The 72089-nt window shown below is 37.1% G+C and overlaps 3 protein-coding genes across 3 annotated transcripts; all 3 read left to right on the top strand.

The window, feature by feature from the left end:
- The first annotated feature begins 44070 nt into the window (after positions 1–44070).
- Positions 44071–44721, top strand: LOC114191225 (uncharacterized). Its single transcript, XM_028080400.1, has one exon. The coding sequence runs from the start codon at positions 44071–44073 to the stop codon at positions 44719–44721; it is 651 nt and encodes a 216-aa protein (XP_027936201.1).
- Positions 44722–47983: 3262 nt separating this feature from the next.
- LOC114191226 (uncharacterized) lies at positions 47984–48364 on the top strand. Its single transcript, XM_028080401.1, has one exon. It carries the CDS (start codon positions 47984–47986, stop codon positions 48362–48364), a length of 381 nt encoding a protein of 126 aa, XP_027936202.1.
- A 1730-nt stretch (positions 48365–50094) lies between these two features.
- On the top strand, positions 50095–51026 carry LOC114191227 (uncharacterized). The gene is made up of 3 exons (XM_085675968.1): positions 50095–50364; positions 50478–50651; positions 50796–51026. Exons 1-3 carry the CDS (start codon positions 50095–50097, stop codon positions 51024–51026), a joined length of 675 nt encoding a protein of 224 aa, XP_085532094.1.
- The last annotated feature ends 21063 nt before the right edge of the window (positions 51027–72089 follow it).

Here is a 72089-nt window from a genome sequence, read left to right as displayed (position 1 = left end):
ACTAAATCCTCAACTGATGGAGGTTGTGAAGAAGGAAGTCCCTAAGTTGCTACAATCAAGTATTATATATCCTATTTCTGACAACACTTGCGTTAGTCTTGTACATGTGGTCCCCAAGAAATCTGGGATCACCGTGGTCAAGAATGAGAAGAACGAGTTGATTCCTACTCGTATTCAGAATAGTTGGAGGGTCTGTATTGATTATAGAAGACAAAATCAGGCCACCAGGAAGGACCATTTTCCTTTACCATTCATGGGCCAAATGTTAGACCCATTGGCATGTAAGTCTCATTATTGTTTTCTTGATGGATTCTCTAGGTATTTTCAGATTTGTATTGCCCCCGAGGATTAGCATAAGACTACCTTTACTTGTCCATTCGGTATATATGCTTATAGGAATATGCCATTTGGCCTTTGCAATCCTCCTAGAACATTTCAGCGATGTATGATCAGTATTTTTACAGATTTGTTGGAGCATTGTATTGAGGTTTTTACGGATGATTTTAGTGTATATGGTTCATCTTTTAATCATTGCTTGTATAATATTGCGAGAGTCTTGGAGAGATATGAAGAAACTAATCTTGTTTTAAATTTTGAAAAATGTCATTTTATGGTGGAACAAGGTATAGTTTTAGGTCACGTTGTTTCCAAAAATGGTATATCTATAGAGCCTGCTAAAATTGATATTATTTCACAATTGCTTTACCCATCTTCTGTGAAAGTGGTTCAATCTTTTCTTGGACATGCAAGACTTTACAAGAGGTTTATCAAGGATTTCAGCAAGATAGCCAACCCTTTCTCCAACTTACTATAAAAGAATGTACCGTTTGACTTTGGAAAGGTGTCCAAATATGCTTTTGATACTTTGAAAAAGGCTCTCACCACTACTCCTATCATCCAGCCACCTGTCTAGACATTACTATTCGAGTTGATGTGTGATGCATCAAACTTTGTAGTAGGAGCAATGCTTGCACAAAGAGATGGGAAGCTACCACATGTGATATATTATGCTTCAAGAACATTGGACGCAACATAGGCTAACTGCACCACAATTGAGAAGGAATCATTAGCTGTTGTGTTTGCCTTGGATAAATTCAGACCTTATATACCTGGTTCCAAGGTAATTGTTTACATAGATCATGCAACATTAAAATTCCTTCTGAAGAAAGTAGATTCCAAGCCAAGGTTGATTAGATGCATGCTACTACTCCAAGAGTTTGACATTGAAATTCAAGATAGAAGTGGGGCACATAACTTAGTAGTTGACCATCTTAGCATAATTGAAATTCAGGTCTAACATTTTCTGTAGGTTTGGGATACCATGAGCCATCATTAGTGACCATGGGACTCATTTTTGTAATAAGCTGCTTAAGAACATGTTGAAGAAATATGGGGTGACACATCGCATTGCTACACCATATCATCCCCAAACTAATGGGCAAGCAGAGATCTCTAACAAGGAGATTAAAAAGATACTAGAGAAAGTAGTGAAGCCTAGTCGAAAAAATTGGGTCACAAGATTGGATGATGCACTTTGGTATGTCACCTTTTAGGGTGGTTTTCGGAAAGGCTTGTCCCTTACCTATGGAGATTGAACATCGGGCCTATTGGGTTGTGAAAGCGTGCAACTTAGATTTGATAGAAGCAGGGAAAGAGCGAAAACTTTAGTTGCAAGAACTAGAGGAGATTAGGCTTGCAGCCTTTGAAAACTCAAAGTTCTACAAAGAGAAAACTGAGAAGTTACATGACCCAAAGCTTGAGGCTAGAAAGGATTTCAAGGTAGGCCAGAAGGTGTTACTATACAAATCCAAGCTTGGTCACATGAGTGGTAAGTTGCGCTCCACTTGGGAAGGACCATTCATTGTTACAGAAGCATTCCTTTATGGAGTAGTGGAGATCAAGGAAGAATCCTCAGAAAGAACTTTTAAAGTTAATAGGCATCGTCTTCGGATATTTAATGAAAATCAAGATATGGTGAATAAGATGATGGATGGGATGAACTTGACTTCTCCTGCATACCTTCTGCCTTGAGGAGGTAAGTACACTTCATACTTTTTCTTTGCATTATATATTGAATACATTGAGGACAATGCATGGATAAAGTGTGGGGGTGTGGGGAGAAAATTTATTTTCCCCCTTTTCTGATTTTGTATTCTATTTGTTTTGTTTTTTCTTTTCTAATTTTGTTTTCTATTTTCTTTAAAAAAAATCTACTTTTAATAAAACATATTGACATTGGATTTTGGGATTTAGGATTTCGGATTTGATTCACTAATTGGAACGATCATAATTCCGGGAAAATAAGAGTCATGTGCTATGAGCGGATTGTTTCTATGATTTACTAATTAAGTTGATTTGAGAGTTTATGGAATAAATCTTTTGTGAAAGAGTTTTGACCTTGTGAGTTTTGAGCTTTATTGTAAAGGATGGACTACCATGTGTCATTCCTATTTTTCTTATGTGACTTGCTCATGTTTTGTTTATACTCAAATGTTTAGCTTGATTCTTTTGTTTTGCATCTTAGGTGAATATGCATGATTTGATATGACTGAGGCCTTTCTTATTTTTAGCTACTTGGTCAAATAAGCTAACCATGACATTGATCCATTAGTAGCCCTTTGAACATTAAACCTCTTTTCCTTGTTTCGAGCATATTGCTAAACTTTAAAAAGAAAAAAGACCATGTTTTTCCTTACCTTAGGAAGAAAGAAAGAGCTAGTGGACTATATTAAGATTAGTTGAGAAATAAAGTGTGCGCGTGACTATTTCCCCCACAAAGTGATGAAGGATTGACCCCAACCAAGGATGAAGGCACATGCTTAAGAAGACTAAGCATGTTTAGAAAGGAAGTTCACTAATCCTTCATCCCTTTCATTTGTGTTTGTTATTTTTAATTCCCTAAGTTGACTTAGTTGAATCAACTTTAGTTGACTTGTTGTCCTTTGACTAAGTTTGACTTGTTGACTATAGTTGACTTGACATAAGCCAACATGCTAATTTATGTTTATTTGCTTTGTAGGTTAATTAGGAGTAAGAAAGCAATGCTAGGTGGCGCATGGTGATTGGGGAGCATAAATGATGTGGAAGAGAGAGTAAAGCAAAGGCATAATGCATAAAGTAAAAGGCATGAAGCAAGTGTACCTATGTACCTTTGGTCTCCTTTGTTTTTAGCACACTTTGACCACTTTTTGGAGACATATGAGACACATTCTTTGTCTCTTTATGTGCTAGAACGAAATTAGCCTTGCACACACCATAGTTAGCCCTTTTGTCTCTCATTTTTGTAACCTTATTTGACCTAGTTTCTAGAAGCTAGGGTTAGGTTTTTGTAGAGACATCCTTAGGTATCTTTTATTTGCTTAGAGGCCCCTAAACTCTTCTATATAAGGGGTGTTCCTAGACACGTAAAAGGGTTGAAAATTTTGAAGTAAAAACACTCTTGTGTCTCAACCATTTGTGAGAGTTTCCTCCCTAGGGAGTGAATACTTTTAAGCCTTATCTTGCATAGCAAGTGGCGACACACATCCACTCATCTTCAAGGTTGTCATGGCTTCTAGCCTAGCCTTGTAGTGGCGTGCTTCTCAAATTCTTTACCATTTCTTTCCTTTCCATTTTATGTTTTCTTCTTCCTTTAATTGTTCTTGGTTTTCTATGGTTTATGTGCTTTCCATTTCCTTTTTGTTTTGAATCAATCTATCATCTTCTTCTCTTGAGCTTTGTGAAAGGAACCTTCACATCTAGATAGCTTGCTATCTTAATGTCCAGTGGGGATTTCACTTAGCTTTCTTAATCAACTCACACCATATTCAATAATGGTAAAAAGGAACAAGATAATCCTTCATCATTTGGTATCTAGAGCCTAGGTTATCTTGAATATGGTGTTTTTCATGTTCTAACCTTATCTTGTGTAGCTATCTTTGAATGGTCCACACAAAAACAATGCTGGCAGAAACTGTTCATGATTTTAAAAGATTAAACTGCACCTTCTCAGTGGTTCACAAATTAAGTTCTCGATGTCAAAAGAAAGCTCTGTGACTCTAGTTTTTAACAAAAAAAGAACCAATGCATTTGGAGTTCTGTGGAGAGAGTTATGATTGAAATAGTGAGCAAAGGTTAGAGCTGCCGAGATCACCGCGAATCAACGTTTTTCAGGTTATGTTAGGCAGTTTTGGCTACTGTTTTTGTTACTCTTCTTACTCCTAAATGTGGTTGGATAACATGTCTTTGGGTGCTTAGTCATTGAGCCTCAAATCCATGAGTTTAAATGCATGATAGCTACATGTTTGTGTCTTTGTGTATGTCATGTTGAGTCTTTAAATGTGTCTAACTCTTGCTTGAGTCATATGTCATATGCTTCTTTGAGTTTTCTTATTCTTGTTTCTAAGTATTTGAGCTATTGCATGAGATCTATGCCTTTTGTTGTAGCATGCTCCTTGAAATTGATTTTGACCTAATGTTTAAGGAACTAAGTGTTCAAGACACCCTAAAATATCCTTCTCATCATCTTAAGTACCTAGTTTTGAAAAGAAAAATTTTTTTCATGACCAAAAACAGTTTGGCCAAGAGCTAATGTGTTGCATGGTGAATCCATTTGGCCATTTTTACTAGGTGTTATGCTACCAAATTTTATACTTGGATTTTGGGTGATATTGGCAAATTAGTTCCATGCTTTAACTTGGTTATGATCTTTCTTGGTGTATGCATAATTTGAGGTATAATCTTGGCTTGTTCAAATGCTTTCCATAGTCTTTAAAAGTGTTTTTCATTGCTTTAGTCTTGTTCAAGTTTTGTCTTTAAAACAAAATTTCCTAAGAAGTTAAACTTTCTTGTTTTTTTGCTTTTCTTGCTTGTCACTAGGTGTTCTTTGTTGTGTCATAGTAGTTTTCTTTTCTTGAAACTCTTGGGATGTTGTGGCCGAATCACTTGTCTTGCATTTGAAAGGTTTTGAACAAGTTTTTAAAAGTGTTTGCTTCACTCCTTTGGTGGATTTTGAGTGCTAGCCTTGCCTTGTTACTTTGGGAGTGTGATCTAAACACTTGGGTTGAATTTTGGGTTGGATTTGGTCTCGATTTTCATGTTGTCTAACCCCTAATCCATTTATTTTGTCTCAGATTTGAGTGTTTTTATTGTAGGAATCATGGCAAGTTCATCAAATGCACGTACACCAAACAAAAACAATATATTAATGAGATTGGTTCGGGATTTGGAGTTGTCTAGGAAGGAGGCCTTTGAACAATTGAGAAAGGACAAGGAGCAAAGTGACCTAAGAATCCAAGAGCACATTCAAAGGCTTGAAGCTAAGGAGAAAGAAAGAGAGGCTAGGAAAAGAGGGCATTCTAGGCACAAACCATCACAAGAGAAGCAAACTCCAAAGATTCCTAAGTTCAAAGGAGAAAATGACCCAAACATCTACATTGAGTGGGAACAAAAAGTGGACCAAATATTTACCATTCATGTAGTTAGTCATCAAAAGCAAATAGATTTGGTAGTCTTAGAGTTTGAGGATTATGCCATGACTTGGTGGCATCAATTATGTATGGACAATATTAACCAAGAGTCACTCGCGACTTCTTGGAGGGACCTTAAAAATTTGATGCGCGCTAGATTTGTTCCTTCCTACTATGGGAGGGAAACTCTTTTGAAGCTCCAAAGGCTTCAACATGGGTCCATGTGTGTGGATGAATATTACAAGTTAATGGAGTCCATGTTTCTAAAAGTAGGACTCCAATTTGAAAGTGAAGAGGAAAAGGTAGCTAGATTTGTGAGTGGGTTAAGGAGGGACATACAAGATTTAGTAGAGTTATATGAGTACTCCTCTCTTGACAAAGTTTTACATTTGGCCATCAAAGTTGAAACTCAATTGCAAAAGAAAAAAGAGGCCAAGAAGAGTGGTTCATACAATGACTACTATTCTAGTACTTGGAAAGATAAAGAAAGAAAACATGATAAATCACCACTCAAGAGTTCCAAAGACCCACCTCCTAGGACTAATTTGTCTAGGCCTTCTAATGAAACTCCTAATTCTTCTCAAGGTACAAGGACAAGTTCTATAAAATGTTTTAAGTGTTTGGGATATGGGCACATAACTTCAAATTGTCCCACCAAAAGAACCATGGCCTTAAACCTTAAAAAAGAAGTAGATAGTGAACATTCTTCTCCCCCTTCCCCCAAAAGTACTTCTTCCCACACTGCTTCTTCAAGTGAAAGGATTAAACCCCTTGAAGGTGGTTTGTTAATGATAAGGCACCAACTAAGAAAAGTTTCCAAGGAACTTGACCCTTCTCAAAGACAAAACCTTTTTCATTCAAGGTGTCATATCAAAGACAAACTATGTCCCCTCCTCATAGATAATTGAAGTTGTGTAAATGTGGCTAGCACAAGGGTTGTGGACAAGCTTGGCTTGAAAATTATCCCTCATGCCAAGCCCTACAAGCTATCATGGCTTAAAAAAGAAGACATTAAAGTAACTCAACAAGTCCTCATTAACTTTTCAATTGGAAATTTTAAAGATGAGGTGTTATGTGATGTTGTGCCTATGGAAGAAACTCATATTTTGTTAGGTAGGCCATGGCAATTTGATAGAAAAGTCTTTTATGATGGCCATGCTAACACCTATGCTTTCTCCTTCCAAGGCAAGAAGTTCACACTCCTACCTCTCTCACCCAATCAAGCAAATGAGGACCAAAATAAAGTGAAAGATAAGAGAAAAGATGAAAAAGAAAAAGAGCAAGTTACCTCCAAAGTGTTACTTACCTCTAAAAAAAGATTTCCAAAGCAAGATGGACATCACCATTCTTTCTTCTCTTGCAAGGCTCAAAAGGAAGACCCAATGCGCAAGCATGAGAAGAAGAGTGGTCTAGAAAAGAGGGATGGCCTAACCAAAGCTAGGGGTAGTACCCTTAGAAAAGATGGAACAAAAGCTCATAAAAGGAAGGCGCAAAACCTCCCCCAAATCAAGTCAAGCTCCATCTACAAAGGCTTAAAGAATTTGTGGTCAAATTCTCTCCAAGAAGGGGAGGATGATGAAGGATTGACCCCAACCAAGGATGAAGGCACATGCTTAAGAAGACTAAGCATGTTTAGAAAGGAAGTTCACAAATCCTTCATCCCTTTAATTTGTGTTTGTTATTTTAAATTCCCTAAGTTGACTTAGTTGAATCAACTTTAGTTGACTTGTTGACCTTTGACTAGGTTTGCTTGTTGACTATAGTTGACTTGACTTAAGCCAACATGCTAATCTATGTTTATTTGCTTTGTAGGTTAATTAGGAGTAAGAAAGCAATGCTAGGTGGCGCATGGTGATTGGGGAGCATAAATGATGTGGAAGAGAGAGTAAAGCAAAGGCATAAAGCATAAAGTAAAAGGCATGAAGCAAGTGTACCTATGTACCTTTGGTCTCCTTTGTTTTTAGCACACTTTGACCACTTTTTGGAGACATATGAGACACATTCTTTGTCTCTTTATGTGCTAGAACGAAATTAGCCTTCCACACACCATAGTTAGCGCTTTTGTCTCTCATTTTTGTAACCTTATTTGACCTAGTTTCTAGAAGCTAGGGTTAGGTTTTTGTAGAGACAACCTTAGGTATCTTTTATTTGCTTAGAGGCCCCTAAACTCTTCTATATAAGGGGTGCTCCTAGACATGTAAAAGGGTTGAAGATTTTGAAGTAAAAACACTCTTGTGTCTCAACCATTTGTGAGAGTTTCCTCCCTAGGGAGTGAATACTTTTAAGCCTTATCTTGCATAGCAAGTGGCGGCACACATCCACTCATCTTCAAGGTTGTCATGGCTTCTAGCCTAGCCTTGTAGTGGTGTGCTTCTCACATTCTTTACCATTTCTTTCCTTTCCATTTTATGTTTTCTTCTTCCTTTAATTGTTATTGGTTTTCTATGGTTTATGTGCTTTCCATTTCCTTTTTGTTTTGAATCAATCTATCATCTTCTTCTCTTGAGCTTTGTGAAAGGAACCTTCACATCTAGATAGCTTGCTATCTTAATGTCCAGTGGGGATTTCACTTAGCTTTCTTAATCAACTCACACCATATTCAATAATGTTAAAAAGGAACAAGATAATCCTTCATCACAAAGTTATAAAATGGCAAAAGGAAAAAAATTGTTGATGATAGAGTGTTGAAATGAAAAATGATTGGTTTCTGAAAAAGAGCAACAAAGGATAAAAGAGAAAAAAAAGGCAATAGGGATTATTTTTCAAATTATGCTCCATAATTCTTGGTACCTTACTATTTCAAAAACACAAAAATCCTAAAAAAAATTTCCTACCTTTGCCTTGGCCCCATTATAACCTATGAAAAGTCCTCATAATTTTTGAATGCATGTTTTCTGAAAGTTGTGAATATTAGAGTCTTGCTAAGCATTGATAGTGTTTACTTGCATGGGTATTTTGAGTGGAAACACAAACCAAAACACTTGAGAGCATTGTGGTGAGAAAATGTACATTTAACTTGAGTGTTTCTCTTTCATATTTGATTATCTTGTAAGCTCAAAAGATTAACTCATGTGTGAAAAACAGAATCTTTCCGTTTGTATGGGCATGACAACATGAATTCTATGATGAAGGATTATCTTGTTTTCTTTTAGAGTTATGAATATGGTGAAGTTGTTTAAGAAAGCTTTTTCAAAATTCCCACTGGACATTAAGATAGCAAGCTATCTAGATGTGAAGGTTCATTTCTCAAGCTTATGAAAGGAAGAAGAGAGTTGGGTTCAAGCTTAAAACACACACGGATTTAACAACACTTAAAGAGCAAAATGAAAGAAGAAACAATAGAAATGGAAAGCATAGAAGATGAGCAATGGATGAAGCATGCCACTCATAGGGGGATCTAAGCCAACCAAACCCTAGAGATGAGTGATGGTGCCGCCACTTGCAAGCAAAATAAGGCAAAGGTGGGTTCACTTCTAGGAAGGAGTGCTCACGGCAAAGGTGGTTGAAACACAAAGTTTATAGCAACAAATGATCAACTCTTTTACAAGACAAGGAACGCCCTTTAAATAGAAGTTCAAAGGCGTCCTTTAGCAAATACATAAACATGAAAAGGATTAACTAGCAAACCCTAAAAACCTAAGCTAGGATAATTCTCGGCCAAAGTGAAGGAATGTGGTTGGTGGATGCATTTCCATGTGGATTCTAGGCCAAAAGAGGAAGGAGACCAAGTAGCCTTCTAAGGAATAAACCAAAAAGGCAAAAGGAGACAAGCTACATGTCTACTTTTGCTTTTACTTTATGCTTTTTGCTTTCCTCTCTCTTCCACATCATCCATATGCTCCAAGCACCATGTGCCACCTAGCATGCTCTACTTTCTCTTAATTACCTACAAAACAAGACAAACAAAGATTAGCATGTTGGTTTAAGTTAATCTAATATTGGTCAAAGGTCAACTTTGGGTCAAAGTCAACAAGTTAACCAAAATAAGTCAACTAAAAACCAACTTAGGAAATTCAAACTAAAGTGATGCAAAACAAAGATAAAGGTGATGGAATAGAAGACGCCCCTCTAGACATGCTTCTAGTGATCCTTCTTGAGGCAGCTTCTATGGAGCTGTCATGGTTGGTTACGCCTTCATCATTCTAGAAGATTGATTTGTTTACATTTGTATTCATTCTTTTAATCCAGTGAAGATATGGAATAAAATACCTCAGAATAAAGTTTTGAAATTGTTTAATTTTGCCCAGGAGTGCAAAAGGATAAGTGTGGGTGTGTGATGAGTTCAAATTGCTGCCCTCATTTAATGTTTAAATTTGGGGATTTAATAGAATTTTTGTGCTTAATGATTGATTTAATTAGGATTTGTGATTATTGGATTTATTGAGTACGTAAGTAAAAAATGGCGTAAAAATTGATTTCAGTTGCATAAAATATTATTGGATATTCTAACGTTTGCAGCTGAAGTTTAATTTAGGTCATTAAAAGTGTGGATTTGAAATATTCAAAGTTACAAAATAAGTCCAAAATGACGAAATTATGGAAAAGAATAATTCAGAAGCTAAACGCACCCCTAATTTTTATTTACACATTCCTCCTACAAGTGGACCGCAAAAACCTGTTTTGCACCCCAAGTTTTTACTAAGTTGCACCCCTCCTACCATTTAAACTCCACTCAACCTCCCATGTGGCAATCCTCACCTTCTAAATCTATCCAACCACATGATGACACGTGTCATAATCCTCCACTCACCAAATTGACCAATCAGAGGGGCTTTCCACGTCACCATCTTCCAAAATGAAACCCTAACCCTAATTTTTCTCTGCTTCCACCATCACCAGCTGCGGCAGCCGCCACTCTCGTTGTCAACCTTACAGCCACCACGCCACCATCACCACATCGGCAACCGCCACCTCCATGTCGTCCACCTTGATGGAAACAAAAACTGCTACAACAATAGTGTTCACGTACATGCAACAACTCTACACCATTCATGCAACGTAGCAAAAAACATCTTCACTATCACGCTGTTGTCATCACCATGATAGCCACCATCTTTAACCTTCTACACCACCGCGTCGAACCACCATTTCTATAGTCGTGCATGAAGACGAAGGCACTTGCACAACGAAATAGCAACCATATCTACGCCATCGCGTCTACACCGCAACAACAACAACAGTTCACCATGAATCTGCACCGCAACAATAGCAGGAATCACAGTCATGCCGGACCACCTACACCAGTCGCGGCGACCATGACGTAGCAGCAGCACCGCGTTAGAGTTCACCATGGCAGTAGCCGTCAAAGCTCATTCCTCCATTGCACCTGTAGAAACCCTAGTTTGGAGAGAGAAAGTGCACTCCGCCACGTGTCAGTCTACTATTGCATAGTCAAACTGGTCAACAGGTCAACTAGTCAAAGCAGCAGTCAACTCTAGTCAATATTGTAAAAATGGCTAAACAAGAGGGGCAGAATTGGAAATTGGAAAGAAATCAAGTTGTTAATTAATTAAATAAAGATAAAATATTTCAGCAACAAAACAGATAAAGTCCAAGTCCGATTGAAGCCTATATAAAGAGGCCTAAAGGAGCAGAAGGAGGACACTTAGCAACTCTCTGGTTTGGCAGATACCGTCATCACCACATCTCTCATTCTTCATTTCTTTTTATTTTCTTTCCTTCATCGTATTATCATGTATTCCATCAAAGCCATGGAGGGCTAGCTTTTAGGGTTGATTCCCTTGTAATTTCTTAATTGGATTCTGAGGTTAGATAAATTAATTTATTTGTTCCTTTGATTATTATTGTGGTTTTTGTTTATCTATGTCCTTTGCTTCTTAATTGAATAGAAAATAATGATTTTAAATCTACATGCATTCTAATCATATGAGTTAAAAGGTTTTTAAATTCAATTGGGACTTTACTTTGATTTTATTTAGAAACTTTCAGTTTATTAAATAAGTTTTTGCCAATAATTGAGACTGTACTTTGATTAAAGGTAATCACTTTAACTAAAATTAGTCAAGACTTTACTTTGATTAATTAAGTTTTCTATTTGGTGAGGAAACAAAGGAATATACATGATTAGGCTTATTAAAATTTAATTGAGACTGTACTTTGGTTGAATTTACTATGGATAATCTAAACATTCTCACTTTTAATTGAGATTGTACTTTTTTTTAAAAGTGAGAATGCAAACAAATGAATTGAGACTTTACATTAATTGATTTGTAAATCAACAACAATAATTAATTTAACAATAATCTCTAGATAACCGATGAAGAATCCTATTTTGAAAATGCAGAGGAATTGTTCTATTTTCTATTACTGTGTTTACAATCTTTTATTTGTGTGACTTTCATTCTTTGCATATAAAAACCCCATATTTTTAAAGTTACTAGTTTTAATTGCATTTAGGGTAGATTTTTATAAAACTCAAATATTTGAAATCAAATCTGTATTCATTGAGATACGACTGAAGGTTAGCTTAACCCTAACTAGTTTGTTCACTACTAACTTGGCAATACTGAAGTTCCTAAAGTTAAGTAGTGTCAATTTGATTGCTTAACGACAGCGTTATCATAGAGACAACCAAATAATGGTCTTTGATTAACCGTTAACCTAAAACTTAATGACAATTTCGGTTTTATGTTTAATTACAATTAACTAAGGTACTTTTGGCGGGCAAAAAGGGGAAAACGTGAGAGGAAGAGAGGAACTGAAGTGGATTCGTGGAGGGCAATTTTGAGACCTGAGTTTTTGGAGAAACTGAGTTTTTGAAAAGGGAGAGCTGAGTTTTTGGAGAAGCAAGTGAAGGTTCTTTGCCACCATAAAGCTAGGGCTAGGAGACCTTTTGGAGCAAAAATTCTGAGTAAGGGGAGCTGTTTTTGCATGATTTTATTCATATTTGGTGTATTGTGGTATGATGTTATTGAATGCATGGGAATTTCTCTCGTTCATGCTGATTCTCGAAGGTTTTTAGGTTTTTGCCCAAAAACTGCCTAACGGTAGTGCATGTGCCACCAGGCGACGAATCTTGTCTGGCCCAATTTTATGGGTTCTGGTATGAACCGCCTGGCGGCGAGGTGGACCTGCCAAGCGACATGTAGTGGCTATTGTATTCTCTCTTTTTTTTATAAAAATTGTGCGTGGATAATTCCCTGGTTAGATTGTTATATTCATGTAATTGCTTGATAATGATATTCTTGTTATTGATGTGCTGATTATGTGTTAAATTGGGGTTGGAAGGAATGAGAGGGTTCATGTTACCATTGTTAAATGAACTTGAATTTTTGGAATAAGTGTAAACTATGATGAGCCAGGGATTTTGATGATAGGGCTTATGTATGTTTGAGGAAATTGGGAAAATTTTGAATATTGTCATGTTTGGAGATGATTGGAGTGAATTTTAGACCATGGGATTTTTAGGTGCTGGAAAACCTTGGGATTTTCTTACCCAAGCTCTAATGTGCCGCCTGGCGGCATCTTATTGGCCGTCAGGCGATAGCGATGCGAGAGTACCACTTTGGGCATTTTCATGGAGTGCGGGGCAGTGAGAGTCTTGACGATGGGATTAAATGGGTATTACAATTGTAATATGGTGCTCCAAATAACATAGTGGTCATTTACAATCTAAGTTAAATGTTGAGAATGATAGGAAGAAATCATATAAGGAAAATTGGGGTGGTGTTTAGCAACAAGGTGGTTGGATGGTCCAATTAGTGGGAGGTAATAAGAAAAAGGGACGAGACAATAGGAATTGGTTGAGAGTTAAAATACTGCGGGGTATGGAAGTATGAATCATAAGTTCTTAATGAGGCAGTGATATGGGGATTGGAAATGGACTAAGTGTTGGCTAATTTAAAAATGGATGAACTAGTACGCATAAGTTAAGGATGGACGGTTTTGTTAGGGTGGTATGTAGTAATAAGTTAGTAATGTCTATCCGTAGAATTGGACTTGCATTAAGTGGAGGAAAAATGTTAATACATATGGCTATCCGTGTGCAATTATATGAAAGCTAACTTAAGACTATTGCAAAGAAAGTTCTAGTCATTAAAGTGCAGTATACTTGGGCGTCTGATTTAAGATATTGGACTATTGGTCATTTCCATAGATTTGGATGGAGTTACTATACTATGATAAAGCCCTTGGAAAATTAGAAACCTTGGATAGATGAATTGAAAATTGTAAAGTATAGGTACTTGAACATATGAGAGTTGCAGACTACCCATAATGTAACCTTGATGGAGGAGTGTCTATTTGGACTTTTGGAAATGGTTTATAGTGCAAGTCAAACTATTTGGGGTGCTAAAACTAGTAGATTTCTGCTACTGATATAGCATTTGGCGGCACGGTTAGGTGCGCCAGGCGATAGGACCACCAAGGGTGTCCCTGCAACGAGTGGCGCTTGGCGGCAAGATGTGCCCGCCAAGTGATAGACCTGCAACAGTGGGTCTGCGAGATGCCTGACGCCTGGCGGGTAGGTTCATGGATGGTGGTGAACACGTGATGAATGAGCCGGGAGGTTCGTGTGAGCATCATAAATCCTAAGTTCAAGGCTAACTATTTGTGTGACTGAAGGTTGAAAAGCTTGGGGATTAAGGTCTTGGCCAAGAACTAACTAGGATAAATCGGATGGGTGTATTGCCTTCACTATGTTAATTGATATGTTATTTTCATTATTTTATATAAGCTCACCATTTCTATGTGTGTTTGGCTATGATAGTGTAATTCTTTACACAGGAGCACATGATGCTACATGTGATGTTGTTGACGCTTGGGATACTATGAGATAGGAATGTTATTGCATTTTCATTTGTTTATCGAACTTCGAAACTTATAATACATTATATTCTAGTTTCATTTAAATTTTGGTGCACTTGATTTTATTTTAAATTTTTCCCGCGTTTGGGATTAATAAAATCATGACAATTGAATTTCAATTCTTTTTTTCTTTATTTAATTAAGTAATTTCTCATAGGGATGTTACAATTTACAATTTAAATAATTCATATTTTCTACATAAAAATTGCTTAAAATTTCATAAGAAACTCATTGGCCAATACTCAAAGGGGATTTGTTATGAAATTTGAAAAATTTCTTCTTTTTGTGACACTTTTTTAATTTTTTTACTAATTTTTACTATTTAGAATTTAAATAATTGATATTTTATATATAAAAATTGCAAAATATTTCACACAGAATAAGTTAGCCAATACTAGGATAGGATTTGTGTTCTTAAATTTGACAAATTTCATCTCCTATTAACACTTTTTTAATTCTTTTTACTATTTTTAACTATTTACAATTTAAATAATTGATATTTTATGTATACAAATTGCTCAAAATTTCATAACAAACAAGTTTGCAAATACTTAGATGTGATTAGTTTCTGAAATTTTAAAAATTAAATCTCTAGGTAAAAAATTTTCAATTTTTTTCCTATCTTTTACTACTTAAAATTTAAATGATTCATATTTTCTACATAAAAATTTCTCAAAATTTCACAAAAAAATCATTGGCCCATACTCAAAGGGGATTATTGGTGTTATTAAATTTGAAAATTTTCTTCTTTTTATACTATTTTTTAACTTTTTTACTAATTTTTACTATTCATAATTTAAATAATGGGAATTTTATATATAGAAATTGCAAAAAATTTCACAACAAACAAGTTGGGCAATACTATGATAGGATTTATGTTCTTAAATTTGACAAATTCCATCTAGTGGTAACACTTTTTTAATTCCTTTTCTATTTGTAACTATTTACAATTTAAATAATTGATATTTTATATGTAAAAATTGCTCAAATTTCAGAACAAACAGGTTGGCGGATACTTAGTTGAGATTACTTTCTGAAATTAAAAAATTCCATTTGTACATAATTTTTTTTCCTACTTTTTACTATTTACAATTTAAATAATTCATATTTTATACATAAAAATTGCTCAAAATTTCACAAGAAACCTGTTGGCCAATACTCAAAGGAGATTATTGGTGTTATGAAATTTGAAAAAGTTCATCTTTTTGTGACAGTGTTTTAATTTTTTACTAATTTTTACTATTTACAATTTAAATAATTTATATTTTATATATAAAAATTACAAAAAAAATCACAAGAAACAAGTTGGCCAATACTAGGATAGGATTTGTGTTCATAAATTTGACAAATTCCATCTCTTATTAATGTTAGTTTTGAAATGGTTGAAAAGCCAAGAAGGGGGGGTTGAATTGGCTAGTTAAAAATTTAGGCTATCTTTGCAAGCTAAAAACCACCTTTAATTGAATCAAATGGATCACCAAGTTAGGATGCAAACAATACTGAATTGTACACTTTCAATCGATCAAAAATAGAGTTAACGAATTGATTTTACTAAACAAATTCTATTTTGGTATAATTAATTGATTGAAACAGAAAAATAGTCGACTGAAATATTGGGAAAATTCAAAAATGTGAATTTGAGTTTTAAACCAGAAACAATGCTCAAGAATGATCAAGACCAGTTCCAAATGATTATACAAACATGCTCAATGCTACAGATGCCATGAAAACATACAAGAACATGAAAAAGATTATTAAAGCACAAGTTCTTGAAACTTTAAAATGAAAATGCAAGAGAGAAAGGTTAAAGAAGAGAGGACACCATGAGTTTTTATACTGGTTCAGTCAAACCTGAGTTTTTACAAAGTATTCACCCTTACACTTCCAAAATATGGGAAAACACCACAAAAGACACTTGAATCACACAAGAATCACATCAGCACAGCAAGAACCCTCTTGAAGACCTGGAAAACCACCAGGCACACACACAAAGCTTGAGAAAGATCAAACCTCAGCGGTAGCACAACCCACCCTACCACAAACCACTTTCTCCAAGCTTCAAACCAAGCCAAAAGCTCTCAGAATTGATCCAAGATCAATCTTTAACAACTGCAACACATATAATCACGAAGGGGAGACTTTCCACAAGTTTCCTAAACAAAATCGTGCTCTAAAATGATCAACAAACCTCTCTTTCGAAAATAACAGCTTTTATAGTCAAACTGTTACGAAATTCAACAGGTTGATTTTCAAATCAATCGGTTGATTTCACTTAACTTAAGTGAAATCAGTCGATTAAAAACTAAATCACCTAATTAAATTTGTTGCAGTTTTAAGACTACTGCAGCCAACCTTTTAACCTGTTGAAAATCCATTCAACAGACTAAAAGAGACATTTTAACCTGATGAAAAACCATTCAACAGATTAAAAGACACACCTAAGACCAAAAACATCTAATTAATGCTATAAGGTCTACAACATGAATTACAAACTTAAAATACGCTTTCTAAATGATGTAACTACATGGAGAGCACACGTTCCAGCCTTGATCACCGTGGATATCACAAAATATCCTTTCCTTCATCAATATAGACTTCATTCCAATGGTAATGGCTCCAAGATAGTTCAAAAGAGCTTCATTCAATCTTCATCAAATCTTCAAGAAGCAAACCACCTTGGCTTCTCATGTCAAAAGTTAATACTTCTTTAATTCTTTTTACTATTTTTAACTATTTACAATTTAAATAATTGATATTTTATGTATAAACATTGCTCAAAATTTCATAACAAACAGGTTCGCAGATACTCAAATATGATTAGTTTCTAAAATTTTAAAAGTTCAATCTTCAAGTAACAAAATTTCAATTTTTTCCTACTTTTTTCTACCTAAAATTTAAATAATTCATATTTCTACATAAAAGTTGCTCAAAATTTCACAAGAAACACCTTGACCAATACTCAAAGGGGTTATTGGTGTTTGAAATTTGATAAATTCATTCTTTTTCTGACACTTTTTTTTTTAACTCTTTTACTAAGTTTTACTATTTACATTTTAAATAATTCATACTTTATATATAAAAAAGGCAAAAAAATTTACAAGAAACAATTAGCACAATACTAGGATAGGATTTGTGTTCTCAAATTTGACAAATTCCATCTCATGGTCACACTTTTTTAATTCTTTTTACTATTTTTAACTATTTATAATTTCAATAATTCATATTTTGTGTATAAAAGTTGCTCAAAATTTCACAACAAACAGGTTGACGGATACACAGATGGGATTAGTTTCTGAAATTATGAAAATTCAATCTCTAGGTAACAATTTTTCAATTTTTTTCCTACTTTTTACTTCTTACAATTTTAATAATTCATATTTTCTACTTAAATATTACTCAAAATTTCACAAGAAACTCCTTGACCCATACTCAAAGGGGATTATTGTTTTTTATGATTGTTTTTTAACTTTTTTACTAATTTTTACTATTTACAATTTAAATAATTGGAATTTTATATGTTGAAATTGCAAAAAATTTCACAACAAACAAGTTGGCCAATACTAGAATAGGATTTTTTTTCTTAAATTTTGTTTTCATTCTTTTTCTATTTGCAACTATTTACAATTTAAATAATTGATATTTTATGTGTAAAAATTGCTCAAATTTCAGAACAAACAGGTTGGTGGATACTCAGTTGAGATTACTTTCTGAAATTTAAAAAATTCCATTTATACATAACATGTTCTTATTTTTTTTCTTGCTTTTTACTATTTACAATTTAAATAATTCATATTTTCTACATAAAAATTGCTAAAAATGTCACAAGAAACTTGTTGGCCAATACTCAAAGGAGATTATTGGTGTTATGAAATTTGAAAAAATTCATCTTTTTGTGACACTGTTTTAATGTTTTACTAATTTTTACTATTTACAATTTAAATAATTTATATTTTACATATAAAAATTGCAAAAAATTTCACAAGAAACAAGTTGGCCAATACTAGGATAGGATTTGGTTTCTTAAATTTGACAAATTACATCTCTTGTTAACACTTCTTTAAATCTTTTTACGATTTTTAACTATTTACAATATAAATAATTGATATTTTATGATGTTACCCCAACAAGCCCAACCTCAAATGCATCAACAAGCCCAAGTCCACATCAAGGCCCAATCACTAGAAGCAGGATGAGAAAGATTCACATAGGCCTCTCACAAGATGATCAAGTCAATCATGGGCTTTTTAAATTATTCACATGGGCTAAAGAAATCTCTAAAATATGAGATAATGCATGAAGGAAGTAGTGTAAGGCCCATTCAGATTAATTCTTTTCTGCCTGCCCTAAATTAAAGGGGTTGCCCTTGTAAGTAGGCCTAAGGGTTGGCCCAGTATATAAAATCTTACTACGTTGCCCTAAGTCCCACTTTCCACTCTTTTCACAGAACCTTGAGTTGCAGCCGTCAACCCCTTTGCTAGGATTCTGCCTCCGCTGTTACGTTGAGCCAGGAAGTTCCGTTACTCTATGTAAGTGACCTTCGAGTTCATGCTAGTTCCCTTTTTTATAACCTTTTCGTAATCTGTTGTAAGAGCCTTGGTTAACCCCATTTGTCTGGTTCTGTTCCACTCTCACCTCAGCCATGTAGTTCATCCTTGGAGCTGTCGTACTCGTGGTCGTACAGTCAGGGTCTTCGCTAGACTTTTCCAGGTACGGGGAAGTTAGAGTCTGAGTCTTGATTGTTTTATGGCTGGGTTGGAGTTTATTAGATGTTGTATGCACTATATGATTGTGTTGAATGTGTGAACTACCATGTACTGTCCTTGGGTGCGAACAGGTGACTGTTACAGGAGAACAGTGGCGAGACCTATTAATCTCGCCCAAGCGAGCCAGTCTCGCCTAGGCGAGATGAACAGGGAGCTCGCCCAAGACTTTTGTGCGAAAGATCGCCCAGGCGACAAGCTCGGCTTTTTGAGCGAGCGAGCATCTCGCCCAGGCGAGAGGGGTCTCGCCTAAGTGAGATCCCGCGGGTGCTCCTGCTGTCTTTTTCGAGCCCTCGCCTGGGTGAAGACGTCTCGCCTGAGCGAGACCCTCCTGCCTGAGCGAGGTGCTGGGCGAGACAGTGCAATGTGAGATTGTTTTCTTGGCTTTGTATGGATAATGCTTGCTTGGTTTTGAGTATTGTGCTAAAGGTTTGATATGAGTGAGTATGATTGAGTGATGCAAGTCATGAGTTATGAATAATGGGTTGACATGAGTTTCGCATGAGATTGTAATGAAATGGTTGGTATGAAAAAGGCATGATAACGATATGATTTGGAAATCCTTGGTACATGGATGGTTTATGATGAGATGAAACGAGTTGGGCCTGAAACATGAAAGGCGTTGGCTTTAAAGGTTGATACAAATAACGTATACATGCATGATGAATATTATTAGGCTGCGTGATTATGTTTGTATGTGTCAGTGCATAATTCCTTGGGGTCTCTAGGTGAGCCTTTCGGGGTCGCGCTTCAGTGGTCGGGATGTAATTCCATGGCCCCTGTTAGTGGGTGTCCATGGTGGTGCCCCATCTGTATAACTAGGTAAGGATTCAAGGTAAGGTTGCATCCTGACACTCTAAGGAGTCAGTTAGTCTCACCTAGAGTGGACTAACTCCCGTGGTGAGAGTAGCAGGAGGCTTGAAACTCATTAAGGGCTAACCTTGTGGTAAGGGAAACTGATTCATTGTAACACTTGTGACATATAACTCGTGGGTGAGCAGCTCGGGGGTGAGCAGCTCGGGGGTGAGCAGAGGTATCCACCACAAGTGCGACCATCCACTAAATCCGACCAAGTTATACGTATCCGGATGAGTCGAGTCGAGTCGTAGTGTATCGATTAGAAGTCATAACATGCTTGGTTGTTGTATGGACATTGAATGATGGAAATATATTTGACTGTACGATGAGAATATTGTTGGCTTTAGCTTACCCTGTTTGTTGTGTGGTTGTATTGTATGTGGCTGTTCTTTCTTGTGATGATCATCAATTTGATTGATGGGAGCAGATGGGCGAGGTTCTCGTGGTCAGCAAGGAAATGGTGATTCTGCCGCTTAGCCATTTGGGCTGGATTTATCTTCTTCATGATTTCTTTAGGGCTATGGCTCATGTATCGCTTTATGCATTACTACTCTACTCTCTTTGTTAGACTTGTATCTGGTTTCCCGTTGGCATCGTGGTGTGCCCAGGTTGTAGGGGTTGTGTTAAGGACCCCCGGACTACTCCATTCTAATATTTTGTGTGACGTGTCTTTTTATTTCGCTTAATAATTAAATGGGACGTTACAAGTAGTCTAGATTTAAATTGGGCCATTGTTTAGGCTTTGCTTTCAATAAAAGCTAGAACACTTTTTGGGATCAATTGGGCCGAGCCCAATTTGCTACCTGTGGCCGAGAATTACTTGAGTGACTCTCCATTTGGATGCAAGCTAAGCATGAACTAAGCAAGGAGAATGTGATGGAAGCATGGTGCGTGTGACTTGGGCAAGGAGAGTGTGATATGCCACTTGGCATCATCAAGCTTCTTCTCCAAGCTGCATTTGCATTTCATCTTTGTTAAATTTTCTCTTCATTTGGCCGGCCATGTGCCTGTAAATAGAGCCACTCAAATATTGTAATGGTTACTCTTGAATTGCTAATAGATGCTAGTGTTTGGGATCACTCCACACTTTTATTAATTTGAGAGCATACATGGCTAACCTTCTCCTTCATCTCCTCTAGCCACCTTCCATACCATAGCTCCACTTCTAATCTTCATCTTCACCAAATTCTCCATTTTCGAGAGTTACTTTCATCTATTTCTCCAAATTCCGTTGCACTCCATCTCCTCATCATCATTCTGCATGGATTTCCTTGCTCTCCTACATCAAGGACGTCCATCATTTTATGTATAAACGTTGCTCAAAATTTCATAAAAAACTAGTTCGCAGATACTCAAATGTGATTAGTTTCTGAAATTTTAAAAATTCAATCTCTAAGTAACAAAATTTCACTTTTTTTCCTACTTTTTACCACTTAAAATTTTAATAATTCATATTTTCTACATAAAAGTTGCTCAAAATTTCATAAGAAACTCCTTGGCCAATACTCAAAGGGGATTATTGGTGTGTTGAAATTTGATAAATTCCTACTTTTTGTGACACTTTTTTTAATTCTTTTACTAATTTTTACTATTTAAAATTTAAATAATTCATATTTTATATATAAAAAAGGCAAAAACTTTTACAAGAAACAAGTAGTACTAGGATAGGATTTGTGTTCTCAAATTTGACAAATTTCATCTCATGGTTACAGTTTTTTAATTCTTTTTACTATTTTTATCTATTTACAATTTCAATAATTCATATTTCGTGTATAAAAGTTGTTCAAAATTTCACAACAAACAGGTTTGCTGTAACGTCCCATTTAATTAATAAACGTAATTAAAAGAAATGCCACACACAAATAGTACCTAGTTATACAGATGGGGCACCACCATGGACACCCAATAACAGGGGCCATGGAATTACGTCCCGACCACTGAAGCACGACCCTGAAAGTCTCACCTAGAGACCCCAAGGAATTATGCATTGACGCAGACAAAATATGATGACACAATCAAATAGTGTTCACCAGCAAGGATATATTCATTATGTCAACCTTTAAAGCCAATACCTTTCACGTTTCTAGGTCCAACTCATTCCAACTCATCGTAATCCATCCATGCACATAGGATTCAACTCATCTCGTTATCATGCCACTTTAATAATACCCATCTCATTTAGTTCACATGCCAATTTTCATACCAAACTCATCATCTACAATTCATGAATCATGCCACGCATACATAATACTCCATTATATACATGTTTCTCATCATAACATTCATACTCAAACCAATACCAATCATCAAAGAATAAACAAGCATCCAAACAGCGCCCTGCCTCGCCTAACCCCTCGCTCAGGCTGAAGGGTCTCGCTTAGGCGAGACGTGCTCGCTCAGGCGAGCCCCCTTCGCCTAGGTGAGGGCTCGAAAAAGCATCAAGAGAACAACGCGGGATCTCGCTTAGGTGACACCCCTCTCGCCTGGGCAAGATGTTCGCTCGCTCAAAAAATTGAGCGGGCTGCCTGGGCGACCTCTCACGTAAAAGGGTTTGGGCGAGTCCCTGTCTATCTCGCTTAGGCGAGACTGGCTCGCCTGGGCGAAATTAGCAGGTCTTGCCACTGTTTTCCTACAACAGTCACCCACACCAAGCCAAACCGACACATTCATGCGTCCACAGATAACACAACATCACACCAACCACATAAACTCGAAATACAGCCAAGCGATCATGGAAAAATAGAATATATGATTAAGCCATAACTTCCCTACCTGGAAATCGCTAGTACGAGACCTCGACACGGGACCACGGAGCATAGCAGCTCGAGAGACGGACTTGGAAATTGGCGGAACAATAGGAAAATAAGGTTATTAACGAACCCTAAACGGTGGAATACGAAAAAGGACTTTTGGGAAGTAAGGGCTGTAGGTTTAGAATCACTTACATGGAGCAGAAAGTAGTGCTTGAACCTTGAGCGGACTGGTTCGAGACAGAAAAGCTAACCCTAGCAGAGCTTTAGTGGTACAATTGAGGGAGACAGCTGCAAGTCTGTGAATGCAAGAAAGTGGAAGCGTTAGGGTAACTGGAATAGGTTTTATCAATTGGGCCAGCTCTAGGCCCAAACACAAGAGACAACCCTTTAATTTAAGGCAGGAATTAATAAAGCCAATTTTAATGGGCCTTACATTTGCGGATACACAGATGGGATTAGTTTATGAAATTATGAAAATTCAATCTCTAGGTAACAATTTTTCAATTTTTTTCCTACTTTTTACTTCTTACAATTTTAATAATTCATATTTTCTACTTAAAAATTGCTCAAAATTTCACAAGAAACTCCTTGGCCCATACTTAAAGGGGATTATTGGTGTTATGAAATTTGAAAGTTTTCTTCTTTTTATGACTGCTTTTTTAATTTTTTTACTAATTTTTACTATTTGCAATCTAAATAATTAGTATTTTACTTATAGAAATTGCAAAAAATTTCACAACATACAAGTTGGCCAATACTAGGATAGGATTTGTGTTATTAAATTTTACAAATTCTATCTAATGGTAACAGTTTTCTAATTCTTTTTACTATTTGTAATTATTTACAGTTTAAATAATTGATCTTTTATGTATAAAATTGCTCAAAATTTTATAACAAACAGGTTGGCGGATACTTAAATGGGATTACTTTCTAAATTTTAAAAAATTCAATCTCTACGTAACAATTTTTCAATATTTTTTCCTTCTTTTTACTATGTACAATTTAAATAATTCATATTTTCTATAGAAAAATTGCTCTAAATTTCACAAGAAACTCGTTCGCCAATACTCAAAGGGGATTATTGGTGTTATGACATTTGAAATTTTTTTTCTTTTTGTGACACTTTTTTTAATTTTTTTTACTAATTTTTACTAATTAAAATTTAAATAATTCATATTTTATATATAAAAATTGAAAAAAAATCACAAGAAACAAGTTGTCTAATACTAGGATAGGATTTGTGTTATTAAATTTTACAAATTCTATCTAATGGTAACACTTTTCTAATTCTTTTTACTATTTGTAACTATTTACAGTTTAAATAATTGATCTTTTATGTATAAAATTGCTCAAAATTTTATAACAAACAGGTTGGCGGATACTTAAATGGGATTACTTTCTAAATTTTAAAAAATTCAATCTCTACGTAACAATTTTTCAATATTTTTTCCTTCTTTTTACTATGTACAATTTAAATAATTCATATTTTCTATAGAAAAATTGCTCTAAATTTCACAAGAAACTCGTTCGCCAATACTCATAGGGGATTATTGGTGTTATGACATTTGAAAATTTTTTTCTTTTTGTGACACTTTTTTTAATTTTTTTTTACTAATTTTTACTAATTAAAATTTAAATAATTCATATTTTATATATAAAAATTGAAAAAAAATCACAAGAAACAAGTTGTCCAATACTAGGATAGGATTTGTGTTATTAAATTTTACAAATTCTATCTAATGGTAACACTTTTCTAATTCTTTTTACTATTTGTAACTATTTACAGTTTAAATAATTGATCTTTTATGTATAAAATTGCTCAAAATTTTATAACAAACAGGTTGGCGGATACTTAAATGGGATTACTTTCTAAATTTTAAAAAATTCAATCTCTACGTAACAATTTTTCAATATTTTTTCCTTCTTTTTACTATGTACAATTTAAATAATTCATATTTTCTATAGAAAAATTGCTCTAAATTTCACAAGAAACTCGTTCGCCAATACTCATAGGGGATTATTGGTGTTATGACATTTGAAAATTTTTTTCTTTTTGTGACACTTTTTTTAATTTTTTTTACTAATTTTTACTAATTAAAATTTAAATAATTCATATTTTATATATAAAAATTGAAAAAAAATCACAAGAAACAAGTTGTCCAATACTAGGATAGGATTTGTGTTATTAAATTTTACAAATTCTATCTAATGGTAACACTTTTCTAATTCTTTTTACTATTTGTAACTATTTACAGTTTAAATAATTGATCTTTTATGTATAAAATTGCTCAAAATTTTATAACAAACAGGTTGGCGGATCCTTAAATGGGATTACTTTCTAAATTTTAAAAAATTCAATCTCTACGTAACAATTTTTCAATATTTTTTCCTTCTTTTTACTATGTACAATTTAAATAATTCATATTTTCTATAGAAAAATTGCTCTAAATTTCACAAGAAACTCGTTCGCCAATACTCATAGGGGATTATTGGTGTTATGACATTTGAAAATTTTTTTCTTTTTCTGACACTTTTTTTAATTTTTTTTACTAATTTTTACTAATTAAAATTTAAATAATTCATATTTTATATATAAAAATTGAAAAAAAATCACAAGAAACAAGTTGTCCAATACTAGGATACGATTTGTGTTCTTAAATTTGACAATTTCCATCTCCTGTTAACACTTTTATAATTCTTTTTACTATTTTTAACTACTCACAATTTAAATAATTGATATTTTATGTTTAAAATTTGCTCAAAATTTTATAACAAAAAGGTTCGCAGATACTCAGATGTGATTAGTTTCTGAAATATAAAAAATTCAATCTCTAGGTAAAAATTTTTATTTTTCATTTTGATGAGTCCATCTTCAAGAGAAAGGAAGCCAAGGAGAAGCCATGCGAAATTGATGAGGCTTCCATGGAGAAGGATAAAGGTGTGGAAGCTAGAAGATGAGAGGAGAAATGATGCGGCAATGGTGTTTGGAGAAGCTCTCAAGTGAGGTTGGGCCAACACTCAAGGAAAGGGGCTAGAGGAAATCAAGAAGGAGAACTCTAGCCTAAGTTGATTCACAAAAAGAGAGGAGTCTAGAGTCATCTCAACAGAATTTCTCTACTATATTCATGAATCAAAATACAAGGGTCCTAAGCTCTCTATTTATAGGCTAAAATGAGACCAAGGAGTCTCCAAAAAGTGAAGGAAAAAAGGAGTCTAGAAAGTTAAATTTTGGAGCCAAAAAGGAGCATGTGGGAGGTGTGACTTGCCACCTAAGCAAGTCACACTTGTCTTGCCATGGGAAGCTAACTCTCATCCTTGGAGAGCAAGTTTGAAAAGCTTCTAGGCTTTTCTAGAGTAGACACACTACTCTTGGCCCATTTGGCCAAATTCCCCTTTTTGGTCCAAAATTACTTCTAAAGCCCAATTTCCTTTAAGGCCCAATACATGGCCCAAAGAAAACCCTATTCTACTAGGCCCAAAATACAAAGCCCAAAAATAAACCCTATTCTAATATTTACAAACAAAGAGTTTTAGGCTAGGTCTTCACATCTTCCTTGGCCCATGTAAAGTTCATCTTGGGCCTTGTATGTGCATTGGAGGCCCATTCCTCTTGTATCCTCCTAGCCATTGCTCTTGTTGTGGGTCCCTTGGTTAGAGACATCTCATCATTTTTCCTACTTTTTACTACTTAAAATTCAAATAATTCATATTCTTTACATAAAAATTGCTCAAAATTTCACAAGAAACTCCTTGTTCCATACTCATGTGAACATGCCGTTACTAACGTGCCTCCCACCAAAGTTAATATCTCTCCATAAACATTATCTTTGCTGAAATTTTGATATTTACATTAACGTATGGCATGATGGGACTTATCACTCCTTTCACAATAGTACATCTTCTGGAACTGAATCTCCATTAGGAACATTTTTTATAGGATAGTGTACTCATCAACTCAACTTTTAAACAATCAATTTAAGAACATTTTCATTATATACTTTCATTTCTACTCAATATATTTCCAATGAATCATTAACATATTATAATATAGTAGAAATTGCATACATGGATCGTTTGGGTCAGTTAGAGTTTTCATTTATATCAATAAATTATATAAAATAAAATTCATGTATGTATATGTTGTCAAGTTTATCAAATCAAACATATCAATTGACTCTTGTAAGGACAAACAATTATAACCATGTATGATGTCTTTAATCGGTCTGGTTGACAACGCCTCAACAGTGTTAATAAGGTTAAATTTAGAATCAGGGAATTCTCCATTGAAACGATCAACTAATGATTTTAGCTTGTCATTGAAAGGTACCACTACATCATTTTCCTCTTTAACACATGGAAATCCAAGTTTTCCACATGTAGAAATTTCTACTTGAACGCATCCTAAGGGGACTATTCCAATAAAAGCAAACTTACTTGCTCCAAGTCAATACAAATCCTGCACAAGTAGATAACATCATATTATAAATCTTACGTTGTTAAGGAGTTATTAGATTTGTAGAATGTGAGGCAAATATATTTATACCTTTAAATACCTTGAGTATTCTTCGACAAGGACCTTGGCATATTTGTTAGGAGAAAATTTTTGACTTGAATTGTAATGCTCTTTCGCGAAGTAGTTGTTTATGTAATCATTGTTGCCTATACTAACATAATATAAGCACTTGTTTAGGTGTTCTTTTTCTCAAAACTCGTAAGTTTCTTGTTGATCTAGGAAACTATGGCTTTGTGGTTTTCCACCTGTTTGTTCAACGGAATATGCTCACCCTGCAATACCAAATTCACCAAAACTAGGTTTTCACTCTTTGAAGACAAGCAAAACTTAAGTATACCAAAATCATATGTGGCAGTTTCCACTGATGTTAGGAACTAGTTTCCTAATTGAGTTCTAACTCAAATCTTTTACAAATGACTGGGCATCCAATTGTTGTAAGTTGACCACTCCAACTATTTTCATTTATTCTTAATGTACACTTTCCATGTCCTCTCCTCCTTCTGAGGTCTAACAGGATAAAACAAGCAAGAATTGCAAAAAATTTCACAAGAAAAAAGTTGGCCAATACAAGGATAGGATTTGTCTTCTTAAACTTCACAAATTCCATCTCATGGTAACACTTTTTTAATTCTTTTTACTATTTTTAACTATTTACAATTTAAATAATTGATATTTTATGTATAAAAATTGCTCAAAATTTCATAACAAACAGGTTGGCGGATAGTTAGATGGGATTAGTTTCTGAAATTAAAAAAATTCAATCTCTAGGTAACAATTTTCAATCTTTTTACTACTTTTTACTATTTACAAACACAACAAACACAACCATATCACCACCACCATTGCCACCATCATCACCACAACGATTGCCACAATCACCATCACCATCACGACCACCAGTATCGCCATCACCGCCACCACCACACCACCGCTGTCGTCACCACCTCCATTGTCACCATCACCACCACCATATACCATTACCAGCAACCCAGAACAACTACCACGACCACGACTACACCACCACTACAACCACGCCACCATCACCACCACAATCAGTACCACTAGACCATCAACACCACCACCATCACCACCATTGATGTTAAACCCATTGCATAATGGCTAACTTGGGATCTTTAGGGTTAGAACCAGTTTTGACCACGAGATATTTTTGGGTTGAATTAGGTATTCTTTTTGAAAGTTGGGTGAAGAATAAAGAAATAAGTGGTGAATATAAAAGTGGAAAGAAAGAATCAATCTTTCCAAAGGCAACACACAAAGGATGGAAAAATCCTTTGATACAACTAAGGGTTGTTGAATCACTCAAGAACTAGGAGAATCACTCTCACTATTAGATAGAAAAGAGAATTTCTGAACAAAACTTAACTTGATTCCATTGATAAAAATGGTTCAGCTTATATAGGAGCTGAAACCATCAGAATTACATAGGACACATAACTTTTCAATTACAACCCACTTAAAGCTTTTAATGATCCACTACTTAAGCTAACAATGATCCACTACTTATTGCTAATCGTAACTAAAATTAAGGCAACAAAAAGCCATCCACAAGCATTTAATAAGGGTCCTCTTGGTCTTCTAAAGGCTAGTTCTTAAGTTGGAAAATGGGCCTTTATTTAACTTCAAAATAAAGAAAAACTAAAGTTTATTCATTGGTTAAGCCAAGACACAATTTGGTCAATAAATTTTATAAAGCATTGGACCCTTATTTAAATAAAAGAAGCTGCATCAAATTGGTATATTAGTCCTCTATTTGGGCCATGATGCAATTAAAATCCTTAGTCTTTTGTCCTTGAAATAAACCCATTCGCCAATATTTAGAGGGGATTGAGGTTATGAAATTTGTACAATTCATTTTTTTTGTAAAAGTTTTTTAATTTTTTTAATATTTTCACAATTTACAATGTAAATAATTCATATTTTATATATAACAATTTATCAAAATATCACAAGAAACAACTCCGAGGGGATTGGTGTTCCAGAATTTGAAAATTTTCATCTTTTGGTCATAAATTTTTATTTTTGTATATAAAAATTGCTCAAAATTTTACAAGAAACTTGTTGGCGAATACTCAGAAGGGATTGTTGTTATAAAATTTGAAAAATTCTATCTTTTCGTAACACTTTTTTCATTTCTTTACCTATTTTTTACTATTAACGATTTAAATAATTCATAATTTTTATATAAAAATTGCCCAAAATTTCACGTGCAACCCATTGGCTAATACTCAAAGGGGAATGGTGTTCTAAAGTTTGAAAAATTCTATCTTTTTGGAACATTTTTTTTATTTTTTTTTTACTACTAGCTACCTCTTTTTGTACATTTTTCTTTCTAATAGACATTCTTATAAGGCTTAAATATACATTTGGTCCCTATTTTTGTTGATTTTATTCAATTTGGTCCCTATTTTCGTTTTATGTTCAATTAGGTCCTCATTTTCGTCAAATTGTGGTCAATTTGGTCCTTTTCACTAACGGTGTTTAAATAGTTAACGTTTTTTAACAGTACATGCCACGTGTCAGCTCCTCGTTTTTTTGATTTTTTTTTTAATTTTTTTTTTAATTTTTTTTAATTTTTTTAAAATTTTTTCAATTTCAAAAAAAGTGTCCACGTGTCAAGTCACAATTGTGCCACGTGTCAATGCTAGTGCCACATGTCAGTTTCTGATAGTATTATTTCTTTTGTTCAATTTAGTCCCTATATTCGTTATTTTTGTTCAATTCAATCCCTATATTTGTTATTTTTTTTTATTTTTCTAAAATATTTTGAATATTTAAAATATTTTTATATATCAATTTTAAAAATATTTTAGAATATAAATATTAGAAAAAAAAATTAATAATTCTATTTTTATAATATTTTAAATAATTATATTCTATTTAGAAATGAAATATAAGAATTTATTCAATTTATAATTAAATTTAATAATTTATAATTGAATTTAAAAAATAATAAATTTAAAGATCAATTTTAGAAAAGATATTAATATAATTTGTATAAAAGATATTAAATTTAGTATCAGACTAAAATGAACAAAAATATCGAATATAGGGACTAAATTAAATAAAAATAACGAATATAGGGACTAAATTGAACAAAAAAAATAATACTACCACAAACTGACACGTGGCACTAGCATTGACACGTGGCACAATTGTGACTTGACACGTGGACTATTTTTTTGAAATTAAAAAAAAATTAAAAAAAAATTAAAAAAAATTAAAAAAAAAATTAAAAAAAAAATCAAAAAAAAATCAAAAAAAAATCAAAAAAAATCAAAAAAACCAGGAGCTGACAAGTGCCATGTACTGTTCAAAAACGTTAACTATTTAAACACCGTTAGTAAATATTGAATAATTTTTTGTTATGTTTTTATGCTAAATAAAGATTTATCAAACATTTAATGTTGAAATATTTCATATTTTCTATATAAAACATTATCAAAATATCAAAAAACTCGTTGCCCAAGATTTAGAAGGGATTGATGTTTTAAAATTTCAAAAATTTCACTATTTTGTAACAATTTTTTAATTTTTTTACTATTTTTTACTATTTATAATTTAAATAATTCTAATTTTATATATAAAAATTGCTCAAAATTTAACAAGAAACCCGTTGGTTGATACTTAGAGGGGATTGCTGTTATCAAATTTTAAAAATACCTTCTTTTTTTAACACTAATTCAATTTTTTGTTACTATTTTTCACCATTTAAAATTTAAGTAATTCATATTTTATACATAAATATTTGTCAAAATTTCACAATAAACTAGTTGCTCAATTACTCAGAGGGGATTGGTGTTCTGAAAGTTGAAAATGATATATGAATTATTTAAATTGTAAATGGTGAAAATGATAAAAAAAATGAAAAACGTGTTACCAAAAGATGAAAATTTCAAATGTAAAAACACCAATCCTCCCTGAGTATATCCCAACGAATTTATTTTGAAATGTTGAACAATTTTTTATATATAACAGATGAGTCATTTAAATTGCAAACGGTGAAAAGGGTAAAAAAAATTAAAAAAGTGTCACCAAAAGATAAAAATTTTCAAATTTTAATAGACCAATTCCCTTTGAGTATTGGCCAATTTTTTTCTTGTGTAATAAATTTTTTTTATTTGGCATGTTGAACAACTTTTATTTAAAAAATATGAACTATTTAAATTGTAAACGGTGAAAACGATAAAAAAATGAAAAACGCGTTATCAAAAGATGAAATTTTCAAATTTAAAAACACCAATCCTCTCTGAGTATATCCCAACAAGTTTCTTTTGAAATGTTGAAAAATATTTTATATGTAAAAAGTAAATCATTTAAATTGGAAATGGTCAAAAGGGTAAAAACAATTGAAAAAGTCTTTGAGTATTTGCCAAAGTGTTTTATTTAGAATTTTGTAAAATTTTTATATATAAAATACAAATTATTTAAATTGTAAACGGTGAAAATGGTAAAAAAAATGAAAAAAACGTTACCAAAAGATGAAATTTTTCAAAATTAATAACATGTATCTCCTCTGAGTATGTCCCAACGTGTTTCTTCTGAAATGTTGAACAATTTTTATATAAAACATGTGAGTCATTTAAATTGTAAACAGTGGAAAGAGCAAAAAAAATTGAATAAGTATTACCCATAGATGAAAATTTCAAATTGTAATATACAAATTCCCTTTGACTATTTGCCAAAGTGTTTTTTTTTAAATATTGAAAAATGTTATATATAAAAAATGAATTATTTAAATTGTAAACGGTGAAAACGATAACAAAAATGAAAAAAAAAAATGTTACCAAAATATGAATTTTTTCAAATTTAAAAACATCAATCCCCTATGAGTATTGCACAATGTGTTTCTTTTGAAATGTTGAAAAAAGTTTTATATATAACATATGAGTCATTTAAATTGCAAACACTGAAAAGGGTAAAAAAATTAAAAAAATGTTACAAAAGAAGAAAATTTTCAAACTCTATTACACCAATTCCCTTTGAGTATTGGCCAAAGTATTTTATTTGAATTGGTTAACAATTTTTATATATAAAATATGAATTATTTGAATTATAAACGGTGAAAACGGCAAAAAAAAGAAAAAAAATGTTACCAAATGATGAAATTTTTCAAATTTAAATGTAACGTCCCATTTACTTATTAAACGAAAATAAAGGAAACGTCACACAATAATAGTACTGTAGCGTAGTCTTAGGGTCCTTAACACAACCCCTACAACCTGGGCACACCACGATGTCGACGGAAACCATATAGAAGTCTAACAAAAGAGATAGGGTAGAAATGCATAAAGCGATACATGGGCCACAACCCTAAAGAAATCATGAAGAAAATAACTCCGGCCCAGATGGCTAAGCAGCGGAATCACCATTCCCTTGATGTCCACGAGAACCTCGCCCATCGGCTCCCATCAATCAAATTGATGATCATCGCAAGAAAGAACAGCCACATACAACACAACCATACAACAAAATGGGTAAGCTAGAGCCAATAACATATTCATCATGTAGTTAATATATTCTCACCATCCCATATCCATACAACAACCAAGCATGTCATGACTCTTCATTCAATACACTACGACTCGACTCGACTCATCCGGATACGTATAACCTGGTCGAATTCAGCAGATGCTTGCACTTGTGGTGGATACCTCTGCTCACCCCCGAGCTGCTCACCCCCGAGCTATGTGTTACAAGTGTTACGATGGATCAATTTTTCCCTCACCACAAGGTTAGCCCTTAGTGAATTTCAAGCCTCCTGCTACTCTCACCACAGGAGTCAGTCCGCTCTAGGTGAGACTAACTGACCCCTTAGAGTGTCAGGATGCAACCTTACTTTGAATCCTTACCTAGTTATACAGATGGGGCACCACCATGGATACCCACTACTAGGGGCCATGGGATTACGTCCCGACCACTGAAGTACAACCCCGGAGGCCTCACCTAGACACCCCAAGGAATTTACACGTTGACACGGACTAACATTCATAAATCAGCAATGAGAGAACATTAAATCATATTTACAATTGCATACCAACCCCTGAGATTAATTCCTCATACATATCACATTTCGAATCCATACCTCTGATCATCACCACCCCATGAGTCCAGGGCCTCATCTCATATCAATACCATGTTCCTTTAGTTCCAAACCACTCATTCATTTCACATGCCAAGTTCCCACAACACCCATCATTCATCATTTATGAATCATGTCACGCATATATAGCAATCCATTAGGCATATATCCATACATATGTACATGTATCTCATAATGGAAGTCATACCCAACAATTCCAATCATAAGAGAGCAAACACGCAACCAAACACCACACTATCTCGCCCAATCCCTCACTTAGGCTGAAGGGTCTCGCTCAGGCGAGACATTCTCGCTCAGGCGAGTCCCCTTCGCCTAGGCGAGGGCTCGAAAAGAGCATCTGGAAGCAATGCGGGATCTCGCTTAGGCGAGACCCCTCTCGCTTGGGCGAGATGCTCGCTCGCTCAAAAATTTGAGCGGGTCGCCTGAGTGACCTCTCGCGCAAACTGGTTTGGGCGAATCCCTGTTTGTCTCGCCTAGTCGAGACTGGCTCGCTTGGGCGAGATTAACAGGTCTCGCCACTGTTTCACTTGCAGCAGCCATGTTTTTCAAACCAACCAAACATACAAAGTATTCTCACGCATCAAATCGAAGGATTAAACCATACAATCAGCAACCAACTCAAACACAGTCCCAAAACGACTCGAAACTAGAAACCCTAACTTCCCGTACTTGGAAAAGGGCTAACAGAACTTCGACACAAGACCTTGGAGCACAGCAACTTTGAAAGATGGACTTGCAGAACTGACGGAACAGCGGAAGACACGATTATTTTCAAACTTTAATCGGTGGAATACTAATGTAAAGCTTTAGAAAGTAAGTACAATAGGTTTAGAGTCACTTACGTGGAGTAGAAATCGCTACTTGAGCTCTTGGGACGGACTGGTTCGAGATGGGAACAAACCCTAGCAGAGCTCTAGCGTACCAGTTAGGGAAACGGTTGAAGGTTCTGTGAATGCAAGGAAAATGGAGGCATTAGGGTAACTGAAGCAAGTTTTATCAGTTGGGCCAGCTCTAGGCCCAAACACAAGGGGCAACCCTTTACTTTAGGGCAGAAAGTAATAAGCCAAAATTAATGGACCTTACATTAAACACACCAATCCCCTCTGAATATTACCAAACGTGTTTCTTTTGAAATTTTGAACAATTTTTTATTTATAACATATGACTCATTTAAATCGTAAATGGTAAAAAGGGTAAAAAAACTTAAAAAACTATTACCTAAATATGAAAATTTTCAAATTGTAATAAACCAATTCCCTTTGAGTATTGGCCAAAGTGTTTTATTTGAATTGGTGAACAATTTTTATAAATGAAATTTGAATTATTTAAATTGTAAACGGTGAAAATGGTTGAAAATGGCAAATGACGAAATTTTTCAAATTTAAAAACACCAATCCCCGAGTATTGCCAACATGTTTCTTTTGAAATTTTGAACAATTTTTCACATATAACATATGAGTCATTTAAATTGTAAACGGTGAAAAGGGTAAAAAAATTAAAAAATTGTTACCAAAAGATGAAAATATTCAAATTTTAATACTCCAACTCCCGTTAAGTATTTGCAAAAGTGTTTTATTTGAATTCGTGATTAATTTTTATATATAAAAATGAATTATTTAAATCTTAAATGGTGAAAACGATAAAAAAAATTAAAAATGCGTTATCAAAAGATGAAATTTTTGAAATTTAAAAACACCAATCCCCTCTGAGTATATCCCAACAAGTTTATTTTGAAATGTTGAACAATGTTTTTATATATAACAGATGAGTCATTTAAATTGCAAACGGTGAAAAGGGTAAAAAAAATTAAATAAGTGTTACCAAAAGATTAAAATTTTCAAATTGTAATATACCACAATTCCCTCTGAGTATTGGCCAAAGTGTTTTATTTGAAATGTTTCAAAATTTTTATATATAAAATATGAATTATTTGAATTGTAAACGCTGAAAATGGTAAAAAAATGAAAAAAACATTAGTAAAAGATGAAATTTTTCAAATTTAAAAAAACCAATCCCCAATGAGTATTGGCCAACGTGTTTCTTTTGAAATGTTGAACAACTTTTATATATAACATAATTTAAATTGTAAATAGTGAAAAGGGTAAAAAAAATTAAAAAAAGGTTACCAAAAGAAAAAAAATTTCAAATTGTAATACACCAATTACCTTTGAGTATTGTTCAAAGTGTCTTGTTTGAAATGTTGAACAATTTTTATATATAAAATATGAAATATTTATATTGTAAACAATGAAAACGATAAAAAAAAGAAGAAGAAAAGGCGTTACCAAAAGATGAACTTTTTCACATTTAAAAACATGAATCCCCTCTAGGTATATCCCAACGAGTTTATTTTGAAATGTTGAATGATTTTTTATATATAACAGATAAGTCATTTAAATTGCAAACGGTGATAAAGGTAAAAAAAAATTAAAATTGTTACCAAAAAATCAACATTTTCAAATTTTAAATAGACCAATTCCCTTTTAGTATTGACCAAAGTTTTTATTTGACATGTTGAACAACTTTTATTTATAAAATATGAATTATTTAAATTATAACAGTTGAAAAAGATAAAAAAAATATGAAAAATGTGTTACCAAAAGATGAAAGTTTTCAAATTTAAAAACACTAGTCCCCTCTGAGTATATCCCAATGAGTTTATTTTGAAATGTTGAACAATTTTTTATATATAATAGATGAGTCATGTAAATTGCAAACGGTGAGAAGGGTAAAAAAAAAATAAAAAAAGTGTTACCAAAAGAAAAAAATTTTCAGATTTTAATAGACCAATTCCTATTGAGTATCATGCAAAGTGTTTTATTTGAAATTTTGTAAAATTTTTATATATAAAATATGAATTATTTAAATTTTAATCGATGAAAATGGTAAAAAAAATGAAAAAATCATTACCAAAAGATGAAAATTTTCAAATTTAAAAACACTATCCCCTCTGAGTATGTCCCAACGTGTTTATTTTGAAATGTTGAACAATTTTTATATATAACATATGACTCATTTAAAATGTAAACGGTGAAAAGGGTAAAAAAAACTAAAAAAGTATTACTAAAAGATGAAAATTTTCCACTTGTAATAAACAAATTACCTTTGAGTATTGGCCAAAGTGTTTTTTTTGAAATATTGAAAAAAATTTATATATAAAAAATTAATTATTTAAATTGTAAACGGTAAAAATGGTAAAAAAATAAAAAAAATGGTACCAAAATAGGAAAATTTTCAAATTTAAAAATATCAATCTCCTTTGAGTATTGCCCAATGTGTTTCTTTTGAAACGTTGAACAATTTTTATATATAGCATATGAGTCACTTAAATTGTAAACAATGAAAAGGGTAAATAAAAAATAAAAAAAGGATTACCAAAGGATGTAAATTTTCAACTTGTAATAAACAAATTCCCTTTGAGTATTGGACAAAGTGTTTTATTTGAAATCTTCAACAAATTTTATTAATAAAATATGAACTATTTAAATTGTAAATGTTGAAACGGTAAAAAAAAAATGAGAAACAACACTCCCCACTGACAATATCTGAACGAGTTTCTTTTGAAATGTTGAAAATTTTTCATATATAACTAGTGAGTCATTTAAATTGCAAATGGTGAAAAGCGTAAAAAAAATTAAAATAGTGTTACCAAAAGATAAAAAAATTTACATTTTAATACACCAATCCCCTTTGAGTATCGGGCAAAGTGATTTATTTGCAATTTTGTAAAATTTTTATATATAAAATATGAATTATTTACATTATAAACGGTGAAAGTGGTAAAAAAAACAGAAAAAAGCATTATCAAAAGATCAAAATTTTCAAATTTAAAAACACTAATCCCCTTTGAGTATGTCCCAACATGTTTCTTTTGAAATGTTGAACATTTTTTATATATAACATATGAGTCATTTAAATTGTAAATGGTGAAAAAAGTTTAAAAAGAATTAAAATAGTGTTACCAAAAGATGAAAATTTGCAAATTGTAATACACCAATTCCCTTTGATTATTGGCTAAAGTGTTTTATTTGAAATGATGAAATATTTTTATACATAAAATATGAATTATTTAAATTGTAAACGGTGAAAATGGTAAGAAAAAATGAAAAAAATGTTACCAAGAGATTAAATTTTTCAAATTTAAAAACAATAATCGCCTCTAAGTATGTCCCAATTTGTTTCTTTTGAAAAGTTGAACAATTTTTATATATAACATATGAGTCATTTAAAATGTAAACGGTGAAATGAGTAAAAATAAAATAAAAAAGTATTACCAAAAGATGTAAATTTTCAAATTGTAATAAACAAAGTCCCTTTGAGTATCCGACTAAGTGTTGTATTTGAAATGTTAAAAAAAATTTATCTATAAAAATGAATTATTTAAAATGTAAATGGTGAAAAAGGTAAAAAAATGAAAAAAAAGGTACCAAAATATGAAAACTTTCAAATGTAAAACTACCAATTTCCTATGAGTATTGCCCAACGTGTTTCTTTTGAAAATGTTGAATAATTTTTTATATATTACATATGAGTCATTTAAATTGTGTTATCAAAAGATGAAAATCATCAAATTGTAATACACCAATTCCTTTTGAGTATTGGCCAAAGTGGTTTATTTGAATTGGTGAACAATTTTTATATGTTAAATATTAATCATTTAAATTGTAAATGGTGAAAACAGTAAAAAAAAAATGAAAACACCAATCCCCTCTGAGTATATCCAAACGAGTTTCTTTTGAAATGTTGAAATTTTTTTATATATAACTTTGTTAGTCATTTAAATTGCAAATGGTGAAAAGAGTCAAAAAAAAATAAAAAAAGTGATATAAAAAGATAAAAATTTTCAAATTTTAATACACCAATTCCCTTTGAGTATCGGTCAAGGTGTTTTATTTGAAAGTTTGTAAAACTTTTATATATAAAATATAAATTATTTATATTTTAAACGGTTAAAACAGTACAAAAAATGAAAAAAACATTATCAAAAGATGAAAATTTTCAAATTTAAAAATACTAATCCCCTTTTAGTATGTCCCAACGTGTTTCTTTTGAAATGTTGAACAATTTTTATATATAACATATAAGTCATTTAAATTGTAAATGGTGAAAAAAGGTTAAAATGAATGAAAATAGTGTTACGAAAAGATGAACATTTGCAAATTGTAATACACCAATTCCCTTTGAGTATTGGCCAAAGTGTTTTATTTGAAATGATGAACAATTTTTATACATAAAATATGATTTATTTAAATTGTAAACGGTGAAAATGGTAAAAAAAATGAAAAATACGTTACCAAGAGATCAAATTTTTCAAATTTAAAAGCAATAATCCCCTCTAAGTATGTCCCAACTTGTTTCTTTTGAAATTTTGAACAATTTTTATATATAACATATGAGTCATTTAAAATGTAAACGGTGAAAAGATGTAAATTTTCAACTTGTAATAAACAACTTCCCTTTGAGTATCGAACAAAATGTTTTATTTGAAATGTTGAAAATTTTTATCTATAAAAAATGAATTATTTAAATTGTAAACGGTGAAAGCGGTAAAAAAATGAAAGAAAAGGGTACCAAAATACGAAAATTTATAAATTTAAAAATACCAAACGCTTCTGAGTATTGCTGAATGTGTTTCATTTGAAAACGTTGAACGATTTTTATATATACGATATGAGTCACTTACATTGTAAACAGTGAAAAAGGTAAAAAAAATATAAAATGTGTTACGAAAAGATGAAATATTTCAAATAGTATGGCACCTATTCCTTTTGAGTATTGGCCAAAGTGGTTTATTTGAATTGGTGAACAATTTTTATATATAAAATATTAGTTGTTTAAATTGTAATTGGTGAAACCGGTAAAAAAAATGAAAAAAACATTGCCAAAAGATAAATTTTTTCAAATTTAAAAACACCAATCCCCGCTGAGTATTGCCCAACATGTTTCTTTTGAAATGTTAAACAATTTTTATATATAACCTAGGAGTCATTTAAATTGTAAACGGGGAAAAGGGTAAAAAAAATTAAAAAAGTGTTACCAAAAGATTAAACTTTTCGAATTATAATACAACAATTCCCTTTGAGTATTGGCCAAAGTGTTTTATTTGAAATGTTGGACAAAATTTTATTTATAAATTATGAACTATTTAAATTGTAAATGGTGAAACGATAAAAAAATGAAAAACATCAATCCCCTCTAAGTATATCCGAATGAGTTTCTTTTGAAAAGTTGACATTTTTTTATATATAATTGGTGAGTCATTTAATATGCAAATTGTGAAAACCGTAAAAAAATTAAAAAAGTGTTACCAATAGATAAAAATTTTCAAATTTTAATACACCAATTCCCTTTCAATATCACGCAAAGTGTTTTATTTGAATATTTGTAAAATTTTAATATAAAATATGAATTTTTTATATTTTAAATGGTGAAAACATAATAAAAAATGAAAAAAGCATTATCAAAACATGAAAATTTTCAAATTTGAAAACACTAATCCCCTTTGAGTATGTCCCAACGTTTTTGTTTTGAAATGTTGAACAATGTTTATAGATAACCTGTGAGTCATTTAAATTGTAAACGGTGAAAAGGGTAAAAAAAATTAAAAAAATTTTACCAAAAAATGAAAATTTTCAAACTGTAATACACCAATTCACATTGAGTATTGGCCAAAGTGTTTTATTTAAAATTTTGTAAAAGTTTTATATGTAAAATATGAATTATTTAAATTTCAAATGATTAAAATGGTAAAGAAATGAAAACAACGTTACGAAAAGATGAAATGTTTGAAATTTAAAAACACGAATCCCCTCTAAGTATTGTCCAATGTCTTTCTTTTGAAATGTTGAACTATTTTTATTTATAACCTATAAGTCGTTTAAATTGTAAACGGTGAAGTGTAAAACAAGTTGAAAATTTTCAAATTGTAATATACCAATTAACATTGAGTATTGGCCAAAGTGTTTTATTTGAAATGTTAAACAATTTTTATTCATAAAATATCAATTATTTAAATTATAATCGTTGAAAACGGTAAAAATAATGAAAAAAGCGTTACAAAAAGATGAAAATTTTCAAATTTAAAAACACCAATGCCCACTAAGTATTGACCAATGTGTTTCTTTTGAATTGTTGAACAATTTTTATATATAACATAATTTAAATTGTAAATAGTTAAAACGGTAAAAAAAAATTAAAACAATGTTACCAAAAGAATTTTTTTTTCAAATTTTAATATACCAGTTCCCTTCGAGTATTGTCCAAAGTGTCTTATTTGTAATGTTGAACAATTTTTATATATAAAATATGAAATATTTAAATTGTAAACAGTGTAAGGCCCATTAATTTCTGGTTCCCTTTTTCTGCCCTAAAGTGAAGGGCTGCCCTTTTGAAAGTGGGCCTAGAGTTGGCCCAAGTAATATAACAGAACCCCAGGTTTGCCCTAACTCACCTTGCTTATTCTTTTTTATACAAACCCTTAGAGCAGCAACTGTCTCCCGCTCCGTTAGGGTTTGGTGTTATTGTGACCCAAAGAGCTCGAACCAACATTTTTTCTCCTCACGTAAGTATTTCTTTCTCCGTTCTTGAAACTACTGCTACTGTTACTCTGAGTAGCTCATGCCTCCACTGCCATTCTTTTTCCAGTTTGCTAAGTCGTCCCTGAGCTAGCATCGGAGCTACTGTACTAATCAAGTTTGGTCCCGGAGCCTTCTGCTGAACCCTTCCAGGTAAGGGAAGCTAGGGTCCATTTGTTTAGGTCGTTTTTCTGCTTGTTCTGCTGCTATTGTGTGGTTTTGTAGATTATATGCTACTGCGATGTGATAAGTATGGCGTCTGGCTTTTGGGTTTGTTGTATGTGAATCTATTGTGTGAACGAACAGTGGCGGACACTGGTTTTCTCGCCCAAGCGAGCAAGAATCGCCTAGGCGAGACTAATAGGGGGCTCGCCCAAAAACTCCTGCACGAATGGTCGCGCAGGCGATTGGGCTTCTTTTTTTTTAGCGAGGTGCAATCTCGCTGAGGCGAGAAGGGTCTCGCTTGAGCGAGACGTCGCAAAACCCGCTATTCTCTTCTCGCACCCTCGCCTAGGCGAGATGTGGTCCGCCTGGGCGAGAGGGTCCTGCTTGCCTGAGCGAACCCTGTTAGCTTGAGCGAGGCAACGAGCAGGTTTGATGTTATTGTTGAATAGTTCACTGATGTGTGGCTTGTTTGTTTGATCCAAATGTTTTACTAGAAGGTTTGCGTGATGATTGTATGATTAATATGCGAGTTTGAGATGGGAATGGCATGATATTTTATTGGGTATGAATGGGAAAGCATGAGTTGTACGATTTGTTGAATTTACATGATATTGATGCTATGGGAAATTCTTGATCGGTGGGTGGAACATGTATAAAGTGTGGGTAGGGCGTAATTCCATGACTCTCGTAGTGAGAGATCTTGGTGGCGCCTCATCTGTGGTGGTGCCTCAGGGCCAGGGCGTAATTCCACGAAGGCCACGTGGTGGTGCCTCCTGTAGGGGTATAATTCCGTGAAGGCCTCGCGGTGACGCCTCATTGCTAGGACATAATTCCACTGCCACGTGGTGGTGCCTCAATCACGTATCCGGATAGTCAAGTCTTGGGTTCCCATATATTTTGATAGCTTTGGTGTGATGCTTGTTATTTATGCTTGGCTTTGAAATTACCTGTGAACTGTTATAAAATGAGATTCCTTTACACTAGCTTACCCTTTGCTTGCTTGTATGTTGTGTGTGGTCTTCTCTATTGTGATGATCATCAACCTTGTTGATATGTGCAGATGTGAGAACACTTGGCAGTGGTAACGTTGATAGGGATGCTGCAGCCTGATGGACTGGATGGGTATTGGGCCCACTGCTGGATAATTTAGTTACTATGTTTTCCTTGTCTGTACTAAACTTATAACTATTAGTTCGTTAGCATTTTACATTTTGGGCCATGTGATGATGAAGGATTGACCCCAACCAAGGATGGAGGCACATGCTTAAGAAGACTAAGCATGTTTAGAAATGAAGTTCACTAATCCTTCATCCCTTTCATTTGTGTTTGTTATTTTTGATTCCCTAAGTTGACTTAGTTAAATCAACTTTAGTTGACTTGTTGACCTTTGACTAGGTTTGACTTGTTGACTATAGTTGACTTGACTTAAGCCAACATGCTAATCTATGTTTATTTCCTTTGTAGGTTAATTAAGAGTAAGAAAGTAATGCTAGGTGGCCTATGGTGATTGGGGAGCATAAATGATGTGGATGAGAGAGTAAAACAAAAGCATAAAGCATAAAGTAAAAGGCATAAAACAAGTGTACCTATGTACCTTTGGTCTCCTTTGTTTTTAGCACATTTTGACCACTTTTTGGAGACATATGAGACACATTCTTTGTCTCCTTTTATGCTAGAACGAAATTAGCCTTGCACACACCATAGATGGCTCTTTTGTCTCTCATTTTTGTAACCTTATTTGACCTAGTTTCTAGAAGCTAGAGTTAGGTTTTTGTAGAGACATCCTTAGGTATCTTTTATTTGCTTAGAGGGCCCTAAACTCTTCTATATAAGGGGTGCTCCTAGACATGTAAAAGGGTTGAAGATTTTGAAGTAAAAACACTCTTGTGTCTCAACCATTTGTGAAAGTTTCCTCCCTTGGGAGTGAATACTTTTAAGCTTTATCTTGCATAGCAAGTGGCGGCACACATCCACTCATCTTCAAGGTTGCCATGGCTTCTAGCCTAGCCTTGTAGTGGCGTGCTTCTCACATTTTTACCATTTCTTTCCTATCCATTTTATGTTTTCTTCTTCCTTTAATTGTTCTTGGTTTTCTATGGTTTATGTGCTTTCCATTTCCTTTTTGTTTTGAATCCATCCATCATCCTCTTCTCTTGAGCTTTGTGAAAGGAACCTTCACATCTAGATAGCTTGCTATCTTAATGTCCAGTGGGGATTTCACTTAGCTTTCTTAATCAACTCACACCATATTCAATAACTCTAAAAAGGAACAAGATAATCCTTCATCATGTGAGGCCTCCTTTATGTTTATGGATATGTTGGGGTACAGAGTACTTCATATTGCAAATCTTCGTACCCTCCAGATATTATGTATGTGGCATTTTATTAAATGGGTTTTTATCTATTTATTTCGGACGTTACATTTATGGTATCAGAGCGGTCGTTCCTTAGGTATGTGGACTTGGGTATCCACTTAGCTTTCTCTGTGTCTTTTTGAGTATTCTTAGTTAATTCTTGTCTTATCGAGCCTAACCAAGTGATTTCCTTTGTGCCAGTGAACTATGGCACCATCTCGTAGGACTCCTCAATCTTCCCAGGGCGATTTGCTAGATATTGCCAGAGCGATTGAAGCAATTGTAGCTACTATGACGCAACAAAGTACGACAATGATGCAACAACACGAAGCATCAATGCAGCGACGGGCGGCAACAATTGAGCAACAGTAGCTGGTGATGTAGCAGATGGAGGCTGCTAGGGCGGCTTCTGAGGATGCTCACAGGCAGCATATAGAGGCCCTCCGCCAACTGGAGGAGAACAGGGTGGATGCCCCTTCTTTTGGCTCGGAGCCACGTCCTACGGCCAGGGAGTGGAATTTGGAGGACTTTTTGAAACACCACCTAATGAAGTTTGGAGGCAAGACCATTCCACATGCAGCCGACTAGTGGCTAAAAGACTTGGAGAGGATATTTGATGCCAAGATGTGCCCAGAGGAGAGTAGACTGGCATTCACGGTGTACATGCTCACGGGTGAGGCTGAGCACTAGTGGATCAGCATGAAGTCCATCATGGAAGAGAGGCAAGAACTAGTTACTTGGGACGTCTTCAGGAGGAAGTTCCTTTCCGAGTATTTCCCAAACAGTGTTAAGTATACTAAAGAGGTGAAGTTCCTACAACTAACTCAGGGGAACAGGTTTGTGACTGAGTATGCGGAAAAGTTCAAGCATCTCAGTCGTTTCTACACCATACCACTGGATGAAGAGTGGCGATACAGGAAGTTCGAGAACGACCTACGTGGAGACCTCCGTCTAATGGTGGCCCCGCTATCCATCAAGGACTTTGCCGCCTTGGTGGAGAAGGCAAGGGTCATGGAGAAGATGAAGGTAGAGGTGAAAACCCAACGCCCATTCCAGCAGAGAATGGGAGGACCATCTGGGTCCAAGCATAGGCACGAGGAGAGGACGAAGCCCTATACTAGGCCCCATTTCCAGTCTCAAGGGTCTAGGGAGTCTTCTTCCAAAGAGAACAGGATCCAATGCTACCAGTGCGGGGGACCGCACAAGAGGAATGTCTACCCCCAGCTTGCAAGCTTCAAGAAGTGCAACAACTGTGGCAAGGAAGGCCACTTTGGGAGGGACTGCGCCACCCTTGCTAGAGTAGTGACGCGACCTCCAGTACAGGCTGTAAGACCCGGGAAAATTAAATAGTTATTTAATTAATTATTTAATTAGGACGGGTAGCGAGAACATTTAAAGCAATAAATGCGAGGAGCTATGACATGGAAGAGTACTAGCTCAAGTGGTTGAAAGTACTTTATTGTGTGTGAGGACTTGGGTTCGAGTCCTATGTGTGCCACTTGGATGTTATTTAAATTATGTGTTTTTGTGTGCTTATATATTGAACTCGTATGGATGATGATAAATCCTTAAAATTGTGGGAGTCATCATGAAACATGTGTTGGTTGAGTGGGTTGGCCTTGGTTTGGTATGTGCATGAGAGTGGGTTCAAACCTTGGTGAGGACTAAATAATTTCTTTTTGCCAAATTTTATTTATGCATGGAATTTGAAAGGGGCAGCTTAACCTAGTCGTTTAAGGGACTGAAAAATCAGATTGGATGATCCACCCAATGGTTATTAAACCCCTTTTTAAGTAATTTTCGTTTTGGAAAGTGAATGAGTGAATAGGTTACCCATAAGCCTAGAGAGAGAGGGAATTAGTGAAAAGAGAGGTGCGGTGGTACGTGGGGGACTTTGGACAGAAGGGTTGGTGGGTTTAGGATTGAAAACAGAGGGAAAGTAAGGAGAAGAACTAACGTGGGAGTGTGAGCAAGGGCAAGAAGATTTTGATTGGAGCGTGCTCACATTGATTCGTAACTTGAAGAAAATTCCAGGTTAGGGGAGTTGCTTACTGTGTTTTGATTCGTGATCGATTTATTATGTACTGTCTTGTATAATTGCATGAATTCCTTCTCTTTTTGACGCTGCTTTTCTGGAAATTCTGGGTTCTGCCCAGAAACCGCCTGGCGGGCATGCATGTGCCGCCAGGCGGCACGTTAATTTTGTTCCCAGTTTTGGATTTCTGGTATGAACTGTCGGGCGGTGAGTCCAGGACCGCCAGGCGATGCATGACGATTATCACTGTTTCCCTGTGTCGTTGCGAATTTTGTGAAGTCATGAATTCTCCATTGTTTCCCGATGTTCTGCGATTGCATATAGTGATTGTAATTTTGACTGTTTGGGTGTTGCGAATTAATTGGAGGATGGGCAGAGAGGGTTTGTGATTGAGATCAAAAGGTCGTTCTGAATTTGATGTGTTGATTAGAAGTGGTTGTTGTATCGGGTATAATATAATTCGATGATGATTCTAGTAATTCATGTGGGAAGTGCTATATACGTGTTATATTCAATTGTAATTGGGTGTTTGATCAAGTTCTGGAGAAATTAATGGACTGTGCAAGTATGGAAATTAGGGAGCTATTTCAGGTTCTGATGTACCGCCTGGCGGCGTAATGGTGGCCGCTAGGCGCCAATGAGTGGTTTGGGATTGTTGGGGTCTCTGGGGCAGTGGCGGAGTGAAAGGTGAAGGGTGAACTCGTAATGGGGCAAAATCCAGTATGATTGGAGGGTAAGGGTGGAGGAAGTGAGAATTCGTGATATTGTAGGTACGCCAATGTGCAGGAAGGGAATTAAGATATAAAGAGGCCATTAGGTACTGGAAATTTTGGTGGTAAAGGATAACCCGCTGTAAGCAAATGATGACAAGGGAAAAATACCCAAGTTAGGTAGCGAATGGTGTACCTTGGATATGTGGCAATGAAACTAACAAATTAGCTAAGATAAGTCTGTATGTCCAATGTGATGATAGGACCATCCTGTTAGGGTGAAGTGAGCTGAATGCAAAGGATGAGGTTAATCTCTTAAAAATTATTGAATTATTACTCTAGAGGAGAGGTCTTAGTGAATCAAAAGTCGAGGATGAAACGTCTCAAGAATGAGATATAGGAAAGTAAAATGATAGCGGGATGATTGTAAAGTCAAATAGGTTTTGATAGAACCAATGAGTAATATCCCTTAGAGCCATTTTGAATGCAGAATCAACTAAATTGAGTGCCAAAACCAGCTGCAGAATGCTTCTGGTATGGCGCCTAGCGGTCTACTAATAATCGCCAGGCGATAGGTTTATTGTGAGGGAGCCCTGCACTGAGTGGCGCCTGGCGGCACGGTGTGCTCTGCCAGGCGGTGACGAGAAAACAGTGGCTCTGAAAGGCGTTGGCGCCTGGCGGTGAGTGAATACCGCCAGGCGGTCTGGAACAGTTTCGCCTCGCGGCGTGTGGGTCGGGCCAGGCGGAAACGCTGTTGTTCTTTGCATTCTGGTATGTTCATGGATGGTGTGACATGTGATGATATGAGCGGGGAGGTTCATATCAAGTTACTCTCACGTGAGGATACGAGCGAGGTAGGTTCGTATGTTCCGTGCTCACGTTGAGAGATGCCACGTGCGGGGAGGTACGGGGGCTGGTGGATCACATGTGTTGGACTACGGGCGGGTAGGTCCGTAGAGCAGGACTACGAGCGGGGAGGTTCGTAGAGGCAGGACCACGAGCGGGCAGGTTCGTGTGAGCATCAGATTCCCGAGTCCAAGGCTAACAAATTGTATGATTTGAAGACTGATAAGTCTTGGGGTTAAGGTCTTGGCCAAGAATTATATATATATAATGAATAAGACGGGTATATGATGTATTTGGTGCTCTATATGTTGTTATTTTATTTTCTCAGCTCACCCTTTCTGTTTGTGTGTGGCGATGATCGTGTAATTCGTTACACGGGAGCAGATGTTGATACAGGTGGTGCTGAGGATGCTCAGATGGCGGAGTGAGGGCTAGCATGGGAGTAGTGCTAGGGTTTTGCTAAATTGTAATTTATGTTTTAAATACAAATTTTGGTAACTTGTAACCTGTTATGAATTCAGTTATGAGTTTTGGCGCGCTATCTTAATAAATTGAAATTATCCCGCGTTGGGATTTTTATCGAGATGGCTATTAATGCAATTATTTATTTTAATATTTATTTTTAAGTAATAATCCTAGGGATGTTACACAGGCTCCTACACAGAACCAGCAGAGGCATCGAGGTAACAGGCCTTAGGCGACTGGCAGAGTGTACGCCATGATTGGAGCAGAGGCTGCAGGTTTAGGTAACCTCGTTATGGGCCATTGTTTGATAGTTGGAAAAGCTTGTTGTGTGTTATATGACTCTGGAGCGACACACTCATTTGTGTCAAATGCATGTGTGAAAAAGTTGAGTCTACCGGTGTGTGAGCTGCAATGTGAACTTGCGGTGTCTACTCCGGCATCGGGTTTAGTCAAGACATCGTCTATGTGTGCTAGGTGTCCAGTAGAGGTAGAGGGACACATGTATAAAGTAAATCTGATCTGCTTACCTTTGCAGGAGTTATAGGTGATCTTGGGAATGGATTGGCTCTCTACCAATCGCATTCTTATAGATTGTCGTGAGAAGAAGCTGCTTTTCCCCAACGTAGAGGAGCCTGCGTTGTTAACATCTCAGGGAGTTGAGAAAGAACTGCAAGGGGGTGCATACTGTTACATAAGCTTCACACATCTAGAGGTGAAGAAAGAGGAGAGGACGTTCGTCATACCAGTCGTGCATGAATTTGAGGACGTATTCCCGACGGAAGTGCCAGGTTTACCTCCTAGTAGAGAAGTGGAATTCTCTATTGACCTGGTACCGGGAACCGACCTAGTGTCGATGGCCCCTTATCGGATGACGCCGACAGAGTTGGTGGAACTCAAGAGTCAGATTGAGGAGCTTTTGGGAAAACAGTTCATATGACCTAGTACGTCACCATGGGGAGCACCAGAGTTGTTGGTAAAGAAAAAGGATGTGAGTTCGCGCCTGTGTGTGGACTACAGGCAGTTAAACAAAATGACGATCAAGAACAAGTATCCCCTCCCAAGAATAGACGACTTGATGGATCAGTTGCATGGGTCATCGGTATTCTTGAAGATTGACTTGCGGTCGGGTTATCACCAAATATTGGTGAAGGCGGATGATGTGCAGAAGACGACCTTCAGGTCCCGGTGCGGACACTATGAGTATGTGGTTATGCCTTTTGGGGTGACCAATGCTCCAGCGGTGGTCATGGACTACATGAATCGGATATTCAGACCGTTTCTAGATAAGTTTGTCGTAGTCTTCATAGACGACATCTTTATCTATTCCAAAACCCAAGAGGAACATGCTGAGCACCTGAGGATAGTGCTTGGTATTCTGAGGGAGAAACAACTGTATGCTAAATTGTCCAAGTGTGAGTTCTGGATGGATGAAGTACAATTCTTAGGTCACGTGATATCAGCACAAGGCATTACAGTGGACCCAGCGAAGCTTGATGCAGTGGTTAAATGGGAAAGTCCCAAGTCAGCAATTGAGATCAGAAGTTTCGTGGGATTGGCTGGCTATTATAGGAGGTTCATAGAGGGATTCTCCAAGATAGTGACACCTTTGACACAACTCACCCGGAAGGACCAACCTTTCACCTGGACAGATAAGTGTGAGGAAAGCTTCGAAGAGCTTAAGCAGAGGTTGACGAGTGCTCCAATCTTAGTAATCCCTGACGTTGGAAAACCCTTTGAGGTTTATAGTGATGCCTCTCACCTAGGGTTGGGCTGTGTGTTGATGCAGGAGAAGAAGGCAGTGGCCTACGCTTCGAGGCAACTCAAGGTGCATGAGAGAAACTATCCCACTCATGACCTGGAGCTGGCAGCTATAGTTTTTGCCTTGAAAATTTGGAGGCACTACCTCTACGGTGCTCAATTCTAGGTATTTAGTTATTTGATCAGAAGGAGTTAAACATGAGACAGAGAAGATGGATGGAGTTCTTGAAGGATTATGATTTTGAACTCTTGTACCATCTAGGGAAGGCGAATGTAGTGGCAGATGCTCTGAGTAGGAAGACGGTGCACACCGCTCACCTCATGATCAAAGAGGTGGAATTGCTAGAGAAATTCAGAGACATGAAACTGCAGGTGGAGTTGGAATCAAGATTCATTAGATGTAGTAACCTGACCATATCTAGTGACTTCCTGAACTCGGTTAGAGAAAGACAGTTATTGGATGCTAGTTTGGACAAGGTTAGAGAGCAACTGGGGTCAGAAGAGACAAAGGACTTTACCTTGGGTAGTGATGGCATCTTGAGATTTTAGGGCAGGGTGTGTGTACCCGACGATGTTGAGGTGAAGAAGTTGATCCTAGAGGAAGGACACAAAAGTCGTCTCAGTCTGCATCTGAACATGACTAAGATGTACCAGGACCTCAAGGAAAAATTCTGGTGGCAGGGTATAAAGAAGCATGTGGCACAATACGTGTCTGCCTGTCTGACCTGTCAAAAGGCAAAGGTGGAGCATCAGAGACCCGAAGGGATTATGCAACCGTTAAAGATACCGGTGTGGAAGTGGGATAGCATCTTGATGGACTTTGTGACCCATCTGCCACAAACCTTTAGAGGGCAAGACACCATCTAGGTCATAGTGGACCGACTGACCAAGAGTGCGCATTTGTTAGCAATGAACCTGAGGATGTCTATGGGTAAGTTGGCTCAGTTCTACATCAAGGAGATTGTGAGGTTGCATGGGGTGCCTTCGAGCATTGTATCAGATAGAGATCCCTGGTTCACATCACGGTTTTGGCAAACCTTACAGGGTGCTTTAGGAAGCAAACTCACGATGAGTTCAGCCTATTATCCTCAGACAGATGGCCACTTAGAGAGGACGATCCAGTCACTTGAGGACCTACTGCGTACATGCATACTGGATCACTTGGGCACTTGGGATGAAGTGTTACCGTTGATTGAGTTCACCTACAATAATAGTTTCCATGCGAGCAACGAATGTCCCCTTCTGAGGCTCTTTATGGCCGGAAGTGTAGGACCCCTTTGTGTTGGTATCAGGATGGGGAGGCAGTGTTAGTTGGACCAGAGTTGTTGGAACAGACCACCGAGAAGGTGAGATTAGTGAGGAATAGAATGCAGGCTTCACAGAGCAGACAAAAGGCTTATACAGACCATAGGAGGAGACCATTGGAATTCGAGGCTGGAGATCACGTGTTCTCGAGGCTGGAGACCGTGGGAAGGGCTCTCCGCTCGAGGAAACTTTCTCCTAAGTTCCTTGGTCATTATTAGATATCGAGGAGGATTGGACCGGTAGCTTATGAGATAGCTTTGCCTCCTTAGTTGGCAAATCTTCACCCGGTGTTCCACGTGTCGCAGTTGAGGAAGTATGTGTTTGACTCGGCCCATGTGTTGGAAGCTGAGGATATACAAATGAGGGAGGACCTCACTATGGAGGTACCACCCACTACTCTAGAGGATAGCAAGGTTGAGGAATGCAGAGGAAAAACAATCAGATTGGTCAAGGTCATCTGGGATCGGAGAACAGATGACTCAACTTGGGAGTTGGAGGAGGACATGAGGAAATCACACCCACACCTTTTTACCTAGTAAGCTTTCATTTTCGAGGTCAAAAATTTTCTTGTTGGGGAGAATGTAAGGCCCATTAATTTCTGGTTCCATTTTTTTGCCCTAAAGTGAAGGGCTGCCCTTTTGAAAGTGGGCCTAGAGTCCTAGAGTTAGCCCAAGTAATATAACAAAACCCCAGATTTCTGTCCTAACTCACCTTGCTTATTCTTTTTCAGACAAACACTTAGAGCAACAACTATCTCCCGCTCCATTAGGGTTTGGTGTTACTGTGACCTAGAGAGCTTGAACCAGCATTTTTTCACCTCACGTAAGTATTTCTTTCTCCGTGCTTGAAACTCCTACTACTGTTACTCTGAGTAGCTCATGCCTCAACTGCCATTCTTTTTCCAGTTTGCTAAGTCGTCCTTGAGCTAGCATCGGAGCTACTGTACTAATCAAGTTTGGTCCCGGATCCTTCTGCTGAATCCTTCCAGGTAAGGGAAGCTAGGGTCCATTTGTTCTGCTGCTATTGTATGGTTTTGTATATTATATGCTACTGTGATGTGATAAGTATGGCGTTTGACTTTTGGGTTTGTTGTATGTGCATCTGTTGTGTGAACGAACAGTGGCGGGCACTGGTTTTCTCGCCCAAGCGAGCATGCCTCGCCTAGGTGAGACAAATAGGGGGCTCGCCCAAAACCTCCTGCACGAATGGTCGCCTAGGCGACTGGGCTTTTTTTTTTAGCGAGGTGCAATCTCGCTTAGGCGAGAAGGGTCTCGCTTGAGCGAGACGTTGTAAGTCCCAGGAAAAATTAAATAATTAATTCAGTAATTATTGGATAAATGTGGGTAAAGAGAACCTTTAAGGTAATAAATGTGGAGCATATGACGTGGGGAAGTACTAGCTCAAGTGGTTGAGAGTACTTTGAGTGTGTGAGAGGACTTGGGTTCGAGTCCTATATAGGTTATTTTTGTGAGTTATATTGGTTAGTATGAAACATGAATTGGTTGCATTGGTTGGGCATTGAGCGGGTATGTGCATGGGTGTGGGTTCAATCCTTGGAGGACCCAAATGAAACTCTATTTTTGGCTATTTTTAGTCTTGTAATGAAGTTGAAGGGTTATGGGAAACCCTAGCAGAAACAACAGTCGAGGGTAGCTGGAAAAATAGGACAATTAGTGAACTTGAATGGTCATTTCCTTAACCTTAATGCAGTTTTCGTTTTAGGTTCTTAAACTACCATTAAAACACCACTAAAAGTCTAATTGTGAGAGAAGGGAAAGGTTTCTGCAGAGGGTATTGTGAGGTAGACAAAGAGTGCGAAATTCAGTGAGGAACTGAGTGTGTGGGTGGATCAGTAGGGGCTGAATTGAGAGAAGACAAGGGAGATCATTTGGAGTTCAAGGAAAGAAGTAGAAGAATACTCAGGGAAAAGCTTTAATCCAGGTTAGGGGAGCTTTTACTTGTGTTTTGACAATAATCATATGTTTTTGTGCTTTATTGGATGATTGCAATGTGTGTTCTGAGTTGTGTCGAGTTCTGTTAAATTTCTGGAAATTTCCAGAAACCGCCTGGCGGACCTTTAACCCCACCAGCGCTTGTTTTCTAGGTTTTTGATATGCACCGCTTGGTGGCTAAGGGTAGTCCGCTAGGCGACATGAACTGGGTTGCCCAGTTCCTTCTGATTTTTGGTATTTTCGTGGTGGAAGAGGCTTGGGAGAGATTCTTGTGATACGAATGTCACGGGTATGATGGGTTATTATCCGTAAATTCGTAATTGGGAGACTATGGTATGAATTGTAATTGAATTGGGAATTTAAGGTTCATTGGGAATTAGAATTTGAAAAAAAAAGCGTGGATGATCTCTGTGATTAATCGTGTTGATCGAAAATAGAAATTAAAGTAATTAGGATATTAAAATTGGATACTGTGTGGAGGCATAATCGTGTTAGACTTAATGAAAAATTGAGTTTGGGGTAGTGGTGGATTCTGTGAATGCTGGAAAATGTGACAGATTGCTGCAAGAAGCACGTTTGGAGAATCACGGAAGGGTTAGTAGTCAGGAAATTACCCTTTTGAAATTGAGTGAACATATCAACTTGTGGGAACTAAGGCTCATTTTGCATTATGACTTATGCATAAATCAAAATTGGAGAAAAGTAGGTAAAATGTAAGATATATTGTGGTAAATGGTGAGTATAATAATTGTATCGTAGGACTTTTTCTTGTACATGGACTGTGTAAGGTGTATTTAAAATATGGAAATAGTGAATTGGGCATGAGCTAGTTGTATAAATGGTACTCTAGTTTGGATTGTATGTCTTGTATTACTACACATGTATGTGTGACAAAATATTATGCGTTTGAAGCCTATTAGGATCTGTAAAAAGTGCCAAAAACCAGTAGCATTGCACTACTGGTATGGAGCTGGCGGTGTGGGGCGAACCGCCAGGCGGTAGGGGGTAAACTAGTGGCAGTGGCCACTACCAGCGCTAGGCGCCTAGCGGCAGGGTTGTGTCTGCCAGCGGTGACGGAGAATTAAGGGTCCTGTTCGGGCCGCAGTGCCTGGCGATGGGAGTGTGATCGCCGGGCGGTTTTCTGCCAGTATCTGCCTAGCGGTGTCTAGGCAGTACCAGGCGGGTTTTGTGGCTGTATAATTGGTTTTTAATTTGATTAGTGAACTTGAAGGACTAAGTTCACTTCTTATATGTTTGGCTTGACGGGCTAAGTCCAATAGTGGTCTGGGATGTGCTTGAGTGGTTGAACGCATGATGGGCATGGAACTGTGATGTTCCCGTCGGCTACTATTTGGGCGAGGAGTCCTTAGTATGGTTATTGCATGCGTTGGGCGCACGATGGGCAAGGAACTGTGATGTTCCCGTCGGCTACAATTGGGTGAGGAGTCCATAGTATGGTGATTGCGTGTTTGCCAGGGTCCAAGTTGAGTAAGCTTGGATGTGTTACTACAGGCGAGGAGTCTGTGGGATTGGACTATGAGCAGGATTGGCTCGTAGGGTTGGACCACGAAAGGGATAATTTCGTGGAAGCATAGTGAAAATCCAAGGACCTAGTTTCATGCATGTGACTCAGGAAGGAATCTGAGATCAGGGGTGGATATTTTGTAATTAACATATATCAGTAAATTTTTCTCAGGATGGGTGTCATATTTAATTTGTTTAATATGCATAGCTCACCCTATCTATGTGTGTATGGCGATGATCGGATGATTTATTATCCGGGAGCAGTTGATTTGACAGGTGAGCTAGGAGACGCTTGAGACTGAAGAGCGGGATGATATGGGCTTTTTGAAGATTGAGATTTTAATGTTTTATGTTTTGAACATTAGCCATTTTGGGCCTTTATATTTGTAATAATTTTGATTGCGAATAATTATAATGTATTAAACTTTGCGATTTTAATTCTCCCACGTTTTGGGAACTTGTGTTTATAAATAAGGAATGATTTATATTGTCATATTTATTTTCTTTTATTTAATTGCTTATGTTATTATCAAAGTAATATTCCTTAGGGATGTTATAGACGTCGTAGAACCCGCTGTTCTCTTGTCGCACCCTCGCCTAGGCGAGATATGGTTCGCTTGAGCGAGAGGGTCCCGCTCGCCTGAGCGAACCCTGTTAGCTTGAGCGAGGCAGCGGGCAGGTTTGATGTTATTGTTGAATGGTTCACTGATGTGTGGCTTGTTTGTTTGATCCAAATGCTTTACTAGAAGGTTTGCGTGATGATGGTATGATTAATATACGAGTTTGAGATGGGAATCGCATGATATTTTATTAGGTGTGAATTGGAAAGCATGAGTTGTATGATTTGTTGAATTTACATGATATTGATGCTATGGGAAATTCTTGATTGGTGGGTGGAACATGTATAAAGTGTGGTAGGGCGTAATTCCATGACTCTCGTAGTGAGAGATCTTGGTGGCGCCTCATCTTTTGGACGTAATCCCATGGACCCTCGTAAGGGGAGTCCCTGGTGGTGCCTCAACATAAGGACGTAATTCCACGCGTGTATCGTGGTGGGGCCTCAGGGCCAGGGCGTAATTCCACGAAGGCCACGTGGTGGTGCCTCTTGTAGGGGTATAATTCCGTGAAGGCCTCGCGGTGACGCCTCATTGCTAGGACATAATTCCACTGCCACGTGGTGGTGCCTCAGTCACATATCCGGATAGTCAAGTCTTGGGGTCCAATATATTTTGATAGCTTTGGTGTAATGCTTGTTATTTATGCTTGGCTTTGAAATTACCTATGAACTGTTATAAAATGAGATTCTTTTACACTAGCTTACCCTATGCTTGCTTGTATGTTGTGTGTGGTCCTCTCTATTGTGATGATCATCAACCTTGTTGATATGAGCAGATGTGAGAACCCTTGGCAGTGGTAACGTTGATAGGGATGCTGCAGCCTGATGGACTGGATGGGTATTGGGCCCACTCTGGGGCCCATTGCTGGAGAATTTAGTTACTATGTTTTCCTTGTCTGTACTAAACTTATTGCTATTAGTTCATTAGCATTTTACATTTTGGGCCATGTGAGGCCTCCTTTATGTTTATGGATATGTTGGGTTACGGAGTACTTCATATTCCAAATCTTCGTACCCTCCGGATATTATGTATGTGGCGTTTTATTAAATGGGTTTTTATCTATTTATTTGGGACGTTACAGTGAAAACGATAAAAAAAAAGAAAAGAAAAAGGCGTTACCAAAAGATGAAAGTTTTCAAATTTAAAAACACCAATCCCCTTTGAGGATATCCCAACGAGTTTCTTTTGAAATGTTAAACAATTTTTTATATATAACATATGAGTCATTTAAATTGTAAATGGTAAGAAAGGTAAAAAAAAAACATAAAACATGTTACCAAAAGATGAAAATTTTCAAATTGTAAAACATGAATTCCCTTTGAGTATTGGCTGAAGTGTTTTATTTGAATTGGTGAACAATTTTTGTATATAAAATATTAATTATTTAAATAGTAAATGGTCAAAACGGTAAATGAATTATAAAAAAGTTACCAATAGATGAAATGTTTGAAATTTAAAAACACCAATCCCCTATGAGTATTGCCTAAGGTGTTTCTTTTGAAATGTTGAACAAATTTTAAATAAACAATGCATGTACCAAGGCAGCCAAGCATTCAGCCTAGGCCGAGTCAGCCTAACTTGTATCGGTTCTAACCTATACATCTAAAGGAACAACCTGCACCTCATATAACCAATATAAATCGTCAAGGTAGGTAGCCGGTCTAGGCTGGCTACTCGAGCATACCCGGTAAGATTAAAGCCCAGGTCGACAACTCCAATAAACTTAATGAAATAGAAGCCCCCACGTTCAATAGGTCTTAGGGGCCTGGGTTAGGGCCCAGGCCCACTCATAGCCCAAGTTAGAGCCCAAGTCAAGGTCTGACCCATGAGGTAATCAGACATCATTAATGCTCTATAAATACTCGTGGACCCCAGTAATTAAAGGTACGCATTCATTAATCACTAATTTGACTCTTTGAGAGCTTTGACTTACTTGAGCTTCAGAAACTCTTCTGCAGGTAACCCCTCCTAGGTTCAAGCTGACATGTATCAACCGGGGAGAGACCAACTGAAGAGATAGCGGACTACATGGTAAGGTGACACTTGTGCCTAACTCATCTTATTTTTTCTCTGCAGGAACAATTGGCGCCCACCGTGGGGCACGAGACGAACACCTTTAGTACCTGTTTTTCTCTGAAGATGGTTTCCACCCGTAGCAGAGTTGGAGTGAATAAGCAAGCGGATGCTGGTCCCTTTGGACCTCCTGGCATCACCCCTGATCTGGCCGCCATCCTAGACGGCCAAGCAAAGATCCAACAAGAACTCGCGGATTTCAAGAAACGCAACGTGGATGAAATGGAGGCATTGAGGCAAGAGAACTTTCGCCTGAGGCGAAAGATCGAGGTTGATCCCAATCTGAGGAAAAGCCAAAGAAACTTCTGAAGCTGTGAAGTCTCCGGCCTTCCAGCCCACAGAGGAAGAAAGTGAATACAATCCCACCCTTCACACCTTCACCACCACCCAACAGACACCTGCTCCCTCTACCCATCCCCATCACTTTCCATCTGGTCAACCGGGGTTTACCGCACCCCCAACCCCCGCCGCTATCCTCCCTACCACCCAGATCCCCTACAACATACCCACCACCCTACACACCACACATATTCCACCCTATAATCCATAATACCTTCCGACAACCCACATTCCCCCTCACAACATCACCTCCACCTTTCCCGCTATGATCAACCACCCCGTTCCACCTCACCTGCTCCCTCCTCACCAGTCTAGACGCTGTCACCCATTCAAGGACTTTATCACCAACACCCCTCTCCCAGCCTAGTGGGAACCTTTCACCCTGGATCGCTATACTGGTGACACCGACCCTGACGAGCACCTTAAAGTCTACATCACCCACGTCGCATTGTACACATCCCAAGACGTAGTCTTTTGCAAAGCTTTCCCCACCACCCTCAAAGGCCTTGCCCTAGAATGGTTCACAACTCTTCCGCCCTACTCAATCGACAGTTTTGACGTCCTCTCCCACATGTTTTCCACCCACTTTGGCGGCAGCCATCCCCATCAAACCACCACCATATCCCTCCTGGGCATCAGACAAGAACCAAACGAACCACTCAGAGCGTTCATCGATCGCTTCAGTAAAGCGGCTCTTCGTACACCACACCTCAATCAGGAGATGATCCTCCAGTGCATGACCCTTACCCTACAACCCGACCCCTTCGCCAACAACGTCTATCTCCACCCACTTGCCTCCATGCACGAACTCAAGTTGCGTGCAGCCAACTATGTCCGCATGGAGGAAATGCAAACACTTCACACTAAATTCTGCAACGACTACGCAGCTACCACCGCCAACCCCACCCCACAACCTAACCCACGCCCTGATACCCGCCCACGCGAACCCCGCCAACCTCGCTTCACCAGATACACCCCCTTTACCGTAGCCCGTTCCCGTATCCTCGGCGAAGCCCTCGAAGCCGATCTAATCCCTCCACCACGCAAGACAACCACACCCCCCAACGTCGACATGACCAAATATTTCCGTTACCACCGCAACCATGGCCACACTACAGAAGAATGCAAAGCACTTCAGGATAAAATAGAAGAACTGGTCCGTGCTGGCCACTTTCGCCGCTTTATCCGTAGAGACGACCATTCTTCCTCCTCTCAATCCCGTCACCCCCCTCGACCCGACCACAGACGTCCACCACATGACTCCCATCACAACAGACACCCCGCCCAACCCAATAATCAAGAACAAGAGCCCGCCTGCACCGACATCACCCCTGCCGACCCCCCTTACGAGGCACCATTAACACCATCTCTGGTGGCTTCGCAAGTGGAGGCTCCACCTCTTCTGCCAGAAAAAGACACCTCCGCCATATACAATCCATCAACCACATCACCCATTCCCACCACAGACACTGTATGCCTCCTATCGTATTCACAGATGATGACTTCCACGGCCTCGACCATCAACAAGATGACCCCATGGTCATCACTGTTGAAATCGAAAATTACACTGTTAAGAAAGTCTTAGTTGATTAGGGCAGCTCTGTTGATATCCTCTATTGGGTCACTTACCAAAAACTCCAACTTCCTTACACCGCCATGGTCCCATATGACGAGCCAATATATGTCTTTTCTGGCGAACAGGTATCCACCCGGGGCTACATCGACCTCCACACCGTCTTTCAGGATGGAACCCAGACCAAAACCATCCCAATCCGCTTCCTTATCATCGACGTGCCAACATCCTACAACATCCTTCTGAGCCGTCCTTCTCTCAATACCTTTGGCGCAGTCGTCTCCACCCCTCACTTGGCCATGAAATTTCCTGCCCCATCCGGCGACATCCTGACCATACACTACGACCAGCGCTTGGCACGCGAATGCTACATGGCCAGCTTGCGACCACAACTCCCAATCTAACAAACCAACCATATCGAACGACCCCCTGGTTCCAGCATAGCCCTATCCGGCGAAGACCTTGACCCCAGAATAGGCCGGGATGTCCGTCTCGAACCAGTTGAGGACACCTCTCCTCTAGAGCTTCCCAATGGTCACTCTATTAACCTAGGCACCGGTTTAAACTCTGACGAGTGTGCCACCATCACACCTATCCTTATCAACAACACAGATCTTTTCGCCTGGTCGACCATCGACCTCCTTGGAGTGGACCTCCAGGTGGCATCCCACAAACTATCCATATATAAAGAAGCCCGCTATGTATCCCAGAAAAAACGCAAGCTTGGTGAAGAGCGTCGGCAAGCAGCCAAGGTTGAAGCCGACAAGCTACAGAGCGTAGGATTTATAGAAGAAGCTCAATACACCACTTAGCTTTCTAACGTTGTCTTGGTGAAGAAAGCCAATGGAAAATGGCAGATGTGCGTAGACTACACGGACTTGAACAAGGCTTGCCCTCGCGACGCCTACCCCTTACCCAACATTGATCGACTTGTAGATGGCGCGACAGGAAATAAGGTGCTTAGTTTTTTGGATGCGTATTCAGGGTATAACCAAATCCCCATGGCCGCAGCAGATATGCACAAAACCGCCTTTATCACGGACGATGCCAACTACTTCTATAGAGTCATGCCCTTTGGCCTCAAAAACGCTGGGGCAACTTACCAACGGCTAATGGACAAGGTGTTCAGCCACCTAACGGGGCGCTGTGTCGAAGTATACGTCAACGACATGGTTGTCAAGTCCCCAAGTCATCACCAACACACTGAAGACCTGTCAGTAGTGTTCTCCGCGCTGCGCCAATATAATCTCTGCCTCAATCTCGACAAATGCGTATTCGGCGTTGATCGGGGTAAATTCCTTGGTTTTATGTTAACCCAACGCGGTATAGAGGCTATCATCGAAATGCGCTGCCCCACTACTGTTAAGGAGGTCCAACATCTCATTGGCCGTCTCACAGCCATCTCTCGTTTCCTACCCAAACTAGCCGAACAAACCCAACCCATAATCCAACTCCTAAAGAAATCCACCCGGTTCACGTGGACTGATGATTGTGAACAAATCTTCCAAAAACTCAAAAGAACCCTAACCTCCCCACCTATCCTCCACAAGCCGGACACCAGTCAACCCCTGCTGGTATACATCACGGCCACCGACTATACCGTTAGCGCCGCGCTTGTTCAAGAAATAGAAGGCACACAACATCCTGTGTATTTTTTGAGCAGAACATTGCAAGATCCCGAAACTAGATATCAAATGGTAGAAAAACTGGCGCTATCTTTGATCCACGCGGCACGCCGCCTCCGCCCATATTTCCAAAACCACACCATAACAGTCAAGACCGACTACCCAATCCAAAAGATATTACAAAAACCAGATCTAGCTGGACACATGTCATCATGGGCCGAGGAACTATCAGAATTCAACATCCGCTATGAACCCCACGGCCCCATCAAAGCCCAGTGTCTTTTAGACTTCGTCAACGACCCGTAGAGGACCAGTGGACACTTCATGTAGATGGTTCCTCAAATCCAAGGGGTGTCGGCGCCGACATCGTCTTAGAAGGCCCCAACGACATCCTCATCGAAAAATCCCTTCATTTTGCTTTCAAAACGTCAAATAACCAAGCCGAATACGAAGCCATCCTCGCCGGCCTTTCCCTAGCCCGCGAAGTAGGCGTCAAGAAGTTAACGTGCAAAACCGACTCCAAACTCACTGTAGGTAATCTAAATGATGAATTTTAGATCAAAGACCCCATCCTTCTACAATATTATCATCTGGTCCATGCAGTCATTCAATCCGCCTTCGAACAAGTCCGCGTCGAACACATCCCAAGAACCGACAACGTCAGGGCCGACATCCTTTCCAAATTGGCCAGCACCAAGCTCAAAAACCATCACCGATCCTAACTATAGCAAACACTGTCCACACCTTGCATCACACACACTTGCCAAAATTTAACCCACACCTCAACCAATAACGTCACCCCCTCCTAAAGCCAAAACTGGACCACCCCCTACATTCAATACCTCAAAACCGGCAACCCCCCCTCGACGCGGACAAAACTTGGCTGGCTAAGGCCGCCAGGTACACCATGATAGGCAATGACCTCTACAAACGCGGATATGGCCAACCCCTACTTAAGTGTGTCACAACAGAGCAAGCCCAATATATCATCAAAGAGCTACACGAAGGAATTTGTGGTTATCATTCCAGTGCACGCACCATGGCTACCAGAGTTCTCAGAGCCGGATACTTCTGGCCGACCATAGAAGCAGACTGCCAGGATCATGTCAGGAAATGCAAGCCATGTCAGAAACATGGCAACCTTATTCACTAGAAACAGGAATAACTACATCATATATTGTCCCCATGGCCATTCGCTAAATGGGGAATGGACATCCTCGGCCCCTTCTCACCTGGCAAGGGGCAGGTAAAATTCCTAATTGTAGCCGTCGATTATTTCACTAAATGTTCGAAGCCAAGCCGCTAACTACCATCACGACCCAGCAAGTCCAACAATTTGTGTGGAAGGACATTATATGCAGATATGGCATACCACATACCATTATCACAAACAATGGTCGACAATTTATTGACAAGGAGTTAGCCAAATTCTACACTGGCCTAGGCATCAAGCACATCACAAGTTCAATAGAACATCCACAAACCAATGGGCAAGCAGAGGCGGCAAATAAAGTCATCCTCGTTGATGAATGATTAACTTGTTTTCTTTTAAGATTATTGAATATGGTGTGAGTTGATTAAGAAAGCTAAGCGAAATCCCCACTGGACATTAAGATAACATGCTATCTAGATGTGAAGGTTCCTTTCACAAAGCTCAATAGAAGAAGATGATGGATTGCTTCAAAACAAAAAGGATATGGAAAGCACACAAACCATAGAAAACCAAGAACAATTAAAGTAAGAAGAAAACATAAAATGGAAAGGAAAGAAATGGTAAAAATGTGAGAAGCACGCCACTACAACGCTAGGCTAAAAGCCATGGCAACCTTGAAGATGAGTGGATGTGTGTCGCCACTTGCTATGCAAGATAAGGCTTAAAAGTATTCACTCCCAAGGGAGGAAACTCTCACAAATGGTTGAGACACAAGAGTGTTTTGACTTCAAAATGTTCAACCCTTTTACATGTCTAGGAGCACCCCTTATATAGAAGAGTTTAGGGGCCTCTAAGCAAATAAAAGATACCTAAGGATGTCTCTACAAAAACCTAACCCTAGCTTCTAGAATTTAGGTAAAATAAGGTTACAAAAATGAGAGACAAAAGAGCTAACTATGGTGTGTGTAAGGCTAATTTCGTTCTAGCACAAAAGGAAACAAAGAAAAGAATGTGTCTCATATGTCTCCAAAAGTGGCTAAAGTGTGCTAAAAACAAAGGAGACCAAAGGTACATAGGTACACTTGTTTTATGCCTTTTACTTTATGCTTTATGCCTTTGCTTTACTCTCTCCTCCACATCATTTATGCTCCCTAATCACCATGCGCCACCTAGCATTGCTTTCTTACTCCTAATTAACCTACAAAGCAAATAAACATAGATTAGCATGTTGGCTTAAGTCAAGTCAACTATAGTCAACAAGTCAAACCTAGTCAAAGGTCAACAAGTCAACTAAAGTTGATTTAACTAAGTCAACTTAGGGAATAAAAAATAACAAACACAAATGAAAGGGTTGAAGGATTAGTGAACTTCCTTTCTAAACATGCTTAGTCTTCTTAAGCATGTGCCTCCATCCTTGGTTGGGGTCAATGCTTCATCATCCTCCTCTCCTTGGAGAGAATTTGACCACAAATTCTTTAAGCCTTTGTAGATGGAGCTTGACTTGGTTTGGGGTAGGATTTGCGCCTCCCTTTTATGAGCTCTTGTTCCATCCTTTCTAAGGGTATTACCCCTAGCCTTGGTTAGGCCATTTTTGTTTTCTAGACTACTCTTGCTCTCTTGCTTGTGCTTTGGGGCTTCTTCTTTGGCTTGGGAAGGGAAGGAAGGGTGATACACATCTTGCTTTAGAAGAATTTTTTTGTAGGCAAGTAACACCTTAGTGAAAGCTTGCCCCTTTTCTTTTTCTTCTTTATCTTTTCTTATTATATTCGTATCCTTATTAACTTCTTAAGGTGAGAGAGGTTGTAAAGTGGTCTTTTTCCCATTTATGAAGAAAATGTATTGGTTGGTATGTCCATAATGTAAAGTTTGTTTATCAAATTGCCATGACCTACCTAGTAAGATATGTGTGACTTCCATGGGAACAACAACACATAGCACCTCATCTTTGTAGCTTCCTATAGAGAAGTTAATTAGGACTTGTTTATTGACATCTATTTCTCCCTCTTTACTTATCCAAGCAAGCTTGTAGGGCTTAGCATGAGGAATGGTCTCTAAGCTAAGCTTTTCCACCAACCTTGTGCTAGCTACATTGGTACTACTTCCTCCATCAATAATTAGAGAGCAAACCCATTTGTTAATTTTGCATCTAGATTGAAAAATGTTTTCTCTTTGAGTTGGCTCAAGCTCACTTTGATCTTGACCTATCATACGCCTTAATAACATAGGGTCTTTCTCAAAAATTTTAGTTTTACTAGAGGAAGAAGATTCCTTTGAAAGAGAATGGCGAGATGAGTGTTCACTTTCAACATCATTACTCTTCTTTAAGATCATGGTCCTTTTGGTTGGGCAATTTAAAGCAATGTGATTATAACCCAAACATTTAAAACATTGAATGGAACTTGATCTTTGAGAAGTGGAATGGTGAATATGATCACTTTGTGACTTACTTTTACTTGGTGGTTCTTGATGAGAGTTAGAAGGGAATTTATCATGTTTCTTTTTATCATTTCCCTTCCATGAGTGACTAGAGTAATGGTTGGGTGCGTAACTCTTCTTTGCCCTTCTTTTTCTTTTCAATTGAATTTCAATCCCAAGGGCAAGTGTGAAAACATTTTCAAGAGTGGAGTACTCATACAACTCTACTTGGTCTTTTATGTCTCCCCTAAGACCACTCACAAATCTTTTTATTTTCTCTTTGTTAGTTTCTTTTATTTCAACCCTACGCATTTGAGACTTTAATTCTTTAAAGTATTCACTCACACTCATAGGACCTTGGTGAAGCCTTTGGAGCTTCAAAATAAGTTCCTTCCTAAAGGAGGGAGGAACAAATCTAGCGCGCATAAGAGTTTTAATGTCCATCCAAGAAGCCGCGGGTGGCCCTTGGTCATAATTCTTACAAACTTTATGCCACCAAGTATTGGCATACTCCAAAAATCCTAAAACTACTAGATCAACGTGTGCTTGATCCTTTACATGATTTTCAATGAAAATTTGATCAACTTTAGCTTCCCAATCAAGGAAGACTTTGGGATCACTTCCTCCATAGAACTTAGGAATCTTTGGAGTTTGCTTCTCTTGTGATGGGTTGCACCTAGAATTCCCTCTTTTCCTAGCCTTTCTTTCTTGCTCTTTAGCTTCAAGCCTTTGAATGTGCTCTTGGATTCTTAGGTCACTTTGCTCCTTGTCTTTTCTTAATTGTTCAAAGGCCTCCTTCCTAGACAACTCCAAATCTCGAAGCAATCTCATCAATGTATTGTTTTTGTTTGGTGTAGGTGCATTTGATGAACTTGCCATGATTCCTACAATAAAAACACTCAAATCCGAGACAAAATAAATGGATTAGAGGTTAGACAACATGAAAATCGAGACCAAATATAACCCAAAATGTAACCCAAGTGTTTAGATCACTCTCCCAAAGTAACAAGGCAAGGCTAGCACTCAAAATCCACCAAAGGAGTGAAGCAAACACTTTTAAAAACTTGTTCAAAACCTTTTAAATGCAAGACAAGTGATTCGGCCACAACATCCCAAGAGTTTCAAGAAAAGAAAACTACTAAGACAAAACAAAGAACACCTAGTGACAAACAAGAAAAACTCAAAAACAAGGAAAGCTAAACTCTAAAGAAGAAAAGTTTGAGACAAAACTTTTAACAAGACTAAAACAAGAAAAGCACATTTTAAAGACTCTATGGAAAACACTTGTGATGAAGGATTGACCCCAACCAAGGATGGAGGCACATGCTTAACAAGACTAAGCATGTTTAGAAAGGAAGTTCACTAATCCTTCACCCCTTTCATTTGTGTTTGTTATTTTTGATTCCCTAAGTTGACTTAGTTGAATCAACTTTAGTTGACTTGTTGACCTTTGACTAGGTTTGACTTGTTCACTATAGTTGACTTGACTTAAGCCAACATGCTAATCTATGTTTATTTGCTTTGTAGGTTAATTAGGAGTAAGAAAGCAATGCTAGGTGGCGCATGGTGATTGGGGAGCATAAATGGTGTGGAGGAGAGAGTAAAGCGAAGGCATAAAGCATAAAGTAAAAGGGATAAAACAAGTGTACCTATGTACCTTTGGTCTCCTTTGTTTTTAGCACACTTTGGCAACCCTTTGGAGTAATATGAGACACATTCTTTGTCTCCTTTTGTGCTAGAACGAAATTAGCCTTGCACACACCAGAGTTAGCTCTTTTGTCTCTCATTTTTGTAACCTTATTTGACCTAGTTTCTAGAAGCTAGGGTTAGGTTTTTGTAGAGACATCCTTAGGTATCTTTTATTTGCTTAGAGGCCCCTAAACTCTTCTATATAAGGGGTGCTCCTAGACATGTAAGAGGGTTGAACATTTTGAAGTAAAAACACTCTTGTGTCTCAACCATTTGTGAGAGTTTCCTCCCTAGGGAGTGAATACTTTTAAGCCTTATCTTGCATAGCAAGTGGCGGCACACATCCACTCATCTTCAAGGTTGCCATGGCTTCTAGCCTAGCCTTGTAGTGGCGTGCTTCTCACATTTTTACCATTTCTTTCCTTTCCATTTTATGTTTTCTTCTTCCTTTAATTGTTCTTGGTTTTCTATGGTTTATGTGCTTTCCATTTCCTTTTTGTTTTGAATCAATCCATCATCTTCTTCTCTTGAGCTTTGTGAAAGGAACCTTCACATCTAGATAGCTTGCTATCTTAATGTCCAGTGGGGATTTCACTTAGCTTTCTTAATCAACAAACACCATATTCAATAATCTCAAAAAGAAACAAGATAATCCTTCATCAACTTGACAATCTTCAAGTCTTAAATCATGCATACACCAAGAAAGATCATAACCAAGTTAAAGCATGGAACTAATTAGCCAATATCACCCAATTCTCAAGTATGAAAACTAGTAGCATAACACCTAGTTAAAAACACACTATTAGTTCACCAAGGAGCAAGGTTGCTCTCGGTTTTTTGACAAAAATTGGTGCAAAATTTTCTTCTTTCACAACTAGTTTCATAAAATGGTGAGAAAGAGTTTTAGGTGGCTTGGACACTTAGTTCCTCAAGTTTTAGGCCAAAATCAATTTCATGGAGCATAAATCAAGCAAGACATAAAGTGAAAGCAAGATTCAAATACTTGGAAAAACAAGAATAAGAAAACTTCAAGTTAACATATGACATATGACTCAAGCAAAAGTTCGACACATTTAAAGACTCAGCATGACATACACAAAGACATAAACATGTAGCTATCATGCATTTAAACTCATGGATATGAGGCTCAAAGACTAAGCATCCAAAGACATGTTATCCAACCACATTTAGGAGTAAGAAGAGTAACAAAAACATTAGCCAAAACTACCCAACATAACCTGAAAAACGTTGATTCACGGTGATCTCGGCAGCTCTGACCTTTGCTCACTATTTCAATCATAACTCTCTCCACAGAACTCCAAATGCATTGGTTCTTTTTTTGTTAAAAACTAGACTAACAGAGCTTTCTTTGGACATCAAGAACGTAATTTTTGGACCAGTGAGCAGGTGCAGTTTAATCTTTTAAAATCGTGAACAGTTTCTGCCAGCATTGTTTTTATGTGGACCATTCAAAGATAGCTACACAAGACAAGGTTAGAACATGAAAATACCATATTCAAGGACAACCAAAGCTCTAGATACCAAATGATGAAGATTATCTTATTTTCTTTTAAGATTATTGAATATGGTGTGAGTTGATTAAGAAAGCTAAGCGAAATCCCCACTGGACATTAAGATAACATGCTATCTAGATGTGAAGGTTCCTTTCACAAAGCTCAATAGAAGAAGATGATGGATTGCTTCAAAACAAAAAGGATATGGAAAACACATAAACCATAGAAAACCAAGAACAATTAAAGGAAGAAGAAAACATAAAATGGAAAGGAAAGAAATGGTAAAAATGTGAGAAGCACGCCACTACAAGGCTAGGCTAGAAGCCATGACAACCTTGAAGATGAGTGGATGTGTGCCGGCACTTGCTATGCAAGATAAGGCTTAAAAGTATTCACTCCCTAGGGCGGAAACTCTCACAAATGGTTGAGACACAAGAGTGTTTTTACTTCAAAATGTTCAACCCTTTTACATGTCTAGGAGCACCCCTTATATAGAAGAGTTTAGGGGCCTCTAAGCAAATAAAAGATACCTAAGGATGTCTCTACAAAAACCTAACCCTAGCTTCTAGAAACTAGGTCAAATAAGGTTACAAAAATGAGAGACAAAAGAGCTAACTATGGTGTGTGCAAGGCTAATTTCGTTCTAGCACAAAAGGAGACAAAGAATGTGTCTCATATGTCTCCAAAAGTGGCTAAAGTGTGCTAAAAACAAAGGAGACCAAAGGTACATAGGTACACTTGTTTTATGCCTTTTACTTTATGTTTTATGCCTTTGCTTTACTCTCTCCTCCACATCATTTATGCTCCCCAATCACCATGCGCCACCTAGCATTACTTTCTTACTCCTAATTAATCTACAAAGCAAATAAACATAGATTAGCATGTTGGCTTAAGTCAAGTCAACTATAGTCAACAAGTCAAACCTCGTCAAAGGTCAACAAGTCAACTAAAGTTGATTTAACTAAGTCAACTTAGGGAATCAAAAATAACAAACACAAATGAAAGGGATGAAGGATTAGTGAACTTCCTTTCTAAACATGCTTAGTCTTCTTAAGCATGTGCCTCCATCCTTGGTTAGGGTCAATCCTTCATCACTCGTAGAGCTGCGCAAGAGATTGGATACCGCCAAAGGCCGATGGCCCGAAGAATTAATAGAAGTACTATGGGCTTACAGATGCACCCCCCAATCATCAACAAACGAATCCCCATTCAGCCTAGTCTACGACGCAAACGCCATGATACTAGTAGAAATTGGCGAACCATCCCTGTGCCGAGAACTATACGACCCAACCCACAACCACCAAAACATGGCCTTACATCTCGACCTTCTACCCGAACTCAGAGAAAAAGCCCAGATACGCAATTTATCTGCAAAACAACGAGCTGCCAGGAAGTATAATGCAAAACTATGTCCACGACCATTCGTCATCGGGGACCTAGTATGGAGAATGGCCAGCAGCGCCAGGAAGAAGGATGGCAAATTCTCCGCCAATTGGGACGGCCCGTACCGCATACGAGAAGATACAGGAGGAGGAGCTTATCGCCTAAAACAATTATCTGCGGAAGAGATTCCAAACACTTGGAATGTATCCCACCTCAAGTTCTACTTCAACTGAATGTGTATTGTAATCAAACCAATACTTGGAAACCCGAGTGTACTCTTTTTCCTCAGTTGGTCTTTTTTCCCTAAGGAGGGTTTTAGCCAAGGAGGTTTTAACGAGGCACCCCTATTCAACAAATAAAAAGAAGGGTTCCCAACTATACGACTTTCTATATGTTTCTTTTCATTTGCATTCGTTTAAGTTCCCCACCCTTACCCCAAGTACACGGCCTGGGTCGAACACCCTTATCTTATGCTTGATTCGTTTAAGTTCCCCAGCCTTACCCCAAGTAAGCGGCCTGGGTCGAACACCCTTATCTTATGCGTGATTCGTTTAAGTTCCCCACCCTTACCCCCAAGTAAGCGGCCTGGGTCGAACACCCTTATCTTATGCTTGATTCGTTTAAAGTTCCCCACCCTTACCCCGAGTAAGCGGCCTGGGTCGAACACCCTTATCTTATGCTTGATTCGTTTAAGTTCCCCACCCTTACCCCAAGTAAGCGGCCTGGGTCGAACACCCTTATCTTATGCGTGATTCGTTTAAGTTCCCCACCCTTACCCCAAGAAAGCGTCCTGGGTCGAACACCCTTATCTTATGCTTGATTCGCTTAAAGTACCCCACCCTTACCCCATGTAAGCGGCCTGGGTCGAATACCCTTATCTTATGCTTGATTCGTTTAAGTTCCCCACCCTTACGCCAAGTAAGCGGCCTGGGTCGAACACCCTTAACTTATGACTTATCGCGACACACATACACCACATATAAACAAAACACAACATACATAATAACATGCAAAACCTTAATCACATTTAAACATAAGTGCAATGAACCAATGTAGCTAAATGTACCAAATATTACAGACTGGCTGAAATAATATTCTCGAGTCAATTAAAACAGAAATCCTAGTCTATGGGGACAGGTGCATCCTCGGCATCACCCGCCTTCTTCTCCTCCTCTGCCACCTTCTCCTGCGCCTCCTCATTCCCACTGTCCTCATCCTCCTAGACCAAATTCCCGTCAATAACATCCTTATTCACATCAAACCTCGAATCCGTTACGTCCACATCCTGATGGAAAAAAGCCGTCTGCCGCAATCCCTTCTCAAAACCATTGATGTGCTCCTGTATGATGCTATTTTTTAGATCATCAAGCTCACCAACAGCTTCATCATACTTGTCATTCAAATCATCGTAGTCCTCTTCCAATTCCCCTATACGTTTATTCAGCTTTTCCTCAAAGTCCAAGCAACGAACCCTCCATGTTGCCAACCTTTTCCTCTCTGCTTCCCAACCTTCCTTTGCCTTCTCCAATGCTGCCTTTTCCTCCTCCAGCTTATCCACCTTCCCCTACAACTCCTCCACCTTTTCCCGGCCACCCTCCTTCACTTCTCTCCTATAAAGCGACCCCACACGCCGGCTCAAAACTAAAGCCTTGCTCCCAAATTCGACCATTGTTCTCACAATGTGCTCCACATCCATGTTGAACAATTTTTATTTATAACCTATGAGTCGTTTAAATTGTAAACGGTGAAAAGGGTAAAAAAAATTAAAAAAGTGTTACCAAAAGATGAAAATTTTCAAATTGTAATACACAAATTTAAAAACACCAAACCCCTTTGAGTATTGGCCAAAGTTTTTATTTGGAATGTTGAACAATTTTTATTTATAAAATATCAATTATTTAAATTCTAAACGTTGAAAACAGTAAAAAAAATGAAAAAAGCGTTACCCAAAGATGAAAATTTTCAAATTTAAAAAGTCGAATCTCCTTTGAGTATATCGCAAATAGTGTATTTTGAAATGTTGAACAATTTTTTTTATATATAGTAGACGAGTCATTTAAATTGTAAACGGTGAAAAGGAAAAAAAATTTAAAAAGTTTTAGCAAAAGATGAAAATTTTCAAATTTTAATACACCAATTCGCTTTAAGTATCGGCCAAAGTGTTTTATTTGAAATTTTGTAAAAGTTTTATATATAAAATATGAATTATTTAAATTTTAAATGGTGAAAATGGTAAAAAAAATGTAAAAAACATTACAAAAAGATGAAATGTTTTAAATTTAAAAACACGAATCCCCTCTGAGTATTACCCCACATGTTTCTTTTGAAATGTTGAACATTCCCCTTTAGTATTCACCATTTAATATTTAAATGACTTATATTATATATAAAAATTGTTCAACATTTCAAAAGAAACACATTAGGCAATACTCAGAGTGGATTGGTGTTTTTAAATTTGAAAAAATTCATGTTTTGGTATCGCTTTTTTAATTTTTTTTACCATTTTTACAGTTTATAATTTAAAAAATTCATATTTTATATATAAAATTGTTGAACATTTCAAATAAAAAAATTTAGCCAATACTCAATGAGATGAGTATGTCAGCTATGAAGACTACGACAAACTTATCTAAGAATGACTTGAAGATCCTATTCATGTAGTCCATGAATACTGTTGAAGCATTGGGTCACACCAAAAGGCATAACCACGTACTCGTAGTATCCATATCGGGATCTAAAGGCTGTCTTTTGTACATCATCTGCCTTCACTAAGATCTGGTGATACTCGGATTGCAGATTTATCTTTGAGAACACCGATGCTCCATGTAACTGGTCCATCAGATCATCTATCCTTAGGAGGGGGTACTTATTCTTAATGGTCATCTTGCTCAACTGCTTTTAGTCTACACACAGGCGTGAGCTCTCATCTTTCTTCTTCACTAACAACATTGATGCTCCCCAAGGCAATGTACTAGGCCGTATAAACTGTTTCCCCAATAGCTCTTCAATCTAATTCTTGAGTTCTACCAACTCCATCGGAGCCATACGATACGAGACCATCAACACTGTACCGATTCCTGGTACCAGATCAATGGAGAACTCCACCTCTCTACTTGGAGGTAACCCTGGTACTTCCTCTGGGAACATATCTTCAAACTCGTGCCCTACCGGTATAACAAACGTGATGTGACCCTAACAAGCCCAAGCTCAAGTGCATCAACAAGCCCAAGCCCACATCAAGGCCCAATAACTAGAAGCATGATGAGAAAGATTCACATGGGCCTTTCACAAGATGATCAAGTCAATCATGGGCTTTTTACATTATTCAGATGGGCTAAAGAAATCTCTAAAATATGAGATGATGCATGAAGGAAGTAGTCTAGATTTAAATTGGCCATTGTTTAGGCTTTGCTTTCAATAAAAGCTAGAACACTTTTTGGAATGAATTGGACCGAGCCCAATTTGCTACCTTTGGCCGAGAATTGCTTGAGTGGCTCTCCATTGGGATGCAAGCAAAGCATGAACTAAGCAAGGAGAATGTGATGGTAGCATGGTGCGTGTGACTTGGCAAGGAGAGTGTGATATGCCACTTGGATCATCAAGACTCATCTACTACATCACATGGTCTCCAATCAAGCTTCTTCTCCAAGCTACATTTGTATTTCATCTTTGTTGCATTTTCTCTTCATTTGGCCGACCATGTGCCTATTAATAGAGCCACTCAAATATTTTAATGGTTACT

Source organism: Vigna unguiculata, chromosome 7 (assembly GCF_037176805.1).
Source record: "Vigna unguiculata cultivar grain cowpea cultivar isolate G323 ecotype 2 chromosome 7, ASM3717680v1, whole genome shotgun sequence".
Classification (NCBI taxonomy): Eukaryota; Viridiplantae; Streptophyta; class Magnoliopsida; order Fabales; family Fabaceae; genus Vigna; species Vigna unguiculata.
The sequence above is the reverse complement of the archived record's forward strand: the minus strand, read 5'-3'. Positions and strand labels throughout refer to the sequence as shown.

What these genes read in the sequence shown, in the direction of transcription:
- LOC114191226 (XM_028080401.1), top strand. Translation starts at nt 47,984, where the DNA reads ATGGATTGGCTCTCTACCAATCGCATTCTTATAGATTGTCGTGAGAAG.
- LOC114191225 (XM_028080400.1), top strand. Translation starts at nt 44,071, where the DNA reads ATGAAGTCCATCATGGAAGAGAGGCAAGAACTAGTTACTTGGGACGTC.
- LOC114191227 (XM_085675968.1), top strand. Translation starts at nt 50,095, where the DNA reads ATGAACCTGAGGATGTCTATGGGTAAGTTGGCTCAGTTCTACATCAAG. An exon ending in ACTTGGGCACTTGGGATGAA is followed by an intron (nt 50,365 to 50,477) that starts GTGTTACCGTTG and finishes TGTTGGTATCAG; the next exon opens with GATGGGGAGGCAGTGTTAGT. An exon ending in TGTTCTCGAGGCTGGAGACC is followed by an intron (nt 50,652 to 50,795) that starts GTGGGAAGGGCT and finishes CACGTGTCGCAG; the next exon opens with TTGAGGAAGTATGTGTTTGA.